This window comes from Meriones unguiculatus, chromosome 7, assembly GCF_030254825.1.
Source record: "Meriones unguiculatus strain TT.TT164.6M chromosome 7, Bangor_MerUng_6.1, whole genome shotgun sequence".
In the NCBI taxonomy this organism is placed as follows: domain Eukaryota; kingdom Metazoa; phylum Chordata; class Mammalia; order Rodentia; family Muridae; genus Meriones; species Meriones unguiculatus.
In genome coordinates, this window is record NC_083355.1 from 25059465 (window position 1) to 25129830 (window position 70366).

Genomic DNA, 70366 nt, shown 5'->3' on the forward strand with positions numbered 1-70366 from the left:
GGTTCGATTCCTGGCACAGGCTGTCCACGGCTGCCTCTAACTCTGGGTCCAGGAAATGCAATGCTTTTGGTTTCAGCAGGCAGCTGGAAACACACACACACAAACCACACACAGATATCACACACCATACACACACACAATTTAAGTTAATTTTTATTTTTAATTACTATTATTATTATTATTATTATTATTATTTTTTTTTTTTTTTTTTTTAGACCATGTCTCACTTTGCAGTCCTGGCTGGCCGGGGATTTGCTATGTAAACCAGGCTGACCTGGAACTCACAAGAGTTCTGTCTGCTTCTGCCTCCCGAGTGCTGTGATTAAAGGAGTGCATCTCCATGCCTTTAGCATTATTGGTCTTTTTTGTTTGCTTGCTTTTGCCTTTTCGTTTTTTTCCTCAAGATGGGGTCTCTCTGTGTAGCCCTGGATCTCTTGGAACTCACTCTGTCAACCAGTCTACCTTCGATTTAGAGACCTGCCTGTCTCTGCCTCCCGAGCGCTGGGACGAAAGGCGTGCACCACCGTACCCAGCTAAACTTTTAAGCTTCATTCATTCATTTGTGTGTGGGTGGGCACCTGCATGCCACAATGCATGGAGGTCTGAGGACAACTCTGGGAAGTGAGTTCTCCTTCCGTGGTGTTCTTCCTGGTGCTTGAACTCAGGCCTTCAGGCTTGGAGGCAAGCACCTTCACCTTCTGAGTTATGTCTTGCTGCCCCACGGAGCTTTTGTTATTTATTTTAAAAACATAAAACTAAACCAGGCAGTGGTGGTGCATCCCCTCGATCCCAGCACTTCTGAGGCAGATGCAAGAGGATCTCCCTTGAGCCCAACTGGCTCTACACAGCGAATTCCAGGCTAGTCAGGGCTACATAGTGAGGCCCTATCCAAAAATAGAAAAACTTAAAAAAACATAAAAGCAATATAAAAAAATAAACCTGTAGAAAGGCTTCAAGGAAATGGGAGGAAATGAGAGAGGAGGGTGGGGTGTGTCACCAAAATGTATACACACATATAAAACTTTCAAAGAATAAATGAAAAGCTATTTTCAGAGCTGGAGAGATGGCTGCTCTTCCAGAGGTCCTGAGTTCAATTCCCAGCATCCACATGGTGGCTCACAACCATCTATAATGAGATGTGGTACCCTCTTTTTCCCTGTAGGCACACGTGCAGGCAGAATACTGTATAAATAATAAATAAATCTCAACACCAATGTATATAAAATAAAAATAAATTAAAAAAAAATCATACTCCCTCCCTCTAGGCATGCTGGGAAGCATAGGGTATCCATTCCTGGGATGTTCAGAAGATGGAGACTCCTTCCCCTGCAAGGCAAGGCTGCATAGGCAAATTTCTTTTTCTTTCTTTCTCATAGCCCCAGGTGTCCTGGAACTCCCTACGTAGACCAGGCTGGCCTTGAACTCACAGAGATCCATCCACAAGTGTCTGCCTTCTGAGTGCTGGGATTAAAGGTGTACACCACCACATCAGGATTGTAAGGGCAAATTTCAATGTCTTTGCCTTTGGTGGAATTTTGCAATTTGTATAGAGCAGACATTCTGTGTGTGGCCATGGAATCTTTTGCTATTACTTGATCAATGAATTTTTTTGATAGGTAGCATTTTCTTTTTCAAACCACTGGGCTCATGGAGATAGAACAGAGGGTCTCTGTGTGGTGAAAATAATGGAAACCAGTCACTTAGAGAGAGGAAGTGGCACGGATGCTGTCCTGTGGTTTCCAGTGTGTCGGAGAACAGGATCCCACACCGAGAAGCTCTAGGACTGATGAAGGAGATTCTCCGGGCTTCACCTCCAGAGGATTGCAGGGTGGCTAAGGAAAGGGCTCAGGGTCGGAGAGTGGTGATGCGCCTGCAGGATTCGGGACTTAAGGGCCACGTGAGAATCTGTGTGCTCGTTCCCTTGCCTTTTCTAGTGATGGCTCCTAAGTCTCAGCGCCCCGTACCATCTCATTTTACTATGAAGACATGTATAATTAATCAGACCGTTAGCTAAAGTCAGGCCACATCCGGGATTGATCTGGCGAGTTGCAGTTAACCTTCAGCTCTGGGTGCTAATGGAAGAAATTCTGGTGGCATGGAATCTCGGGACATCAGATGAGCTTAAACAACCCTTGATTTGGTTTGCAAGAGTATTCTTGGATGGTTCGTTTGAATGTTCATTTGATGTTTTAATAGTTTACTGTAAAATATATACTGGATTCTGTCTGGAGATCTTGAAAATTATGAGAAGGGAAGGAAGGAGATGGAGAAAGAGAAGATTAATGAGTGGTATTTCTAAAGAGAATTATCAGAGTTCTTATTTCAGTGTTTCAGCCACCCTCCCATTGCTGGAGTTTCTTATCAGAGTTCTCTCTCTCTCTCTCTCTCTCTCTCTCCAGAGTCTCACATTGGCCAGGCTGCCTTCAGTCTTACCACTAGATAGCTGAGGGCGAATTTGAACTCCTGCTCCTCTTTTGTCCACCTTCCAAGTCTTGGGATTATAGGCTTGCAGATGCTGGGCTCTAGTATGACAGCTCTGTAATTAATAAACAGAATGTATAAGGTGTACCCACTTCTCCTGAAAAATAATCAGAACCTGTACGTAGCTGCCACACAGCTCCCTATTTTTGAAGTACTCCACTGGTCTCTCTGTGATCCTCTCTGCAGGAATCAAGCGCATTCTGCTCTCTTTGGTTCACTTCTTTTGGATGTATAGCGAAACAATTTACTGCTTAGTTTTATGCATTCTTGAACTTACAGAATTAGAACCGTAATGCATGTAATTCCTCACTTTCAGAGCTTTGGGTCACTGTGAGAGTCAGCCACGCTGGTGCATGTCCTTTCTTTCATTGTTGCTGCTCATGGCTACCCCACGGCACGGTTATGGCAGGCTTTAGGGGTTTCTGGGTTGTCTGGGTTATGACAAATGTCGCACTAAATATCATTTTATTAAGACTATTACATTTCTTCACTGTGTTGTGTGTGCACGTGCAGATGGGTGCATGGGTGCTTGCACCTACAGAGATGGGTTCTCCCTTTGCATCATGTGGGTCCTGGGGATTGGGCTCAGGTTCTTGTCCACAAGCATCTTTACCTTTGAGCTCTTCCACCGGCCAAGCTATGGTGTATGTCTACAGGGATTAATGTGTACAACATGCCCTGCTTTTAAACGGCTTTTCACTTTCCTTCCTTCCTTCTTTCCTTCCTTCCTTCCTTCCTTCCTTCCTTCCTTCCTTCCTTCCTTCCTTCCTTCCTTCTTTCCTTCCTTTCTTCCTTCCTTCCACTATATAATCCTGGCTGGTTGGCCAGAAACTCACAGAGATCTGTCTGCCTCTGCTTCTGTATCATGAATGCACACATCACCTGGCTAAAGAGTGTTTTTATTGTTTTTAAAATTGTTCTTTCTAATTATTCAAAAGGTTTAAAAATCTTTTATACAATCACATGGAATGTAAGTGCAAGATGCTATTTTACTATATTCTATTTTTATTTTTCTTTCTTTCTTTCTTCTTTTCTTCTTTCTTTCCTTCTTCTTCCTCTTTCTTTTCTTCTTCTTTTCTGATATAGGTTCTCTTTAAATAGTCCTGACTGTCCTGGAACCACGCTGGTCTCAATCCCACTGAGATTCACCTGCCTCTGTTGCCCAAGTGCTGGGGTTAACAGTGCACTATTTCACTCTGTTCTTTCTAGCAACAAATCTTACAATTCTTTTTCAAATCAAATTTTACCTTCATGACCTGCTTAATTTTAGATTTAATTTATAGCACTATTAAAACTGTTTTTGTTGTTTTGTTTTTTGCCTTCTCTTAGAACTGGTAGCTAGAACATTCAGTTATCAACGATCTGATATGAGTAAGAAGGGAACCCCAGAGGATCTGGGGAATCACCAAGAAGAGAAGCTCTTTCAAACTGACAGTTTTGAATGACATAACAAAATAAGCCATCTTTATATATGTTTAATGGGGTCTGAGTGACACTCCCAGAAGGAAGATGCTAAGATGCTCTTAGCAGAAAGCAATAAGTAGAGTTTTTCTTTGGGATTGCTACCCTGGCTGTTTGGCCCCAGGGGAACCCAGCATGGCAAGGGATGTGGCAAGCAGCTGAGGAGGTTGCCTGCCTACCTAAACCCTGGGTGGAGAAGGATTCTCAGGCTGTCTGACACCACTCAGGAAACGGGCTCAGCAGTTGACACAGAGCACAGGACTACCATGAGCACAGAGCTAGGGCATGACAAGCCCAGGGGTGTCCCTCCGTTGCTATTTTTCCTGTGGAACAACGACTCTTTTCAGTGTGATTGTGCTGTGTTATTTTTTACTTTAGAACAAAACAACAATCACCCAAAAGCTGCATTTTACCTAATCATACCGTCCCCTCCTTGTCAGACAGAATCACGTTTACTCAATGTATTTTTTGGTTGACATCTGTCAACAATGTGTTAAACTCCCTGGGTGAGGCATAGTCCTTGTTCTCAAAGATCTCTTATGTATCTGAAAACAAAATTAGTCTTAAGCAACATGAGACTGGGAAAAACCATGCAAAGATGTCAAAGTGTCCGGTGATGACTGTTCTCCAGTGAATGCTGGGAATGTAAGGGTGAAGGCGTTCTGGGCTCTGTCGTCCTGGAGTTCTCAAAAAAAAAAAAAAAAAGCACCTTTCCTATTTTTGGAATTAATTCAAGCATCTCTGCATCCTCTCTGGTACCAGAGATAATGGTTTGAATGTTAACAAGTGGGAGAGGAAAGGGAAGGGGAAAGAAAGAGAAGTGTGGATAAGCATATTGATTAAGAAGAGGGAAGACAAGAGTTGAGGGGCAGGGGTCAGCAGCACAATAAACGGGGAAAGGGGAGCAACAGTGAGAAAAGAAAAACTGAAAGGAGGGTAAAGGTAAGGGGGGAGGGGGAGAGGAATTGACAGTGTCGGCAGCAGGAAGAAAAATGGAGGAACAAAAGGAGAGGGGGAGGAAGGGAAAGGGGAGTGGAGGGGGAGGGGCGGGGAGGAAGAGGAAGGGAAAGGGATGGGGTCAGGAGCTTCATTTGAAATCAATTTAGAAATAAGTCTGATATCGGTCTCCTGTATACTTTGAAAACACATTGCAGAAATTAAAAGGTTAAAAAAAATAAATTATTCAGTAATTTAACACAAAAATATTCTGAACAGATATTTTCTTATGTTATGTTCAAGAGTGGAAATAACAAGAGTTGTCATAATAAGAATTTATTTAAAACTTGGAGTGTTTCTGGAAGAGGTGTATGAATCAAAAAATTGCCTAAATTGACTGCTGAAAACCAGGAATCATAACCTGGTTTGGTCAAGAAACCAAATGTGAAGGCAAAACCACGTAGGTGTTTTGAATCTTTGCTGTTTGTAAAACTGGTTTGTAAATGGAAGAGTGACGTGGTGGCTTTTAGTGATTTTTTTTTATCCCCTATGTGTGTGTGTGTGAGAGAGAGAGGGAGAAAGAGATGAAATACTAGTGAAATGACCCATGTACTGATTTTTTAAATTAAAAACTAAAAACTAACAGCAACATTTTCCCCTAAGAGCCAGGCAGCTCCTGGGGAAGAGGTGTTGGGGGGGGGGAAATCCTTCCAAGGTTAAGAGTAGAAAAAACAATTGATCTTAACAAGACTGAAACTTGGAGAAAGCAAATGAAAATGATTTACTTGTTAGCTAGAAAAATATTGTCTTTAAAATGCATGGATTTTAAACACATTGGGAAGCTCAGCTTGAGTTTTAACTTTGTCTGCTTGACATCCCAAAGGGTTCATTCTGAATCAAAATACTTTAAATACTTAGAAGATACTCTGGTTTCAAGGATGGAATCACCTCATTACTACTTCCATGTTAATGTTTAGGAATAGATTCTCTGTTTTCATAATTTTGTTTTATTTGAAAAAACAAAACAAAACAAAACAAAAAAAACAACACTTGTCTCTTCTGGAACTTCAGTTTCCTACAAATGAACTCAGAGATCTACTTTGCATTCTGTGCCACAGGGCACAAAACTGCTCATTATCTTTGACCAAATGACTTTGGGGTAAAACAGAAAATGCAAAAGCAACAGGAGTATGAAGAGTAATGTAGACTATTTTACCTCTATTAAAGATGCAGGGTAGGGCTGTTTTATTAGCAAAATGAATGTGGAAACATGCATTAAAAATAAAAAAGTTACTAGGAGAAAGTATTTACTTCCTTGCTTTAAGGTTTCCACATAGATTCTGAGTCAAAAAAAAAAAAATTAAGGTTTTGTCACACACACAGTGAAACAAGTGATTGTTCTCCCCGTTGAGCCCTAGCTTTACAATTAAAAAGCATTCCTTTAAAGGTTTAAAACATGTCTGAATGAATGATGATTTAAATAAGGAAAATGGTCTTTTCTGCTATGACCCTCTATATTTCATGAGATATCCTACACATAATCACCCTTATCTTTTTGAGGAGAAAATGCTGCCTGTCCTTTAAAACTGGGACTAATTTATGCTTTCTTAAAGTTTACAGGCATCTAAAAGGAACCACACTTCAAAGTGCAGAAAGAAAACATCCCAAGGCAGTATCAACAATAAAACAGGCAAACAACAACAAAAATAAACAACACATAAAGCAGACCAAGAAACCCTCAAAATGTCCAGAAACTTTGAAGTCAGAGCTGTCAGGAAATGTTTTTTGATTTTTGATTTTGTCCATCTCATAGCAACCATAATTATATAAAAATTAACTATGATTCACCAGAAAACAAAAAATATATAATTCTATTGTAAAATATTTCCCTAACAGCTTTCTAGGGTTTTGTTTTGTATTTTTCCTTTGTGTGTGTTCTCTCGTTTATAGAACATATCAAAATTTTAAGACAGAAACGATTGGCATATGTTAGATTTAAATTGCAAAATGTCTTGAGGATTTATCCAAAGGAGTTAATACAAAAGCAGGAAAAATTTTTATGTACAAAAATATCTTTTCTGCATTATTTTCCCCTCCTGCACCCCTTAGAGAAGTTTTTAAAAAGTGTTAACTTATTTGTAATAAGTGATTTGTACCTACTAGCCTGAATAAAACACATGGTTCTGAAAACTCTGAGGCAATGTGATGAGAATTGTGGTGCACCAGCCAGTAAAAAAACAAAGACAGAAAGATAAAATAGAAAACTGTCTGTTACAAGTTGAAAGATGTTGGCAAGAAATATTTGAAAATAAGTTGAATTTGTGTTTGTTTAACGTCAGAATTGTTGGAATTTTTTTTATTTTTTTGGAATGACTTTTTCAATTTCCAACTTTGTAAAAAATGGCTTTATTTTTTACATTTTTTTTCCCTTTGAATGTTCAAACTAAAGGAAAATAGGGACAGAATTATGTCCTTAAATGGAATCTAGTTTCAGTGTTTAAAAGCTAGAGGAGAGGAGTTGAGCAAACACTTTCCTAGGAGAAAAACCTAAGAGACAAAAGCAAGAAGTGTGGTAACAGTGAATAATACCACATAATAAATGTAATTGTTTAAGAGAAATTTCTCCTTCTGGTGTATTTTTAAGTCATACATTTTTACTGTTAATATTCACTTTTCCTTAAAAAGTAGGGGGAACCCCCCACAATGTCTGTGTTTAACACCAAACCCAAAGCAAAACACTCCAAGAGGGAGCTGAAATGTCTTGTCTTCTCCTCCACTAACCTAGGAATGTGAGTCCTAACAAGAAAGAGCCCTTCTGGCAGGTTCCTTTCAGCGATGGGAGTATTCACTGCAGAGGAATGAAGCATCTCCAGCCCCAGCCTAAAACAGTCAGGTCACTGAGGAGGCAACCTTAGGTGGGGGCTTTAAATCTGTACCTCACCCCAGCTGCCCCTACTCTCGCCTCCTTAAAAACCTCTGCAGCCCTTGACTGTAAACACAGAAGCCCTGTTTTGTGGGGGGAAGGGATAGGGTGGGGGAAAGGATTAGAACTTAGTGAAACAGCTAACTTTAAAAAGAAATCAGTGTGAATAGAAATAATTGGGACTTTGTCAATGAAATAATTTTAAAAGATTTTCAAAATACCGTGGAAGCAGTCTATTCTGAAATTTCTATTTTTTTTCCTTCTGTCATTTAAAAAAAAAAAAAAAACCAAATCCCACAAAACCAAACAACTGATTAGTTCCAGCTACCATTTACATTATTTCTTAAATGGAAAAGTCAACCTAAAAGTGAATCGAACCAAATTACTATTTTTAATAGGTTTGTTTCTCTTGAACTCTAGGACAGAAAAGGATGGGCTGCATTTTGCAGAAGCTTGTAAGTCTGGGTGGTGTTTTTGAGGGTTAAGTTGCTTTTGTTTTAGGAAGAAAGCGAGTAGTGGTTAGGTTACCCAGGGGGGATTATCTGAGAAGTGTTTTGATCAACCCAGAAGATTTAAAGTAAATGAAGCAAATCGCACCTAAATTTTTTTTTTTGGAGCTGGGATGTCGTGCCGAGGTACATTCTTCCTTGTCCCCCAAGATAACAAAAGATTTGGAGACAGGGTTACTATTATGAAGACCCAAAGGCTGTTACAGACAGCTCCTGAGGCCATCTCTCAGCCCTTTTCAAAAATCCACACACATCACTAAGGAAAGTGCCCAGGCAACAGATCACACATTCGAGCCAAGTGAATCCCTCCCTCCCCACTGGACTTTTAATTTTCTCGAACCCTCTTTACTCTGTAGTTTGCTTTTTCATTCGGAACCGTTTGCTCTGAGTGCCTACTATGCGGCAGTCTCCGTTTCCAGCTCACTGCCTCAGTTTGTTAAAAAAATCACGCTGTGATCAAGAGCTGACAAAATGCGATGTCAGTGGGGGCTGGGGGATGCCGGGGAAGGCGTGTGGGGGGACCGAGGCGCGGACGTCTCCCACCTTCGCGGACAGAAAACAATTTTTTTTTCTCCCCACTACATAGCAACGAATAGCTCGTAATATTTAAATCCCTGTTGCTTCCTGGGAGGGAAAAAATGTCACAAAAACAAAAAGCCCGACCAACACGTGGCTGGCTAGAACAAAACGCCGATTCGAGAGAGTGGGTTTGGAAGGTGGTGGAGGGAAGCCTCGGAAACCGAGTTGGAAGTCCTCCCCCGCCCCATTTCTCCCCGGCGCCCCGGGAGAGCGAGGAGGGGGACAAAGGTGCTGGGTGCCGTGTTGGCGAACTCCCGACTTCCCGAACGGCAGGCAATCATCCGGCAGCAGGGCGGCGGGCCCAAGTCGGAGTTGGCTCACGGACTCTGTGAACGAGAAAATAAAACAGAATAAAAATCCAAGCCATCCAGATCGCTGCAGTCAACACGTGTTACCGAGCCGGCCCGGGCCGCAGGCGACTGAGACAATGGGGTCGGGCCGGGGGGAAGGGGAGAGTGACCCCCTTCCTCACCTGCCCTCTCCGCGCGCGCGTCCCGGACGGCCCCGTCCCTCCCGCAGCCCCGCGCGGCGCGGGGAGCATCCCTGGTTCGGGGGTGGGGGCGGGGGCGCCGCCGGCCCCTTCCTCTCCACGGCGGCCAGGCGCGGGGCGGGGTGGGGGGGACCCCGGGATGGCGCCCGCAAGGCGTCCCGCGCGCTCCGCTGCGCGTCCGGGACTCCCGGCGCGCGCCACCCTCCTCCCCGCCGCGCCGACGGGGTGCGACCGCCCACGTGTCGCCCCTTGCCCACTCTGGTGTATCCCTGGGGCTCCCGGGGAGCCCGGAGGATCCGGAACGCGTCGGTCCGGGCCGAGGGACCTGGGCGGATCCACTTCCCCCTCCCCGCTGGGGGGTGGGCGGGGGGGGGGGGAGGGCCGCGGCCCCCTCCCCCGCCGCCCGCTTCCTCGAGCGCCGAGCGGAAATCGCCCCCTCCCCGCTCGGGGCTGACCTGGGGACGTGGGCGGGGCCTCGCACCCCCCCACCCCACCCCGGTCCACCTCGCCCCGCGGCCTTCCGAAACCCGGCACCCCAAAACTTAAGTTCCGAGACCCCCCCGGACCCTGCGCGTGGGCCGCCGGCCCGTGCGCCTCGGGTGGAGGCGACGCCACCTGTCCGCTCCTGGCGCGGGGAGGGCGAGGGGACCCTCGGGTCTGCGGCCGGTCGCTCCCCTCCGACACCGCCCCCCTCTGAGGTTCTGGGTGAAGCGACCACCCCCCCAGCGTCCGCCCCCCACCCCGCCGGGCTTCCGGGGTGCCCTGGGGCCGGGTCGCGGGCTCTCCTCCCCCCGCGAACGCTGGCGCGTTGTCACCCGGCAGCTGGACGGGGTGCGAGCCAGCTCTCCTCGAGCGGGGGTCCCGAAACGCGCTCTCCCTGCGGGTCCCTCGCTCGCGGGCGCCGTCCCCCCCAGGGTCCTCAGCCTGCGGGCCCCGCGCTCGCGGGGTGCCCCGCACGCGGACCCCGGGAGGCCGGGGACGCCTCGCGGGGGTGTGGCGGGGGAGGCAGGGACCCCCCGCTCCGGGGACGCGGGGGAGAGGCGTCCCTCCCGCGGAAGGAGCGGCTCCCGCGACCCCCTCCTGAAGACCCCAGAGTCCTCAGCTTCTCTTTGTCTGTCTCGGCCGTCCCCCGCCTGTCAGTCCTTAGCAGTTTCCCGGGGTGGGGTGGGCAACCCGGTCTCTAGAAAAAGAATAAAAAAAAAAAAAAAAAAGCGTCGCACGTTTTTATTCTTGAGAATTGGGGAGCCTGGGGTCGCCTCCGCCTCCCCCCCCCACACCCCCGAGCCCCGCCGGTGCGGGTCGCGGTGGCAAGATGGGTGGGGGCGGGGCGCCGCCTTAGGGGCCAGGGTCTGGACGAGGGAGAGGGGTCTGGGGGAGCCGCGGGGACTCTGCCTCCGCCTCCCCGGCCTGCCCCTGGGGTGCGCCGAGTGTCCCCCCAAGGCCCGAGCCCGTCGCTGTCCGGTCGGTGCGGGCTGGAGGGCCGAGGGGCCCGGTGGCGTCGGGGGTCTCTCCCCGCAGGGTGGGTGGGGGCTGTCACCACGTGGCTTCGCCTTTTTTTTTTTTTTCCGCTCCATTTTTTTTTTTTTTTTTTCAAGTCGATTTTATTTAGAGGCGGCGCCAGGGCGGCCCCGGAGAAACGTGACACACCAGCCCGCTCGCAGGGGTTTCGGAGCGAAGGGAAGGAGCCGCGCCGCGCCGTCCGCCTCCCCGAACTCCGCGGGCACTTTCTCCCGGGCCGAGCCGAACTCCCCCGCGACCCCCGCGTGCCCCGGCCGCCCGCCCGCCGCTCCGGACCACTCCAGGGGTGCGCTGCGGTGAAAGTTTGCGGCTCCCGCCGCCCCGCTCCGCGCCTCTCGGCCTAGGAGGCTCCGCGCCCGCCCGCCAGCCCGCCCGCTCGGCCTCGCCCGGGACCGTGTCCCTGCCGCCGCCACCATGAACAAGCTCTACATCGGCAACCTCAACGAGAGCGTGACCCCCGCGGACTTGGAGAAAGTGTTCGCGGAGCACAAGATCTCCTACAGCGGCCAGTTCCTGGTCAAGTCCGGCTACGCCTTCGTGGACTGCCCCGACGAGCACTGGGCGATGAAGGCCATCGAAACTTTCTCCGGTAAGAGCGCGGCCGCCTCCCCGGGGGGGGGACCCACCCAACGCGACGAAATCCCGGAACAACGGAGACCCCCGGCTCCTCTGCCCCGGCCCGCCAACTCCTCCCGGGCCCTGCGGGGCTCGGCCTCCCTCGACGCCCCCTCCCCGCGCGCACACACGCGGGGTCCCTCGCCCCCCCAGCCCGATGCGCCCCGGCTCCTCGGCCCCCTCCCCACCGACGGGGCGGGAGCCCCCGCTGGCAACTGGTGGGGTTTGGGGGGCCCCCGGGTCCGGTCTAGGCGTGGTTTCCCCGTCGCCCCCCCGCCCGCCCCGCGCGCTTGGCTCCCCCCGAGCCCTTCCCCGCCGTCCTAGGCCTCCCCGGGAGCTGGGGCTCCCGCACCTCGGGTCTTCCCGCCTCTCCGCGTCCCTTCGGCGGGGCTCCCGCCTCCCGCCCGAGGCCCGGGGCTTGAGCCATTTTGATTTGAAAGTGGGGCGTGAGCCGGGTGGCGCGGCGGCGGCGGCGCCGGGTCGCCATGCTGCTTCCCGAGACGCCGAGGCTGGGCGGAGGGGCGCGCGGCTGCCGCGGGGGACCCTCCCCACCGGGCCGCGCCGGGGCCCTCCGCCCGCCCCGACAGGTGATGCCCGGCCGCCCCGAACCCGCCGTGCCTCGGCGGGGGAGTAAAGTTGGACTCTCCACTCCCGCCCCACTTTGCGAGAACCGGGGTGCGCCTCTCCCCCCCCACCCCCCGGCCCCCTCCTCCCACTTCTGGAGCCGCAGAAGCGGCGCGCTCACGCAAACGCGCTCACACCTCTCCCAGAACCGGGCTCTCCGAGCCGTCTGCTTCGCCAGCCCACGTGATTCATGGAAATAAAACGAAAATCCGAAAAAGACAACGAAATTACGGGGTCTATCGTGCCTGGAACAAACTAGCCCCCCCTTCACCCGCCCAGGCTTCTGCACCAGTGCCTGGACTCCTAGGAGGGCCTAAGAACTCTTCCATTTACCCAATGTCCCTTACCCACCCTTCCTCCCCATCCCCCACGCCTGTGTGGCCATTCATGTGTATTTTTTTTTTTTTTTTTTAATCTTCAGGGAAAGTAGAACTACAAGGAAAACGTCTAGAGATTGAGCATTCGGTCCCCAAAAAACAAAGGTAGGAAAAGTTCTTTTTGGGGGAGCCGAGGGGAACATACAGGGGTCCGTAGCGTCTCCAGTGGCACAAACCCATTGCTGGCCTTTCCACCCCCAACTCCGGATGTTGGGGGGCTGGGAGAGAAGATTGGCCAAGGTCTTGTAATGGGTAGTTTTACAGCTTGAAAACAAAAACAAAACAAAATCCAACAACTTGGGACTGGGGCGGGCTAAAAGATGTTACTTGAAATTAAAGAGAGGAAAAAAAAAATCAATAGTGTAGAGGCCCTGTGGAGTTAGCTCAAGTGTGGGAACGGTTTTGTAGGGCCGCTTAAAAGCGGGGAGTTCAAACGCGTGGCGCCACGGTGGTGGTTTCTGTGATTTCTACCAATCCTCGTTTTTTTCTGTTTCTATTTTTTTCCACATCCTATTTTCTAAGTGGATTTTAGGGGAATCCTTTTCCTGTTGGGGGTGCATGAGCCACCTTCCCCGTTCGAATCTCCTTACGCCGCGCTAATAATTTCTGTTCCAGGCGTGGATTTTGTTGCTCCCCTCGCAGACCCTCAGCCCCAAGTGCCTCCCATCTTATACTGCCCCCTCAACTGGATTTCCAAAGAATATTCTTTGGCTGTACTATCCCTTTTCCAGCCCCCCCAACCCCCACTCCTGCAGCCCATTGTTAGAAGGGACCATCTGGGGTGAGAGCTTTGTACTCGGGGCTGTGAGCTGGGTCTCTTTGGAGGGTCTAGAACTCAAAGTGGATGAATGGGGTTGTGTGTGTTCTCATGTGAGTTCCTTTTACCCGGTAGCCCATCTTTTCCAGCAAAATGGGGTATCTCCGTGTTGCTTCCTTAAAGTCCACCCAGTCCCCTAGAATTCTGAAGTCTTTGAACTGTGGAGTGTAAGGGCAGTCAGTGTTTCTGAACGTGTTGACAGTGCAGTTTTCTTTCCTGTCCTTAGTTGGAAGCAACCCTGGGTATATTTTTGATTCCCTCAATCCCTCTTTCAACCGGAAATCTGCTGTGTTTCCGAACAGTTTTGGCCTTTCTTAGGTGGAAAGGTGAGGGTGTGTGTGGGTTTTATTTTGGGGGGGGGTTATTTTCAGAGAATCTAGAAAGTTTAGCTGAAGATAATATCTTCTGTGGGTTGGCTTCAGGTTTTTAAGTAACCGAATTATTGTATCTATAGATAGATGATCAATATGTCTCATGTCTATGTGTATAGAGCGTGATTAGTTGTCAAATGTTTGAGATCGTGTTGTTGGAAAGGTGATTAGAATTAGTGAAGAGGCACTACAATTTGGAGGGAAAGAAACCTTATTTTGAAAAAAAATTTTTTTGACATGAGAATAACATAATCAGTAAATTCCTTGAAGATTATGAATATTTGAATTCAAAACTGTGTTGATGGGAACATTAGCTGGAATTTTGAAATGTGTGAAATGTGTTTTTTTTTCCTTTCTGCTCTTGAGGATGGTTTAAAATTGAAAGCTGAAGAAGGGAAAAGAGAAAGAAATAGCAAGATGTGGTGAAATGGAACTCAAAACATTTATATTTCAATTTTCATGGTGCCCTGTATTTGTGGATCTTTCTCTTTAAGCCATCTGCTTGCTTTGAAGGCATTTCTATCTAGGCTCCTTGTTCCCTCAAATGCATTACTCAGGGCTCTTTTGAATTGGAGTGGAAAGGGGGTTTAAATTTTTTTTTTCCCTTTTCACATACATAATAAATTAGATCTTTTGTGTGTTCTCCCTTTTCCGAAATATTTTTGAACCAAACACCCCCTGTCCCTTTGGGTAGTGGCGGTGAGAGGAGACTATTTCTAGCATGAACCAATTTTTGAAGTCCCAGGACTTAAAAAAAAAGTTTGTTTTCATTAAGTCCGTTTTGTTTTTCTTGAGAAAGCCTGTCCGGTGTTTGTCTAGTTTGTGTTTGAACATACTCCTTCAGTTGAGTCTATCATTGGCATTTTCAGTCTCAGAGAGAGAAGAGAATGTAGCTAGGACTAACATTCTAAGCAGAATGAACTGTAGAAGTCTTTTTTTTTTTTTTTTTTTTTTTTACCTCTGTATTGTGTTTCCAGTGTTTAAAATTGAACTCTTGATATGCGCAGTTGCAAATGAATTATGATTTAAAAGTATTACTGTGTTTGTTTTCCCTTTGACTGATTTGATAAATATGATTTATACCTTTGTAAAACCCAATAGGCTGGATGCCATTATTTAAGCTGAAAACAGTAAATAATCTGAATTTTTCATATGAGAGACATTCAGTTTTACTTTTACCTTCCCCAGCCCTCTCTTAGCCAGTGTTGGAATTTGGTTAGCAATTTTGGCTTTTGTTGAGAATTAGATTCACTGTCAAATGTTGGGGCCGAGAAGGACCCAAAGCATTTAAAAAAGTTATGCAGCTTTTGTATTTAGATAATGTCTTCTTTCAAGAGACTTAAGAGTAATTGAGGTAAGGAAGGAGGTGCCTTCTTAGGCTTAGGGAGGTATTTACCTGAATGAAACTTATCCTACACCAACCCCTGAGGCCTTTTTTTAGGAGAGTATGTCCTAAAAACCTTGCTTATTTACAGTCAGTTAGTGCCATCAAAACAAAATGTTGCTGTTAATATAAGACAGATATGTGATGCCCTTCTGTTTCTAGGTGGTCCCAAGGGCGAGTTGAGAGTTCTTACCTTTAAATTGATTTAAAGTTAAGTGGGTTAATGCTTTCTCCTAAATTTCCAATGACTAAAGTGAAAATTGGGTCTGTTTTCCAGGGGCAAAAATGTATTCCAATTTGATTTCTATTGTAATTTAAATTTTCTGGACTTATCACCTTCAAAATCTGTGAGGGGCTGTTTTGTGCATGGCAGGAAATATTTTTCAGGTTATTTAAATTGAACTGTAGAAATGTTGAATAATTGAGCCACTAGATCTTTTCAAAACATGTTAAAACTACCTTCAAAAAATAAGTTCGGGTTTAATCAAAAAGCAAACAGCAGTTTGGAGTTAGGGGCTGAAAATGAAAGGAGGAAGGTTGAAAGATAACCTGCCTGGGCTTTTAAAGCACTTAGAAGTTCGGGATTACGTATTCATACCCAAATCCAAAAGGACCTTAGCTCAGATAAGGTGAACCATATATGGGGCAAAAGACACACACACATAAAATTGCACGTGAGGTCTGGTGTGGTGGCACACCTTGAGTCCCAGCACTCGGGAGGCGGAGGCAGGCAGATACATTTATGAGTTTGAGGCCAGCCTGGCCTACAAAGCAAGTTCCAAGACAGCCAGGGTTACAAAGAAAACTCCCCATCTTGAAAACAGTTTAAAAATAGAAACAATTTATAACTTTTTAAGTAAAAAGAATGTTAGGTGTTTTTAAGTGAAAAAAAAAAAAAAAAGACTTCTTAATTTTTTGTAGTATTTGGAGAAAACATAAATACTGATGTTCATTCCTTTTAGTTTCCACTAAGAAATTAATTTTACATATATTAAATGTAATGAAAACCGTAATTTTCTACAATGAAAAAAAAAGAAATGAATTTTACAAACTCATGGGTTTCCTGTATTGCTAGTAAAACCCACACTTTCTTAACCTACTGGTTCATATTTGAAGACAAGACTTGCCTGAGTGTAAAATTAACTGTCCCTTGAAAGCACTGAATTTCTTAACCCTGGCTTTTCTGATCCGAATTAGAAGATGAAATTTTACTCTTAATGGTTTCTCAGGTGGAGAATGTTGAGTAGACTGACTCCCATCACTAAATTCAGAGTGACTTTATTTCAGTTGTCTAGTTTGAGGGCTTGGGTTTTGGTGTCTTAACAGCAACTGAAAGACTCTTGATTCAAAGTTTCTTGATTCAAAGTTTCTGGGTGTCTGACCTTTTAAAATTGCCCTAAAAGATCCTCTGAATCTATTTCATGTGTGTGGCTGCTTTTACGGCTTAGGGGTTTTTGTTTGCTTGTTTTGTTTTTTTCTTTATGGTTTATTCTGTGCTTTAATGTATACCAGCCAGTTGACAAAGATAGCATTGAGACAGGCTAGTGAAAAACACTTTAAAAACGTGTTTTTAAACCTTACATTTGAGCAGAACGTGGTGGCGCATGCCTTTAATCCCAGCACTCTGGAGGCAGAGGCGGATTTCTGTGACTTTCAGGACAGCCAGGGCTATGTACGGAGAGTCTGTCTCAAAAAAAAAACACAACAAACTCACATTTGGTTTGACTAAGTTTGCAGAGGAGACTATCAAGCATTTGGCTTTGAGACTGTATCTCATTGTGTATTTCAGGCTAGCCGGGCCCCAAGGTAATGGCAATCCTCCTGCCTCAACCTCTGGAGTGCTGTGATTACAGGTGTGAGCCACTAGCTCTGGCTGGCTGTTTGGAGTTCAGGGATTTGTTTTTTTTTTTTTTTTGTGCTGAAGAAAAACTTGTTGGTGCATAACTCAGTTTGTGTGGAAGGAGGCAGGGAGAGCGTCATAGGAAAAAAATGAACCTAAGGCAATTAAGGAAGTGACATCTTCCTATCTTAACAGTTAAATTTTCTGGTTGCGTCTCCCCACCTTAAAAGATTGATTCTAAGATGGGCTTGTTTTTTAGAAAGTGCAACTTAAATTTGAGGACGGTGATAAGGAGAGTCAGACTGAAAGGGATGAGGGATTAGAGATTCGGGCTTTGGATTTCCCACCTCAGTTTTAAAGAGGCACCACTGGAGGCCCCTCTTTACCTCATCACCTCCTGTCACCAGTTTTAGGACACAGATGCAGCCGTGGAAGGCTAATTTTGCTCTGGGAGGTTTTGGACTTCCCCTTTTCAAAAACAGGGTAGGGTGGGATAGAGGAGAGCTCTGCCCCAGGCTCTTCCTGGAGAACCCCCATTTGACCCTCCTCCTGCTCCTCCCCCCTTGTTCTGTCCTGAGCTGGGCAATACTCCCCCTACCCTATCCCCAGGGTCCTCAAGATCCTGGATCAGGACTTAGTTTCTGGCACTTAGATCTCAAAGCTCACAAGCCTCTTTTATTTTCTGGAAGGAGGGTGCTGCCGCTGTGGGCCCAGATCCCCTCTCAGACCTACCATTTCTAAGGCAAGAAGAGGGTCATGTGAAGTGGAGAGAAGCAAGCGCACTGGCAGTTATGTTTTCCTACCATATGGCTGCTCCGGAACCTGACCATAAGCTGTCAATTTGTGTAATCTTTCCAAACTAGGACATCTGATTGTATGACCTGAAGGCTGACCCGAAACAGTACAGAGTAATAATGAGAGGGTCTGTGAGGTGGGTGTTTTTTTTTTTTTTTTAGGGGGAGGCTTTGACTCGGGGAGGATCTCATTCCTGTTAGTAGGAAACTTGTGCTCTTATCTACTTTACTGTTTCTTACCCATCCATCCATATCTATCTATCTATCTATCTATCTATCTATCTATCTATCTATCTATCTATCTAATCTGTCTGTTTTTTGGAGACAGGGTTTCTCTGTATAGCCCTGACTCCTGGCCTTACTTTGCAGACCAGGCTGTTCTTCAAACTCAGAGATCTGCCTGCTTCTGCCTCTGCCTCTGCCTCTGCCTCCCAGAGTTCCAGGATCACAGGCGTGCGCCACTGCGCCTGATGGCTTCCACTGTTAAACCTTTCTCAAAAACAGAAGGAAGCAAAAGTCTCTTTAAAAAAAAAAAAAATCCAACGTGTACTTAAACTATATGCTCATTTGGTTATTGATCATTTGATTTGCTAGAAATGATCTATAAGATAAAGCAGCAAGATGTTCAGTCTGAATTGTGCCCTAGTAGAATTGGTGGGTCCTTGATTTGATGAGCATATGCGTATGTCATAGATGCAGAATGGTTCTCGTACTATTGATATTTATTGCTTTGTAAGGCATTTTTTTTAAAAAAAATGTGGTGCAGTAAGTTGGGGATAAATATGACGGTAACAAGCCTTCTCAAAACAAGCCACTGAAGTCAAGTGTGTGCTGATTATGGATAAATCATGAGGTTTTCCAAAGTAGGTCTGGACCTCATAATTTTAATATAGTTAGAGAAAGATCTGATTGCAGCACACTGACCAAACATCAGATGAGTCCTGTTGCAGAAGTGAACACCAGAAGCAGGGCTGGCCATTAGGGTACTGTTTTAGATGAAAAATATGAATAGCTGGATGGCTAAAAGGAACTGATTGGATTATCTAGATATTTTTTCAAGACCCTGGGGCAGCCTTATGTAATCTGTATTTTGGGGGCTAGAAGGCACAGAAGAAGCTGTGATGGGCCTGATTGGGATTTTTTTTTGTTGTTGAGTTTGAGGAGGGCCATAAGCAAAATTTTCTTTTGAGGTGGCAAGCACCGAGTTTGATGTTTGTTCTGTGCATTCTAGTTAGATTTTATATTTATATAAAAAAATATATATAATATATATATATTAGCAAAAGAGAATTTTCCAAATGATTCATTTAGAGTTAATTTCAGGTTCAGTGTGAAATGGATATATTCAGTATGAGCAAAATCTGAGTGGGTAGTTTGAGTTTTTTGTTTGTTTTTTGAGACAAGTCTTTGTAGCTTTGGCTGTCCTGGAACTTGCTCTGTAGAATAGGCGGACCTCCCTCGAACTCAGAGAGATCTGGCTGCCTCTACTTGGTGAGTGCTGGGATTAAAGGTGTGCACCATCACTGCCTGGTGCCAGAATTTGAATCTTTAAGAGGAAAAGCTTTACTCATTTTGAGACAGGGTCTCATCACATTGCTGGGCCGACTTACAGCTTTTTTAAAAATGTTGTCTGTGTGATTAGTTTGCATGTAGGCTCACCATGTGGATGCCTGGTGCCATGGAGCTCAGAAGAGGGAGGAAGTCTTGGAGTCATCCCCTGGAAGTGGAGGGCTTTCAGATACACCTTTAATCCCAGTACTCTGAAGGCGGAGGCAGTTGCATCTCTCTGAGTTCAAGGCCAGCCTGGTCTACACAGTTCCAGGACAGCCAGCTAGGGCTCTGTAAAAAGATCCTCTTTTTAAAAAAAAAAAAATATTTTTTTGACCTTATTAAAGATTGTGGAGTCTTTTGTTGGGGAGGGTGAGAAGGGCAGGAATCATGCAAAATTCCTTTTGCGAGTGTGTGTTTTGAGACAACATCTGTGTAGCCCTGGCTGTCCTGAAACTCTAGACCAGGCTGGCCTAGAACTCACAGGTCCTCTAGGAGTGCTAGGATTAAAGGTGTGGCATTTTTCAAAATTCTTAAGGATCAGGAAGGAGGAAGCTTTCCAAGGTCATAGTCTGGAGCAGCCTAGGTCTCCTGTGTGCTTCTGTAAAGGGTCTGGAGGAAAGATCTTCAAGCGAGACCGGTGTTTAGGAGGCAGCTCAGGTTCTCTGACTGTAAAGTGTGCCAAGCAGTATGCAGCGGCTAGCACTGTTAGTGCAGCGTTACTGCTTCGCTCTAGAAATGGGCTTTGCTGTGTTTCTTTTCCGGCTCTACAGTCCTGTTCCACAGAGCAGTGGTTGCTCCAGGATGGAGTGTATTTGTGTTTGAAAACATGTCTATGAAAGGTTTTGCTGATGGACTGTGTATGGCAACTTGGGGCATTTATCTAAGACATGAGGGTAGGTGTTTAAACCTACTTGTATGTACTTGGTGAGTTTGGCGCATATTTTCCTTTTCACTTATTTTATTGTTTTGGTTTGTTGAGACAGGGTCTTACTGTGTAGCCCCTAAATCCTAGACCTCACTGTGCTCCTTGGCATGTATTATACTGGTGGCACACTGAGGGCTCTGTCTAGGGCGCCTTGATAATGCTCAGCCGTGGGCAGCCTTCCAGAGCTCCCCTGCCACCAACCCCTAGACTGGAGCGTTGCACCTGGGCATTTGTGGAGTGCTACATTGCTCATTAGGAGAACTGGGTCATTTAGCACGTTTACTCTGATGTCCCGAACCCACACAATTTCTCTAAGGTTACTGTCAAACGCGTGTCGAAGGAGAGGGCACCACCTGTGTCTGCAGCAGGAGAGGGTGGGGGGGATGGGAGAATTCTGAGTAAGGAAGGGCAGCTTCTCTTGCCCTGATGGTAGATGTTGGGATGTTGGTTTTTATATTCTTCTTTATTAAGCTCATAAAATAAGCATGTAGAAATTAGGAACCTTCGAATGCCCTAAGGGTGTCTGAATATAGTTCCTCCTTCCTTTGCCTTTGTTGTGGGCCTCACATCCTCTCCCTGGTTTCCTGGTCTGGGAACAGTCCTGCAAAGTCCACTCAAAAACCCATTTTCATGTTCACTTTCTCCTTTCAGTCCTCCTTGTTCCAAGTGGACATAACATATCTTGGGTACACACGCCCACAGCCCGAGAGGTGTGGGCCTTCTCTTACTGGGTACAGAGAAGGCTTTCAATCTGGGTGTGGCTTTGGCCCTTTAACAGGGTTGTGACTTTAATCAGTTACTAGAAAAGGTTTTACAATTCCTTAATACAGTTGGAATGGCTTTGGGCTCATCAAGTTCCCATTACACCCTCCAAAGAAGAGAAAATGAACGGGGAGCTAAGAACTGAGGTGGGGCTGCTGGGAGAAGGAAACCTGAACATGTTGGTTCTGAGTTGGAAGCATTTATTCTGCCTCTCCCAAGCACTTGGTCACTTACGTGGAGAAGTCCAAACGCACTAGAGAGAGGCTAGCATTGAAGGGCAAAGGACAGTTGTTCTTAGGGAGCTGGGTTTTCTGGAGCCAGTGTATCCTGGGCAAGGAGTGACGATACTAGGACTTTGACTGGGGTGGTGACAGGAGCAGGGGTTTTTTTGGGGGGTGATACGGGGTGCTCAGTGGCACCTCTGTATTTCAGTGGTTTTTCTTCCCAGGGTGGAACCTTAGCCTTGCTTCATGAAAGACACACTCTCTACTGATGAGAACACCCCAGCCTGGGGTTTACTCTTTTAAAAATTTATTTGTTTTTTTGTGTGCTTGGGTGTTTGTTACCCATGGAGGCCAGAAGAAAGATCCCCTGGCTGGAGGTGTGGACAGTTGTGAGCTGCCGAGTCAGTGCTGAGATGCTGGCCTGGGTCCTCCAGAAGTGCAGCCACGATCACCAGCCAACCACCTCCCACCCGACTTGACTCTGGACTTTTTACTTCACGTAAAAGCGGGCAGGCACACCTGTGATCCCAGTGATGAGGCAGAGGCACAGGGTCACTGTAAATTTGAGGCCATCCCTCAGGACTGACGGCAGTGAGAGTTCCTTAAAGAAATGCTTTAGACATTTTGGAGAAGGGTGGAGCCATTTTTACTGAAAGTGAGCTTTGTGGAGGTGGAGTGATCTTCAGGAGCCCCTTGCCTGCCTGAGGTAATCAAGCCCCACTTCCGCCACTGGCCACCTTAAATGAGTAGCTTCCTTGCACATCGGAACTAAGGAAGGAATGCTACCTGTCTAGTTCCAAAGCTCTTTTGCTTTCCTTTTTCAAGAGAAAAAGATTCCACTCTGTCAGCAGCAGTTGCCTGGGGGTGTGAGAACCACACTGGCTATTAAAAATTAAAATATAACAGATAAATGTGGGACTATTTAGCAGCCTAGTACAGGCTTCTATGGCGGCCTGCACGTTGTTGCAGGAATTGGGAGTTCTAGCCTCGTGTACAGTAGTCTTCCCTGTTCACTTCTGTTGAAAGAATATACTATTTATTACATGTTACTTTGTTGGCTACCTGAAATCAAACAAGTGAAGGACCAGCCTACGTTTTTGTTTTGTTTTTCCCTAAAAAAAATTAGCGATTAGGTAACTCTTGCTTAGGTGTCTCTTTCCCCTTCCTCTTTCTTTGAGATGTTTCTGGCCACTTTCCTGCCTTACTGGGTTTTTATTACTTCACAGCACTGAATCTTGTTCAGTCAGGGTAGGGAAAGGGATTGAGAGAGACTGACTCCTGAAAGGGGGAGGTACAGGACAGAGTCCTTCCTACTGTTAACAAGAGGAGGAATGCCACCTCTGTCCTGGCGTTTCCCCTTGAGCTCTAGGAAAGCTGTGGGCCTGGCCCGGGATTGTGTACTCAGATGGTGGGGTGCATTCACTCAGAACTCAAGAGCTTGAACAGAGGAGGGGTGGCAGCTAAACTGGGTTTCAGAGTATAGGCCAGGAAAAAAAAAAAAGTGGATTAAGGAGAGTTGGTGGGCTGGCAGGGAGGTATTCGTGGGAAGGAAATTCATCTCTGAAGAGTGGGGTTTTCAGTCAGTGGGAAAAGCTATGCAGGTGGGGTTGAAGCATGGGTTATTGCTCCGAGAGAGCCTCTTTGAGCATTATGTGGGAGAATGGAGGATCAAAGATTGTCCTCCTACAATTGGAGGGGGCTTATGTTGAGTATTTGAATGAGTTCCACACTGTTCTATAAGGCTCCCACCTGTGTAGCACTTTGGAAGCCAGGATGGAAGAATGTCCTGAGTTCAAAGTCAGAGTGGGTTACTGATGAGACCGGATCTCAACAAACAAAAGAACCACAAAGATGTTCTTGCCCTCATCCCACCACATTCAACCATAAGAGAAAAACAAAAAACCCAGAAGCTTTGGTGATGTGTAACAGTTACACAGCCAAGGGCCTGCCTTCAGTAGGGGCACTTGCTTTCAGAGTCCACCATTTTTGTCTGAAGCCCAGATGTCGTAACTCACAGGCTGAGTCTGTTCTTGAGCTTTATGGGAGTACCATAACCTTTGCAAAGAAAAACACACCTGGCATGCATCTGTCTCTCTGCCTTGAGCCTTCTTCCTTCCCAGGCTGAAGGAAACAAAGATGGTGGGTATCAATTATCTTTCCTGGTATGGGCGACTAAATTAGGAAAAGGGATTCTGCAGTGGGATTTTGGGTTACTGTTTATTTCCGGGCCTCTAGTCTCCTCACCTGGATTCTCCCTGTCCCCAGAGACCTGATGAAGTATTCTGGGTAAAGAGCTACAGATCTTCCAACCACTGGTTGTCTGCTTCCGTGTTTTTTTTTTTTTTTCCTCCCTGTGGGTGGGGTGGGGTGGGGGTTGGGGAAGCAGGAGCTTGGGTCAGGGCGGGGACTGACTTGTCTTTTTCCTGCTCCCTCTCCCAGCAGTTAGGGACACAAAGAGATGACCTTTGTTAATGCCTATTGAACCATAGTTCTTATCGTGTACATTGGCTTCTAGGGAGCAAAAACCCAGTTACCTTGTTTTTCTGGAAAGCAGGAACAGTCTATGTTGTCGCTGGCCATTGCCTCTTCGGGCTGGTCAGTCTCTTCTGAGTCTCTTTTAAAAGCCACCTGGAAATGGAAACACCCGTGTTCTCAGCATCTTGCTGGTTTTGAGAAGCCCACACCAGCCAACGTTCCAGGTTCAAAGGTTTTCGTGTGTCAGAGGCAAGCACTTTATAAACTCGGAAGCAATGCAAAGCTGCGTTATTAAGGCTGCATATTAGTAAGGTAATTGATGACACCCCAAAGGGATTGGCAAGTATGGTCGTTTCACTCCCTAACACCCTTTATTATGGGGACAAGGATGAATTTTCAATTAAAACTTTGCTGTCAAGCCTTCCCAAAGGCGGAAGGGACTTGGCCTCGCCATCGCCCAGAGGGCTCCCAAGTTCTGCGCCCCGGTCCCGACCCATTCCCAGATCCTGTTTCGGCCTTGTCCATGGAAGGCCTCACCAGCTTGGCCCTGCCGCCTTTGCACAGGCCCAAGGACGTCCCTTAGGATTGCTGCCTCCAGGGCCATTTTCTCCTCTGCAGCCTCCGCAGCCCCACTCCCTCCTCCTCCCGGCTCTGCCCCCTCCCCCTCCCGGTTCCCCCTTAAACGTTTGCAGGCCGGTTCGCAGGCGGGAAGCCCCCTCCCCCACAGGACCACCTCAGTCACGGCCCTGACCACGGGGAGGTCGGGTCTGGATTTACTAAAGAACCCCGGAGGGGGAGCCTGCCCCGCGCCGGCTGCCTGGCTCGCCGATGGGGTCGGGTTTCGGCCGGTGGCTCTAGCCGAAAGAGATGCAGAGAGAGAGAGAGGGAGAGAGAGAGAGACAAAGGGCAAAGTCCTGGTCCCCACCCCCACCCCCAGCCCCCGGCGCGGCCCCTCCCCTCCCCCGGGCCCTGCGCGGGCAGCCGAGGGCCGCGGGGGCCCCTCAGGACCGGTGGAGCCTCCTTCGGGTCCCCGGGGCGCTTTGGTGCGAACATTCTAGACTGGGGCCGAGGGACCGGGGCGCATCCCTGTCCCCACCCCTCCCCCGTCCGCTCCGCAGCAGCCCACCCAGGGGCTGGGCTGGGCGGGCGCGCCGGGCTTCCCCTGGGTGAGGTGGGGGGCTGGGGGAAGGGGCGCCCCGAGGGGCGCAGGCCGGGCCTCTCAGCTGCTCGGCCTGCCGGACTCCCCTCCTCCCCCCAGCTGCTGCCACCCTCCCCCACCTCAGCTGCCGCCGCCCTTCCCAGGCGCTGCCTCCTCAGTTGCCCTGACTGCTCAGCTTCCCAACCCTCCCTGGGCGAGAGGTGGTGTCTGAAGCCTAGGCCCTCCGAGCTGTTGAAGACCCGCCTTTCTTTCCTGGTCAGGGTGGCCGAGAGCCATTTTGGAAAACGCTGGTGGTCCGGCCTCTTAACCATCTCTGAGTCTGGGGAGAGGGCCCTTTGGAGGGCGTTTTGCCTCCCCACCCCATTCCCAGCAGAACTCGGGATGGGCAGGACTTTTGAGTCTGGGTCTAAGAACTCTGACACCAACACTTAACATGAACTCGCCCATCACCAACAGGTATTTGTTGGCAACTGGAGAGGAGGCACCCGAGTCCTTCCTACTGATAAGATGAATTATTTTTTTAACCCTAAGGAGTTTCAGCATTATGCTAATCCCTTTTCACCCTGATTTCTTTTGAGTCGGCCTGGCTTCTTTGCTTCTGAGAACTCCACTTCAAAATCTTTATCTTGAGCTGAGCTCTCCTTTTGCCTCACACCCTGGGGAGAGAAAGACTTCCCAGGGTTTCCTCACATTGCTTCCTCTTGACGCTCCTGGCCTCTCAGCTCCCCAGTGCTAGACCATTTGGCTCCTGGGCTTCCTGAAGAGATGCTGGGTGGGGGGGAGCGGGGGTCTGTCAGCTTATTGACCTCACCCACTTGGGAAGACACAAACATCTTGATGCCACCAGCCAGAAAAGAGTGAGGCCAGTGCCCCCGTGGGAACACCTGCACCCACACAGGAGGTTCCCGTGGGTTAACGTACTTCTTGCCTCCCTTTCCCCACTGTTTGGTTTCCCTTGGCCAGACCCCTGCAGTTAAAAAGTTAAAACGTAAAAATCTAGGCAAAGCCCGCGGTTGGGGTGGGGGGAGGAAGCAGTTGGCTCCCGCCGACCTGGAATTTGCCTGGAAAGAGATCTGCTGTCCCAGAGCTTCTGTTTGGCATCCTCTGGGGCTTCCCAGATAAATAAGGGGTGGGGGTGGGGCACACATTCACACCCCCCCCCAAAAAAAAAACAACCCTGTGGGTTTTCCTGTCAACCTAGTCCTAAGTAAATTAGGCACTTCCGAGGCTGAGTCAGTCCTCCTTCCTCCAATCAGCACTTTCGCGCACCTTAGCTTCCTTGCCTGCTCTGGATGTAGCCAGTGTTTTTGTAAGAGAACAGTGGTGACCACCCTTTCCCCCTGTGTACCAGACCTCTGCCAGCCATCCAGCCATATTATAGGGTAGTTAGCCTGTTCTGCAAATTAAATCTGGTGCCCGAATTAGAGACGCATGCAGTAAAGGCCAGTTGGCAAGCATTTAGCCATACAGAATATGGGCATTTTTCCTGCTCTTAACGTCAGGCTCTAATGGCTTCTGCTGCGTTAACACTTGTCTTTGAATACGCATGCACCATTTAGTGAAGGGCGCATAGACCAGCCTGGAGAGCTGAGTTCTAGTCCTCCCAAATTGGCTAGTCCTGTTTCCTCAGAGCCTTAATCTCCGAGTCTGTAAAATGAGGGGCCAGTTTATAATCCATGTAGGCCTCCTTTCTCCTTTGAAACTAAATATGAATCTGATTTCCCTTAACCAGAACTTCTTGTGCAAGCAGCTTCCTATAAGAAGCCCGGTGAGCCTCTCAGCCCCCAATTTGGCATTAAACACAGGTTTAACACCCTTTCAGAGGAGAGGACGTTAGGGCTGAGCCCAGAGGAGCTGCTTCTTGCAGAGGGCTTTTCCTTCTCTTAGCTGAGGAATCAGGGTGTCCCTGGGACATTGTGTGCGCTGCACACTCTTAAAGCTCAAAGGCTTTTGCTGCCGAGCCTGGTGACCTGAGTTTGAACCCCAGGACCCACATTGAAGGGGAGAACCAAACTTACTTGAACATGCCCCCCCCATACACACTCCATACACACACAAAACAAATGAAATTTAAAACTTTCAAAGGGAGTATGTAAATAGTGATCTCTGTGCATTCAGGGCAGTGGCCATGTACTCTCTCTCTCTCTCTCTCTCTTTCTCTCTCACACTCCTTTCTTGTGGTGGAGATGGCATCTGCCACCGTCCCAGACCTATCTCTAGGTCACTTTTTCAGCCCGGGTCCTAACCTGCAGCAAGCTACTCAGTGCCCGCCGGCTGCCTGGCCTGTCTGGCTGCCCTGCCTCTGGATCATCCTGGCATGAAGCCCTGGGCATGGAGCCAGTTTTCTCCTCCCTTCCCGGCACCACCCTTTTCTCAGCTACTGCCCTGCCTGGAGCGTGCCAGGCCTGCCCCCTTCAGAAGTTTTCTGGACTCCCCCCCCCCCTCCAGCCCCCGTTTTGGTCCCACCTCTCTGTTTCTCATGTGGTTAAAAGAACAGTGGGAAGGAAGTACTGATAGTCATCTGGTGGGCTGGAACCCCAAGGCCACCTTGTGATGAACACTTTCTCATCTGGAAAGGGTCCAGCCTTGGCTCCTGGGTTAGTCACTAGGGTCCTTTTGCTGAAAACAGCAGAATCACCTGCCTAGTAGACACCCATTACTACCACCCCAGCCAGCCTTATCTACGCCCTCTCCATTCCAGCAAGCTGGCCTGGCAACTCTTGAGAGCAAGACCATTTCCCATCACAGTCTGTCAGCGGTGTGGGACAGTGTCCAGCCCCGTGGAGTAGCGATACAGCCAGAACCACACGAGGAACTTTACACACATGCAAGTCTTGAATTACAATCTCCACATTAAAAAAAGAAAGAAAGAAAGGAAGGAAGGAAGGTTAGGTGAATTGGTGGTGGCACGTGCCTGTAATTCTGTAATCCCAGAACTCTGGAGGCTGAAATAAGAATGGTGGGAGTTCAGGCTGCATCCGGAAAAGCTGGCGGGGGGGGGTAGTTAATATTAGGAATTACATATTTATGCACAATACTTTGTTTCTTTTTCTTTTCAAAAGGACTTGAATAAGTAGCCCAGGCCTGGCCTTTTGTGCCTCAGCATCCCCAGGGCTGGGATTACAGGTTTGCACCAGCCTGTTCAGATGTTTTTTTCAGGGAGGGGGAAGGGTAGATTGAAGACAAGTCTCATGTAGCCTAGTTCGGCCTCAGACTTGCTGGGATTACAGGCCCTAGCCACTGTAACCAGCTCTTAGATATTTTTTGACCAAATATATCAGAAAGATTATCACCCCAACATGCAATCAATATTGCAATTACAGAGATATTTTTTCCTGATTTTGGAGGAAAGACCTAAAGACAGGAGTCTAGTATATTGTATACTGCAAAAAGCAAATATTGGTGTCTGGTGAGATGGCTTGGTTGATAAAAGGCACCTGCTGCCCAGTCTGGCGACCCGAGTTTGGTTCTTCAGAAACCACAAACTCTAGAGAGTTGACCTGACCTCTGCCCCCCATGCACGAACACTTTGTATGTATGTCTTTTTGTGTCTTTCTGACACATGAAGTAAGTAGATGTAAAAAGTGTGTTTATTGGAGATATCACTGGCTTAGCATGTAGAATCCACAAAAAGTTAAAAGGGGGCATACTGCGGTTGGGTGGGGGTAGTGCTCTCCTGTGATCCCAGCACTCTGGGAGGCAGAGGCAGGCAGAGCTCTGAGCTCGAGGCCAGCCTGGTCTGCAGATCTCGTCCCGGACAGCCAGGGCCACACAGAGAAACAGCAGTAAAAACTATTGAGACAAAGTCATACTATATAGTTAGCCTTGGCTGTCCTGGAACTTGCTATATAGACCACACTGCTCCTGCAGCGACCATGTCAGGTGGCTCCCGACTGGCTGTCCTCGCAGGGCATCCAGCCTCTTCTGGCACCTCAGGACCTGAGCAAATTACACACAGGTTTTCAAAAAGTTGAACAGTAGCATAACAAATTTGCATATTATGTAGACTCTTAAAGTGAAGAGTCAGTTCTTCAGTTGCATGTTATCATGTTTCAGGCCCTCAGAGGCCGAGTGGTTCGTGGCTACCACAGCACGTGGGAGCTGCCAAAATAGCCTGTGGAATTACAAGGCTCCAGCAATTGGACTCTTTCCAGAAATGTCAAGGAAAGTCTGGGAAGCCAGTATTTTACATTTTGTTTAAAGTGTGTGTGTGTGTGTGTGTGTGTGTGTGTGGACAACACTGGGAAGTAGTTCTCCCCTTCCACCTTGTTGGGTCTATAGTTTTTCTCCCCTTACTCAAGACCAGCATCCCCCTGTGGCTTGCGGAGGGGGGGTTAGGGTAGGGTCTCACTATGTAGGCCAGGCTGGCCTTGAACTCAGAGATTCAATTGCCATGGTCAAAAACCATTTCAGATAATCATGTGCCACCATGACTGAGCCTGTGGTTGGTTATTTATTAATAGATAGATAGATAGATTTTATGGTTTAGTGTTTTGCCTTCAGACGTGTGTGGATCGCATGCCCACAGAGGTCAGGAGGAAGCATCAGAGGCCTTGAAACTAGAGTTACAGATGGATGAGAGCCACCAGGTGGGTCCTGGGATCTGGACCTAGGCCTTTTGGAAGAGTAGCCACTGCTCTTGACTGCTGAGCCACCCTCTCCAGCCTTTTGGCTAGCTTTTCGCTGCATTCCAGTTCAGCAGCAGACCCACCACTAGCCTGGCATTAATTTGAAATGCTTCTTGCTGAGTGATGGAACCCAACGAAGGCTTCAGCATGCTAGGCAAGTTGCCCTGGTCTGAGCTACAGCGGCAGCCCCTGACTGTATTCTCTCACTGTTGCATGGGGCAGCTCTCTCTCACTTTGAGAGAGACCTATAGTTTTCAGTGAAAACTTGGACCTCATTTAAATGAGGTTTGCTGTCTGAATGTGTGTGAGGGTCTTTCTTAACTTTGGGTTTATGGATCACATTCCTAAGAAAAAAAGGAAAGCTAATAGTTACTCAGATTTTAGCGTACAGGAAAACCATTTCAGATAAAGTTGCCTGTAGGTAGACCTGCTGACCTGGGGACACAAGACAATTGAGATGAGCCAGTCCTACTGTCCTCCCCCCCCCCTGCCTCCAGGAATGGTTCCCAGAGAGGTGAAGGCTTGCCTAGAGACCACAGGAGGCCGAGCTTGGCCTTGGGCTGGGGTGGACGAGAAGATCCCAGTTTAATCTTGTTTTGGAAGGAGATGAGAGTTTAGGCTTGATTCAAGACTGGGGCCTTTGAGGATTCTAAAGAAAAGCTGCTGGCACCTTCTTCCCTTCCCTCTTTATTCAGCTTTCTCTCCCTTTGAGGGAACTTCTTAAACTGGGGAGAAGCCGGCAGCACGATTGCAGGTGGCACCTCCTGCTCTCACTCTTTCCGAGAATAAGAACTTGATGAGAGATGGCTCTGCAGATAAGCTGACTGACTGTCCTTCCAGAGGACCTGTGTTCCGTTCCAAGCATCCAGCCACCTGTAACTCTGGTTCCAGGGTGTCTTAAGATCCCTTTCTGGCCTTGGCATGGAACACATGTGGGGCACTTAACATACATGCAGGCTCATACATATAAAACAAACAAACAACCTTTAAAAAAAAGGAAGACGCTACAATTCACATGTCCTTAAAAGAACAATAAGCACTGTAAGTGGGGCTGAGACAGGGCGGTTACTCTGAGCTGCTGCTGGCCTAGGCTAGAGTGACTCACAAGAAAAAAGGGGATGGGCGGTACTGGGAATATAGTTTAGAGTGCTTGCCTGGAACCCAAAAAGTCCTGACCTTGAGACCTGGCACCCTACTGTGCATGTGGCACATCCTCGCCTGCAGTTCCAGTAAGGTGGCCGGAGTGTCAGAAGCTTTGTTTCAAAATCATTTAATGTCATTTAACCCAACAGTGTTTCCAATATGCTATAAAAATTGCATTTTAACTAAATCTACACAGCTGGAAAAATAAATTAATAGCTTCAGGCTATTAAGGAGCTTGCCTTTAATCCCAGCACGCTGGAAGGCAGAGGCGAATTTCTGGGTTCAGGGTCAGCCTGGCCTACATAAAGAGTTCAGAGTGGCCGGAGCTATGCAGAGAAACTTTCTTGAAAAAAAAAAAAAAAGAAAGAACCAAAACAACAACAAAAACAATCAAACAAGACAAACCGAAACAAAATGGAAATTAGAATTTTCTTCAACTCCTGGCTTTGGTTTTTAGTTATGAAATCCAGACAAGCCGGGGTGCTGTGGCGCACGCCTGTGATCCCAGAACTAGGGTAGGCAGAGGCAGGTGGATCTCTGAGTTTGAGTCCAGGACAACCAAAGCTACACAGAGAAACCCGGTCTCCCTTAAAAAGAAAGACAAGTCATTCATTGCCAGTCTTAATCTCAGGGCCCTGGGGTGTCAAACAAAGTCCCTGATAGCAAGTACAGTGGGAGGATTGGGTGCTGTAAGATGGATCTAGCACACACCCCTAATCTCAGCCACCCCCACCCCCGATGGGTGTATGCCGGGTTGTGGTTGTACCGCACATTCTTTTGTGCTTCCTCTTTGGATCTGCCCTGGCTGGTCCCCACTGCTCCTCACATCCCCAGGTTGACTTGACAGTGGGCTGGAGGTGAGTTTTCCAGTTACCTTGTGTCTGGTGAGCTGTCTGCCAGGGTTTTCTCCCTGACTGTGGATCAGAGCAGGCAGAGGACATGAGAAAGCTACAGGCCGCTGTTGGTACTTAGGGGCCATTTTGGCTGTTGTAACCAAATGGCCGTTAATGGCCATTGCTGCCAGTTCGCTCTCTTCAACAGTTAGCTGTTTGAGGGAGCCAGCGAGTTTCTCCTGATTTTCTCTCCTTGACCTTCAGCACTAAGACCATGCTTAGGTGGGGTGCCCTCTTTCACACTGCTCAGCCTGGTTTTGGTATTGAACCTGGTTTATTGAAGCAGGGCCCTTGGTCGGGCAAGCAGTGGTATTGGGATAGAGGATTTCAGTCAGGTGGGGCTCCGGGACTCTTTGATAAGACCTTTTTTTTTTTTTTTTCATTGTGATCAACTTTAAATTCAGTAACGACTGTCCAACTGTCACCATCGCTTCCACTGTACCCTCCAGGCTGTTTTCAAGTACCACCAGGAGCTTTATTGGAGGTAGTTTCCACCAGGAGAGACCACTGTGGGGTGAAATAGTTGTGGCTCACCGCCTCAACCTTCCTAATGCTTCGGCTGTGTGATACAGACCTTTACATTGTGGTGACCCCTAACCACAAAATTATTTTTGTTGCTACCTCATAACTAATTTTGCTACTGTTATGAATTGTAATGTAAACGCTTGTGTTTTCTGATGCTCTTAGGTGACCCCCGGGGAAAGGGCAGGTAGTTCGACCTACAGAGGGTGCAACCCACATATTTAGAGCCACAGCAAGTTCTGTCAGCACACCAGCCTAACCCAGTCGACACTAGGCCTCCCATATATGGGGTGAATGAGTTTTCCAAAGGGGGAATTCAGGTTACAGGTCTCAGCATTGCTCTGTGCGGTTTGGGCCTGAAAGGAATTAGATAGCATCACAGTCGATGGAAAACCAGGCTTAGAAGACAAAGGTCCTCGGGTGCCTCCGTTTCCAGGCCATCCCCGTGCGCTTCAGTCAGGGCTGGGGGCTTTGCTGAAAAGGAAGCCTGGGAGGAGCCTAGAGTGGGTTCCCAGGGTGGGGTGTGTGCCCTGGAGGGGTGAGGGAGGGCTGCTGGGATGTCTTTCTTTCATTGGTTGGGTGGCCCTGCCCTCCTCCCTCCCTCTCCTGGAACATTCCAGACATTCCAGCCAATCTGCCTGCCATTGCTTTCTGGATATGGATTAACATCCTTGCAAAGGTTTGATTTCACTGCCACCACCCTTCTCTTCTGGCCTTCTTGAATGGAAGGCCCTGAAACAGTTTGAACAGGGAAGTTTTGGCCTTTGACCTTGGATTGCTCTAATGGACTGTTTTTAAACCAGGCTCCTGTACTGCAGTTGCTTTATGCCTCTTTGCTTGAGCTCATGGGCTGGCAGCCGTCATCTTCCCTCCATCTAAAAGGAGGTGTCCTTGGCTGGGCTACTCCTGCTGTTAAACCAAGGCAGTGTTCATTTCTTTGCTCAGATTCTTGACCGATCAAACATAGTCAGTGTGTCCTATTTGGTCAGCAAAGGTGTTTTGTGAGAATCCCTTACAAAGCTGCTTTTTGGCCAATCCTTGGACCTCGTGCCTAATGGGATGAGGCCTGAGGACTCAGAAGTATGCTTTTTGGCTTCCTGTGTGTGTGTGTGTGAGAGAGAGAGAGACAGAGACAGACAGCAGAGACAGAGGGAGAGAGAACCTCACATAGCTGTATCTGGCCTTGACTTTTTGATCCTCCTGCCAGTGCGCATGCTGCACTGGGATTACAGGCATTTGACGCCATGCTTGTCTTTCTGTGCAGTGCTGGAACTTGAACTCAGGGCGTTGTGCGTGCCAGGCAAGTGCTGTGCACACTGAGTTATATGTTTGACTTTTTTCCCTTCCTCTTTTGTTCTCACTCCAGTGTCACCTTCCAGACTGGCCTACCCCTGGCTCCTTCGTAAGGACTGGCCTACTCCCTGTATCAATCAATCCTGCTTTAGACTCCTTTGTGTTGGGATCACAGGTTGTGCCTTCAGGCCGAGCCGGGTTTCTTTCTGATTCTCACTATATCTTGCGATATAATTTTGTTAGATCAAGTTCATAAACCACAAAGATTCTCTTCCAAGCAGATCCACCCTTCCTTTAGCTGTCCATTCGTTCACTCATTCATTCATTGGCTGGGTTTCCCTGTGTAGCTCTGGTCGTTCCAGAACTCAGAGACCTGCCTGCATCTGCCTCCTACATGCTGGGGTTTGGGAGGCAGGGATTAGGGTTAGGGATGAAGTAGCTAAAGGAGCTACTTCCACCACCACCACCCTGCTCCTTTAGTTCCACACTGGACTCTGCCTTTGGACAGCTAAGGTCAACACATCCATAGTTAGGACACAGCCTTCCGCTTGTGCCCCAGTCCACAGCTGGGGAACAGCTTATCTAGTAGGCTGCTGAGGCCTGAACAACACAAGTGACTGAGCAGATCTTATGTGATGAGTATTTTACGTGTGTGTATGTTGGCCCATGCAGTGTGTGCGTGCAGTGCCTGTGGAGGCCAGAAGAGGGTGTCTCATCCCCTCATTACAGAAGGCTGTGACTCGTCCTGGGTGTGCTGGTTATTAAACCTGGTCCTCTGGAAGAGCATTCAGTACTCTTTAACTGCTGGGTCATCTATCCAACCCCCCGGACCTTGTCTGTGAACTAAGGGTTTGTGCAGGATCAAAGATGTACAGAGATCTAAATGACAATTGACTAACACATCAAGTCAATTTAAATGTCTTAAACTCGGGGATTAAGGTATTGATTTGGGTGGTGAGCGGTTGCTCTGGGAGTTAGCCCTGAACCTGAAAGCATTCCTCAGGGGAAATCACTTTTTTCAGAGTTGAAAGCTGGGATGGAGGAAGTATAGTGTAGTCACCTGGGAAGGAGAAGAAGTTGGTCCTGATGGTGGGCTGTGTGCGCACTAATCACCCTGGAGAACCTTAACCATTCCTGGATGCGTCTATGGTTACACTTTAAGGACTTATTCCAAGTCTTTACTAAGCACTTTACAAATAGTGTCTAATGCCGCCCACGGCCTGTGAGTAGGCATTATCCCTGTTGTACAAAGGGGGAAACTGAGAGATCAGGGCTAATAAGTGGTTTAGATCCCTGGCTGTGCCAGGGCTCAGCCCCTGCACTATTATCTTATGCACTCGTTCGCATATATTGTTTCCCCTAATACCATTCGAGCACCTGGGCCCGGCACTCCGCCTCTTTTGTTCATTGCTGTGCCCCTGCCCCGGGAGCAAAGTAGAGCTTCAAGTCCGTGCCAGATAGAGGTGTTGGATTAATTAATAGTTACTGTCTTACTTGACTTTTTTTTTAAATTATGTACGTGTGGCTATGTTCCTCTGAATCAGGTGCCTGAAGTGGCCAGAGGTAACAGATCCCCTGGAACTGGGCTTCAAGCAGCCATGAGCTGCCTCACCTGGGCATTAGGAGTCAGACTCCGGTCCTGTAAGAGCCGGAGCACCATTTCTCCAGCCCCTTGTAGGGTGGAAGAGAGAAGTATGAAGGAAAGCTAAGGTGTAGCAAGCATCAAAACAATAGGTTCAATCTTTTGCTGCTGTTATGCTAAGAACATCTGGTTCTTTAATGCCTCTGTGGTCCTGCTAGTCTTTAAGGTCTATAAGTGGGCCAGTGAGGGGAGGCCTTCCCCACACTAAAATCTGCCTTCCCGGTTGGGTTGCTATTCTTTTTTTCTGAAATGAGGTTTCCCTGTATATTCTGGCTTCCTGTAATTAATTATGGAGATGAGGCTGATCTCAAACTCAGAGATGCTGCCTGCCTGTCTCTGCCTCCCAAGTGCTGGGATTAAAGGCATGTGCCACCACTCCTGGTTTAGGTTACTAATTTAAGGGCTGGGGGTCTAGCGTGGGACAGACCATGAATTCAGTCCCCAGCACTGGGGAGGAAGCCACTGTTCTACGGTTTTGGTGAAAAAATTAACTGGGATTGGGATTAGAAACTGCTAGGTCATGGGGGCCCAAAGCATCTGGAATTACCATTTCTTAATCCTAACCCTGGAATCCCCTCCCCCCTCTCATTTCAGGAGTCGGAAAATTCAGATTCGAAATATTCCACCTCAGCTCCGATGGGAAGTAAGTGTTTGCGGAAGTAAATGCGCACGTTGGGTGGAGAGCAGAGACTGGACGGGCTGAGAATAAGGAGAGAGGCGTGGTTAGTAGGGTTTCATTTTTCACTCGTGCTCTGGGACAAGAGGAGGTAGGAAGAGTGTCTCTAGGACTTTCTGAGTTGGCTTCAAAAAGGCTCTCAGCACAGAGACAGGTTCATTCCTACAAATTCCAAGGACGCCATCAGCATTTAGGGCCCTAAGAGACGGAACTGAAGGGAATCAAACTGTCTGGCTCGTGCTGGTGCCCCAGAGTTTTGGGCCAGCAGTATTCCAGCCCCGAGGTACTCAGACACCTTCTGCTGCTTCTCCAGGTGCTGGATAGCCTGCTGGCTCAGTACGGGACAGTGGAGAACTGTGAACAAGGTAAGACGGGGTTGACCGGCTTCAGCATCAAGCTGTTCTGTGATTAGATCCACTGCGAAGACCCAGGGTGTAGGGTATAGATAGGGCATAGCACTCCTGGACATACAGGCTGGCCAGCCGGTCCCATCATGTGGATGGCTTACTGTGTGTGGTACCACAAAGCTGGGCTACTGTGCTACAGTGTGGTAGGCAATCTTAACTCCCCTCATTTTTCTCAGTTTTTTTCAGTTTTTTCTTTTTATACAATATTCTGTCTGCCTGCATCTATGCCTGCAGGCAAGAAGAGGGCACCAGATCTCATTATACATGGCTATGAGCCACTATGCAGTTGCTGGGAACTGAACGCAGGACCTCTGGAAGAGCAGCCAGTGCTCTTAACCTGAGCCATCTCTCCAGCCCGTTTTCAATTTTTCAAGACAGGCTTTCACAGTGTAGCTGTGGCTGTCCGGGAACTTGCAGTATAGGACTTGTTGTGTAGATCAGACTGGCCTTGAACTCAAATCTGCCAGCGTCTGCCTCCTGATTGCTGGGAATAAAGGCACGGGCCACCATACAATTCTTTAGCACCCTTTCTCAATGAAGAGCCTTAGTCCCAGGCTTGGAGGAATCTCAAGATGTCAGTAGTTCAGGAGTGGAAATTTGTAGGGGTAGGAACATTTAGTCCTTGCTCTTAAAACCTCTTGAGAGGCAGAGGCAGGATTTCTGTGAGTTTGAGGCCATCCTGGCCTGTATATCAGTTCCAGGGCTATCTAAAGAGACCTTGTCATTACAAGGAAAAAAAATCCTTCTGGGCTTTTGGTGTACTTCTTTAATCTCAGTGCTCAGAAGGCAGAGGCAGGGGATCTCTTATGTTGCCTAATGATTAAAAAAGCACTAGCTGCTCTTCAGAGGACAGGTTTGATTTCCAGCACCCAGAGGTGGCTCATAGCCATCTGTAACTCCAGTTCCAGAGGATCTGGTGCCCTCATCTGACCGTTAAGGGGACATGCAAGCAGAACATCTGCGCATAAAATAAAAAGGAAGAAAAAGGGTTTTTTGTTTTTTTTTTTTTTTAAACCACCCAATTTGCTGGGCATGGTAGCCAGCAAATTAATCCCTGCACTCAGGAAGGCAGAGGTAGACACATCTTTGTGAGTTTGAGGCCAGCCTGGTGTACAAAGGAGTCCAGGACAACTAGGGCTTGTTATACAGAGAAACCTTGTCTCCAAAACAAAACAAAACAAAACAAAAAAAAAACACCACTAACAAAACCCACCGAAAGCCAGGCGTGGTGGAGCCCTCCTTTAATCTTAGCGGATCTCTGTGAGTTTGAGTCCAGGGCTACACTGAGAAACCCTGTCTGGAAAAGCAAAAAGATAACCATCCAAACAGTTTAATCGTTAATAGTCAAAGGGACCCACCGAGGGAAGAGCAGGAAGGCCAATCCAGACAAATACTCGCTGTGGCTTTGAGGGTCTTCTGTTTCTAAGTGTAAGTTCTTTGCAGAGGAAATGAGCTTTGGATGGTTTTGTTGGACACAGCAACACACAGGAACATGACATCCTCACGGATAGCATGTGGGCATCACATCCTGCTTACATCAAGGCAGGCGTTAGTCTCCTCCGTTTATCTTTTCCCTTTGGTGACAACGTGTACGATTTTGCAGCTTTCTGAAGTTCGTAGTGGCAATCCACGCAGGCAGGAGGACTCGCTCCTTCCATTTGTCATTCAGTACCCACCAATCAGCTCTTGGATGGGAGTCATTTTTTTTTTATTCCCCTTTTCCCCCAGGGTTTCTCTGTGTAGCCTTGGCTGTCCTGACTCATTTTATAGACCAGGCTGGCTTCAAACAAGTTACCTCTGTAATGGCTAATCTCACCCACTGGGTGTTGTTTATTTGCTGGTTGAACTTCCCCGGGGTACGTCTGCCTCTAGAGCAGGATTTTATTTGGGGAGGGGGGTGTATTCTCCTTGCTGTGCCATTGCTACATCTGAAAGCCAGAAAGACTCTACTAGCCTGGCATCCAGCGTCTCCAGTAAAGGAGGACTTCCGAAAGTGTCCTTCAAGTGTCTTCTAAGCCCAGTAGTCCACTGCTTTACCCCTACCCCACTTTTTTTTTCTTGGTTTTTCGAGGCCAGGTTTCTCTGTAGCTTTGGCTGTCTTGGACTCTTTGCAGACCAGGCTAACCTCAAACTCAGTGATCCGCCTGCCCCTGCTCCCCGTGTGCCGGGATTAGAGATGGGCTTCCCTGCTCCTTTACCTGTAAACAGGTTGGGGCTTGTTGGCAGAGCTGTGACTGGTTGTGTTGTCTCTACAGTGAACACGGAGAGTGAGACGGCAGTGGTGAACGTCACCTACTCCAACCGGGAGCAGACCAGGCAGTGAGTACCTCCGGAGTGGGGCTGGCTTCTCTCCTGGGAGCTCCATGACTGGAGGAGCCTGTGGCCGGAGTTCAACAGCTGGTTTCTGAAAATGGTTCAGCCAACCCTAGGATCCCACAAAAGGTCCTTTCAGGAGCCATGTTTCAGAACTTTCTCTAAAAATGAACTGAAGGGGCAGGAGGTGGGGCGATGGCTGGGAGCAAAGACTCTGGGCACCTGGGACTTCAGAGTCCTGGACTGTGGTGACGGCGCCATCTTTTGGTTATGAGGGGGAACTGCCTCGTTCAAAATGGGTGGCTCAAGAGTGTGTGAGACCCTGGTGTCCTCCAGCTCACTTAGGTAGCCAAGGGAGACCCTGAAGTCCTGATTTGTAGTCCCTGTTTTCTGAGTGTTGGGATTATGGGTGTGCATTACACATGGGATCCCCCCGGCTGGTTTGCTTCTAGGCAGCTTGAACCGCCACCCTTACCTCACAGGCTCGCCTCATTATCCCTTAGGATCAGCATTTACAGTTCTCACTCTGTGAGTGGACAGAACACAGGTTGTGTACACTGATTGCTTTTAGCTCTCTGGCTGTCACAGGGTTTTGCCACATTTTGTTTTTTTATTTTCCTGCTCCAGCACTTTCCAGTGGTCTTAGTGAAAGTTTTTTTGTGAACAATAAATTGCAAGGAAACGTAGCATTGCTGTATCAACTACTTTTCCCTCAGTGTGTCCTCTCATAGACCAGAAGGTTCCCTAGTGATGGTGGGTGGCAGACAGATGGGTATCTCCCCATCTTTAGGGTATCCCCCGACTGTGCCCCTCTGTAACTCAGGAGGTGCTTTGTGTAAGAAAGGCGCTTGGTGTGATTGGCATGAGTTGGAGTAACCATTGGACTTACCTGTTCCCAGAGCCATCATGAAGCTAAACGGCCATCAACTGGAGAACCATGCCCTGAAGGTCTCCTACATACCTGATGAGCAGATAGCACAAGGCCCTGAGAATGGGCGCCGGGGTGGTTTTGGCTCTCGGGGCCAGCCCCGGCAAGGATCGCCCGTGTCGGCAGGGGCTCCCGCCAAGCAGCAGCAAGTGGACATTCCCCTCCGGCTTCTGGTGCCCACGCAGTATGTAGGCGCAATCATTGGCAAGGAGGGTGCCACCATCCGCAACATCACAAAGCAGACTCAGTCCAAGTGAGTGCTGGGAGGGGCAGGTGGGTGCGGGAAGAGATTGCGGCCTGGTTTGCTCATCAGCACTTCTCTCCTGGGGGTTGTGGCTTGGGACATGGGTGGTCAGTGTTACCAGTGTTTCCTCTGTGTGAGGGTTGGGCACATGAAGAGGCAGAATAGGTCTCTGGCCCATACGCTGTCACCAGCAGAAAGAGTCGCCCCAGGAAATCCAGACCTGTGGGTTGGGAATCAGCCACTCCTCAGGCATTCTTTGATAAGTGTTCACTTAATGGTGGGCAGCCTGGCTGGAGTCAGGGCTCTTTGGCATCAGAAATAATTTCTGTCCTGCCTCCTGCTTTCCTCCTCTCTGCAGATGGTTGGTGCTTATAGGAAAGAACGGTTCAGGTTGTGTCCTTCACATAGTAAATCACTATTACTTACTTGGGACAGTGAGTGTCCCTGATACATTGCTTGAAAAGGGGGAAACAGTCTCAGCCACACAGCTTGGGAGTGTCCCCACCCAGCAGCTGTGGGGTGGACTGCATTAGAGCAAGTCCTGGCTGTGGTCGCCTGGCCCCTTGTTGACTTTCCCAGTTCTATACTTGACAGGCCCCATTCCAAGGAGAGTGGATTCTATGCCTTTGCTTGACAAGACATGGGGGGGGGTCCCGTGTTTTTGGAGACAACTAACCAGCTTTGTCTTGTGTTCCTCAGGATAGATGTGCACCGGAAGGAGAACGCGGGAGCTGCGGAGAAGGCCATCAGTGTGCATTCAACCCCAGAAGGCTGCTCCTCCGCCTGTAAGATGATCCTGGAGATTATGCACAAGGAGGCGAAGGACACCAAAACGTAAGTAAGAAGGATACAGCTGCACTTGGAGACTGCTGCCCTAGGAGTCAAGTCTGGGACCTCACACGTGCCAGGCAGAGGCTTTGCCACTGAGCTACACCCCAGCCTCTACACACCTGTTAATAGCAGTGAGACAGATTAGGAGTTGAGAACTGCACACAAACACAGAAGCTACAAGATCTTTCCCTAATCATCTCGAAAGTTTATGTATTCATGATATTTATATTTGTGTTCATATACACGTATGTATGTTTGTGTGTGTATATATGTGTGTATTAGAATCTTTGTAGATGGAGTGTGCAGATGAATGCCCATGTGTGTTAGCACCGAGGGTCAGACTGAAATGATGCTCTATCTATATGCCTTTATAAATTTTTTGTCAACACATCTGTCAGTAAATATAAAGCCCCCTACAGAGAGAGAGAAGCGACACAGGGCTTGAAATGCAGCCCGGTAGCATGAAGTAGATGCCTGCATGTTGAGACCCGGGTGTGGGTCCACTAATGCAAATCAGTATAGAGGTTCACTTTCACTACTTTCTGAGTCTTTGGTTCTGGCTTCTTTTGTATGGATGGGGGTGTTTGGGGCAGATCGCTGTACCCCAAGCTAATCCTGAACTCTTCTGACTCCTGAATGCCCAGTTACAAGCATGCACCACCATGCTTGGCTTCAGTTTCTGTTTTGTGTTCTTGAGAATGGCTCTGGGAGGTGGAGAGATGGCACAGTGGTTAAAAGCACTGTCTGCTCTTCCAGGGTTCAATTCCCAGCACCCACATGGTAGCTCATAAACACCTGTAAGGTGGTCTGTTGCCCCCTTCTGGCATGCAGGTGTACCTGGTGTACCTGCAAATAGAGGGCTCATACATTTTTAAAGAAAATTTCTTTTCCACCTGCATTAGGACCAGAGTTAAGATCCCATCATTCATACTGGATGACTCACAAACCCTTGCAACTCAAGCTCCAAGGGATCCAGGGCCGCCCCTTCTGGCTTCCATGGGCATCTTCACACCTTCTCATTCTCTCTCTCTTAAATACATACATACAGTCTTTTAAAAGAGAGAGGGGCTCTTCCCCCGGCTATGAGCTTGTGGTCCTCCTGAGTACTGTGATAAGTATATCATCACATTTTCTTGTGTGTGGTATGTGTGTGCATACACACTTGTTTGTTTGCTTTCAAGGCAGGGCATCTCTGTGTAGCCCTGGCTGTCTTGGAACTCCCTCTGTCGATGAGGCTGGCTTCGAACTCAGAGCTCCACTTGCCTCTGCTGGGATTAAAGCCATACTCCACCACTGCCTGGCTTCCTCCCCTCCCCCCATACAGCCTTACTGGGATGCAATTAGTATAATAATGCTGTTTGTGTTTGTAGACATGTTGTCTAGATTGGCCTAGAATTCCTGGGCTCAATGGATCCTTCAATCTCAGCTGCAGTAGCTGGGACTGTAGACTGCTGCCTTACCTCTTTCACCTTGGGCGTGGAGCCTGGGCCTCATGCATTCTGGGCCAACAGTACTACTGAGCTAACGCCCCCCCCCCCCAGTCCAATTGCTCGTTTTGTCAAGTGTGCAGTTTGATGAGTTTCGATTTGTGTATGGTAGTTAGTACCTGTTGGCCCTGATCACAGTTGAGGCAAAGCTATGGCTCCCATATTTCACCCTTCCTCCCACAGTCCAGCCTCGTCCACCCATTTCTCTGTTTATGAAACTGATCTCCCGTGCATTTCATAATCTGATACTTGCTCTGGTTTTATGGTTGGGTCTTTGTTGACACTATTGACTGGGCTGCCCTCTGCTTCCTCCCCAGGGCAGATGAGGTTCCCCTGAAGATCCTGGCCCATAATAACTTCGTGGGCCGACTCATTGGCAAGGAAGGGCGGAACTTGAAGAAGGTGGAGCAGGACACGGAGACAAAGATCACCATCTCATCGTAAGGCTCTCATTGGGGCCCTTTACAGCACTGCTGAGCACAGGGACCTCGGCACTGAGCCTTCGCACCTGCCTCTTAAATGGGGAGGAATGGGGAAGGGGTGATATCATCTCCCGTGAGGGCTGGAGTGAGTGCCATAGTACCTACCCCAAAAAAGCCTGCAGGGAGTGAGCGCCTGGGCTGGACATGTGTCTGGTACTGAGAGAAGTACACAGACCTGGGTCCTTTTCAGCCTTGGCACGCTGGGCTGCCTCTAAAGAACCAGTGGCAGGCACCGGCTAGCTGTCCGTAAGCACCCTGCCTCTCCATTTCCTGAGAGACTGGCCTGTTTGCAGAGTAACCCTACTGCGGAACAGCGCAAGTAAAGGGCTGCCTGCGGCCAGCCTGCCTGTTGGGCGAGCACAACCTTTCATGATATGTTGTATTTCCACAGAAGGGATTTCTGTGGTAATTCTGTTCTCCTTGTCCTGGCTATCTGAAGGCTGGAGATAAGACTTCCTTCATAGAAGTTAAACAGCCTCTTGAAGTGCTGGACCCCTAACTCAGCTGGTCTTTTGACCCAACTGAGGCCTGGTCCCAGCCCTGCGCTGCCCACTCCTTGACTTTGTCTTGCTCTCTTGCCAGGCTTCAGGATCTCACTCTCTATAACCCTGAGAGGACCATCACTGTGAAGGGGGCCATTGAGAACTGCTGCCGGGCCGAGCAGGAGATCATGAAGAAAGTTCGGGAGGCCTATGAGAATGACGTGGCTGCCATGAGTGTGAGTGAGAGGTGGCGCTGTGCCTGTTGTCGAGAACTGAATCTAGGCCCTGGAGAGAGACAAAAACTGAACCTCTGAGCTATATCCCTAGCCTGTCTTGTAACCTTCTCAGAATTTAGCAGCAGGCAGGTGACCAGGATAATCTTGGAGCATCACTTTCTTTTAATATACATTGGTGTTCTGCCTGCCTGTATGTCTGTGTGAGGCTATCAGATCCCCTAGAACTGGAGTTACAAACAGTTGTGAGCTGCCATGTGGGTGCTGGGAATTGAATCCTTTGCAAGAGCAGCCAGGGCCCTTAACCACTGAGCTACCTTTCCATCCCCTCAGTTTATGCTTTTGAACTCGACTCATCTACGTTTGTCTTCGTGGTAGTGGTGGTGCTAGGGATCAAATCAGGGGTCTTGTACATTGTTAGTAAAGAATCTGCTGCTGGAAATAGGTGACTGTATTTACTCAACATGGCTCCTTTTCCGTCTCCTGGGTTGGAGTCGGGGCAGAATCTTGGCTTTCGTAGATCTGTGATCTATATGATGTGATGTGTTCTCTTCCAGTAAAACCTGTGTACTCTAGTAGACAGAAGGGTCGCGATTTCAGCTGTTTTTTTCTGAGCCAGCTAGAGGCTAGCTTGTAGGCTGGAACTGACTTCAGTCCTCCTACCTTAGTGTTCCAAATGCTGGGCCTATGGGCATGTGTGAGCGTGCCCAGCTCTTAGGATTTTCTTTCTTGTTTGAAATGTGTGTGTGTAATTAGATGTGTACATATATAGGCCAGAGAGGACATCCTGTCTCCTGCTCTATCACTCACCCTCTACCAAACCTGGAGCTGGGTGGGTGACAGCAAGACCCAGCAGTCCTATCTCCGCCCCTCAAACCCCACTGGGCTTAGGGGCAATGTGAGGATTTCCGTGGGCTTTGGTGCCCATATTCATGTCCTCAGTGCGCTTACCCACTGAGCCATCTTCCCTGCCCCTACCTTCTGGTTTTGCTTGTCACCATCCTGTCTTGTTCATTTGAGACTGCATCTTGGAACTTGGTAAGTAGACCAAGCTAGCCTTTAGCTCAGAGATTCATCTGCCTCTGCCTCTCAGTGTTGGGATTTTTTTTTTTTTTAAAGATTTATTTCTTTATTTTACATACATGGCAGAAACAACTAAGGAGGCTGTTGGCTGCCTTCCTGCTAGGGCTTAAACCATTTAGTCCAGTGAGGAATCTCTGTGGCCCAAGGGAAAGCACAATGCCAGGCAGGTTTTTGTACAAAAGCAAATAAATAACTCCTGTGGGGTGCAGGCTTGCTCTGGGGTTACTGACCCCTAGAGCCACAAACCAGGGCCCACCTGGGTCCATCAGCAAGCTGACCCATGCAGCAGGGCCCGTTAGCAAACTGATGTGTGCCTCGCCTCTCTCCTCCAGTTACAGTCCCACCTCATCCCTGGTCTCAACCTGGCTGCTGTAGGTCTCTTCCCAGCTTCGTCCAGTGCCGTTCCACCTCCTCCCAGCAGCGTCACTGGGGCTGCGCCCTATAGCTCCTTCATGGTAGGTGAAAGTTCTTATTACTGTGGTCCTATCCTGAATATCGGGACTTGGGACATTGGCGAGAGGGAGGGAAGAGGGAGGTCTGCAGTTAGAATGTCAGCTACAAAGAAAGGAACCCAGCTGAGTCATCAGCCCTGGTGGGGGCAGCAGCTTTCCATTTGATTTTGCTTTCCTTTAGTCAGCTGGGTGCCGGCATCTGTGCCTTTTGGAGGCTGTAAGGTAGCAGGGTGGAGGGGCCCCTGGGTGCTGCCTACGCCCACTCCCTAGTCCTTTGTGGTAAGAGTTCCCTGTCTTGGCAGCAGGCTCCGGAGCAGGAGATGGTACAGGTGTTCATCCCTGCCCAGGCTGTGGGTGCCATCATCGGAAAGAAGGGCCAGCACATCAAACAGCTCTCCCGCTTCGCCAGCGCTTCCATCAAGGTGATTTGCTCCTGAGTTCTTCCGGGGCTAGTATGTACTCCAGCCCTCTTCACACGTTGCAAAATGAAAGCCCAGACCCTTGTGTCGTCTTCAGTGCTTCTAGGTTTCCAGGCTAGACAGGACAGGAGGCCAGATTGACATAGACAGCAGGCTGAGTGAGATTCTGCCACAAAGTAGAAGGACCCAGCCCCAGCCCCATTCCAAACCAGCATTCCCACCTCCTGCTGGACTCCAGCAAGTCTCAGTTTCCTGGTGTGGGATCCAAGGAAGCACGTGGTGCCTGGCAGTGAGCGCTTTGTCTGTGTCTGCCTTCTTTAACCACCCTGGATTCAGGATCCGGGAGAGCAAGGAGACTTGTCATTAGGAAGCCAGTGCTGTTGATCTCTCATGTCCAAATTCGTGGCTTCATTCAATGGCATTTAAAGCTTTGTGATTTCCCTCCCTGACGGCAGGGAGGTGTAGCCACTGCCTTCTCTACCCAGTCGTCTCATAGTTCCTCTTGGTGGCTGGCTGGTTGTGGTCCTACTGTGACAGTGTCTGAGGCAGGTCCTGCTAGCTTGCTGCCCGTGCTGTCATCACCCAGTTCTTGTGTGAAACAGGAACTTAGGCTTGAGGCTTTGGTTCCCTTCCCCTCTCAGAGCTGACGGTGGGAGGGAACTAGAGGGGCTGGTGAGGCCTTCGCCTCCCCCCAGAAGCAGCTCCCCCTGACCAACTGCGTGCTTTGTAGATTGCTCCACCAGAAACACCTGACTCCAAGGTTCGAATGGTCATCATCACTGGACCCCCAGAGGCACAGTTCAAGGTTTGATCTATATTTTTTTCCTCACGATGGATACAGGGGAACTGAGGTTGGGAACTTAATACATTCAGGAAAAGGGTTGGGTTGGCTTCTGTTAGCTGTCAAATTCCCATCACTTATGACTTGCAGTCATTTCTACTGGATACACAGTTGCAAAGCTGCCTCAAGTATGCTGTCAAGCTTAATTTCTGCTCATTCCCCCCTTCCTCCCTCACTTCCTCATGGTCCACACAGGAGTGTGGGCAAGAAGGGGATCTGGGGTGTTTGCATTTGAGGTCAGCTCCCTTTCTCTGTGGCTATGCTGCTTTAGCTGATCTCCGTGAGGATAGACTGGGCAGCTTTCTAGGCACCCAACGAGTGTCCATTCCTGGGTGTAATGCGCTGGTTTTTACCACATCCACATAAGTCATCCCAGAACCTCTAAGTGTGGGAAGAGATTATGTCCGTTTCAGGGTCTCCGTATGGAATTCTAGCTGGTCCCAAACTAGCCAGCCAGACTAAGTTGGCTATGAACTTTTGGTAATCCTCCTGCCTCTGTAGTGTGGGACATTCATTTACTCATGGGTCTTAACCCGAGGGTCTCCAGCGTTACAGGTTATCATAGGAAACACTGAGGGTTACCCGCTGGAGGCACAACCATCTGCCTTAACTGGTTGGTCTTCCTGGGTAGAATTCTGGCCAGTTGGATGGAAAAGGCTAGGCCTCAGTTTGGAACTACACTGCTTCCACCTAGATACCTGGCCTTTTAACCGTGACCTCCTCTCCCTAGGCTCAGGGAAGAATCTATGGCAAATTGAAAGAAGAGAATTTCTTTGGTCCCAAGGAGGAAGTAAAGCTGGAGACCCACATCCGGGTTCCAGCTTCAGCAGCTGGACGGGTCATCGGCAAAGGCGGCAAAACGGTGAGCTCTGAGGGCTGAGCTGGTCTCTAAAACCCACACCTTTCCCTAGCTTTTTCACCTCTAGCCTCATTTGTCCACTGGCTTGATTTTACTTCCCAACACCTGGTGCCTGAATCCTTCCATGTTTCATTCACCCTCTAGTCCCACCATTTTTTCCCCTTCTTTTGGTGCTAGGTCTTGAACCCAGGACCCCATGTGCAAAGCATTCTACCACTGAGTTGCCCTCATCCCTCTATGCACATTTCATTGCTGGTGCTCTGAGCTCTCTGACCACTCCACCCCTAGGTGAATGAGCTGCAGAACTTGACCGCAGCTGAGGTGGTAGTACCAAGAGACCAGACCCCAGATGAGAACGACCAAGTCATTGTTAAGATCATCGGACATTTCTATGCCAGCCAGGTATGTACCATCCTCCAGAGGACTCGGGAGCCAGGAGCAGAGCCATGGAGGAGGGCTGTCAAGGTTGATCTGTGTGATTTGCATAGGTCCTATGTAGGACCTATCCATAATCTCCCTGCTCTGGGCTGGTTTGGTCTGGTTCAGCATGCAGGGGTAAATGAATGTGTTCCCGTTTAGTCCTCAGTGGGTAAAGTGCTTACAACTACTGTGGGGTGTGGAGATGCACGCCTTTAATCTCAGCACTCAGGAGGCAGAGGCAGGTGATCTCTGGGTTAGAGGCCAGCCTGGGCTACATACAGAAACCCTGTGTGTGTGTGGGGGGGGGTGCTCACCACCAAGTGAACCTAAGTGCAGTCTCCAGTGCCCACATAGTGGCAGAGAACCAACTTCTGCAAATCAGCTCATTTATGTTTATCAATGCTTATTTATGAAATTTATGACTGTGTGTGTTCTCTATTCAAAGTGTCTGTAGTTGTCTTGAACCCCTTTTGAGCTGGATCAGAAGTTAGTATTCAGCCTCCTTCGTGGAAGGATGACAATAAGACTAGTGACAGCCTGGGTTTTCTTTTCAGGCCTCTCCCAATGCTCTCCTACTCCCTGTTAAACCCTCTGGCCTACCACTAACTCACCATCTATTCAAATGAGGCTGGCTTTCCAGTAAAACCTCTGCTTCAGCCTCCTGAAAGCTGCGGTCACAGGTGTGTCCCTGTACCTGGCTTTGTATCATTTGTAACTCAACCCCTTTCCTGCTAGTCAGTGGGGTGGCTCTGAAGCCAGGAAGCTAAGCAAATCTTATGTTCAAATTTTCATTGACCCTCTGCAAGGGGAGGAAAATAGGATTGACAAAGGAGCACTCCTAAACCCTCAAACATCATCACCCTAGTACTATATCTGTAGTTTACCAATGTGCTGTGGCTTCCCCTGGGGGCTGCTTGAGCAATTAGGGGGCAAAACTCATGCTTTCAGCTCAAACACACACACACACACACCCTTTCTGCCTGCTCTGTTACCTGGGATTGGCAGCAATATTTTAAGGATCTTTGGGAAGCGGTGAAAGCCACAGGAATGATAGCTAAGATTTATGGTCATAATAGTCCCAGCATTGTCTCACAGGCTTTGTGGCTATGAACTCCGTTAAGCCCCCTAAGAACCACATTATTCAAATGAGGGAAATGAGGCTTGTAAGGTTGATGGTGGTGTGTCCCGGCTCACGCAGTGCCAGGTGCATTGCATACACTGTCTCAGTTACTCAGAAAAAGGAGTCAGTGGAAATTATGTAAAATATCAAGGCCAATGAGAGCCTTCCTTCTCTCTCCCTTTCTTCGTGTGTGTGTGTGTGTGTGTGTGTGTGTGTGTGTGTACACAGACTCACTATCTAGCCTACACTAGTCTCAACTCTTGGGAAGTCTTCTTGCCTTTATCTCACATGTTGAAATCATACCTGGTCTGAACTCAGACACTGAAGATGGATGGACCAGCATCTTCAGTCAAGCACTCACTCCCTTTATGGAAAGGAGACAGGCGGGTGAACCCATGTGGATTCCGCTTTGCCTTTGGCTTTTTATTCTTCCTCCTGGAGAAAAGATCACTATGTGGTCCTGATGTGGAGCTTGCTACATAAACCAAGCTGGCCTCTAACTCATAGATCCATCTGCCTGTGCCTTTCGAGTACAGGGATTAAAGGCAGGGACCACTACTTCTAGTGGGAGGAACTTTTTTTGGATTTCCTTTTCTTTTTTCAATGTTAATGGGTGTTTTGCCAGCCACAACGTGTATGCCTGTGTACCTGTGCGCAGGGCCCTCAGAAGCCAGAAGATGGCATTGGAAAAACAAGACTTAATAGTTGTTAGCTCCCAGGTAGGAAGTGGGGTATAAACATGTTATGAACCAGGGTCCTGAACAAGCCTCCAGGGCTTGTAACTGCTGAGCCATCCTTCCAGCGCCAACACAAGACATTTCTAAGAAGCGAAGTGGAAGCTTCATCCATTTTCATAGAGCAACTGAGTGTGCCATCGCTGCTGGGTACGCCGTGCCTGGGCGCCTCACCTCACTGTCCCTTGCATGGTAGTTTTAGGTGGCCCCATCTAATTTAGGGTTGAGATATCATGAAATGTCTCCATCCCAGGAGCTGCCATACCATTTCGGCTTCTTCCTCTATGTAGTAGAGTCTGTTGTGTCACGAAAGCCGTTTCTGTTTCTGGTGTGCAAAGCTTCTCTCTTTGGAGGTCCTCACCTTCGTCCTTGCCTGTTCTCAATGCAGATGGCCCAGCGCAAGATCCGAGACATCCTGGCTCAGGTTAAGCAGCAGCACCAGAAGGGGCAGAGCAACCAGGCCCAGGCACGGAGGAAGTGACCCCGCCCCCTCCTGTCCTATTGGGCTCCAGATCAGCAGGCAAAACGCAGAGCTGGAGGGCAGTGGAGAGCCCGCGTGCTCTTCCCAGCAGGCCTGAGAATGAGTGGGAATCAGGAGCCTTTGGGCCTGGCTGGAGATCAGGTTTGCACACTGACTTGAAAAAAAATGTTTCAGTGAGGAATCCTGATCTCTCGCCCCCAATTCAGCCAGCTGGCCACGGCCCACCCCTTGGCATATCACCATTGCAGTTGTAGCTCGGGTTGCTTTTAAACGTGGATTGTTATGAGGAAGTTCTCCAGCTGTCAGAAGGACGGGTCAGATCCCAGTGGGGAAGAGAAATAAAATTTCCTTCAGGTTTTCTAAAACCTTAAAGGATGGTTTGTTTCTTGACCCCTCTTCCCCATTCTTGCCTTCTTGGTTATTTGATGAAAATTCCTCCCCTTCTTAATGCCTCGACCAACACCTTACCTCTTCCTGTATTCATTTACACTGCTATAGCCTTGTTATTTTAGGGAAGGGACGTTGAGGGAAGAGGGCTGGAACACAGCTTTGTGGAGAACACTTGTCTATAGTTGAATTTTGATCCTTCCTTAACCAGCCATTGGGAACAGCAACATGTAAAGAAGGAGAGAGATGATACTTAAAGTAAATACTGATCCACGTTTAAAAGGAGGCCTTGGGCTAAGGATAGAGCTCAGTGGTCAGAGTACTTGCCTGGCATGTGCAGGACCCTGGGTTCCATCTTTGGCATCACAAAGAGGAAAAATATTTCCATGCCCTTATGGTTGAGATATTGCAGATCACCATCTTGGAAAATTGGCACAACTAAAATTTCTCCCAGGCAGCTGGGGCTCCCCCACCAAGATTCCCCCCTCATTTAAGCCCCTCTAACCTTGCGGGTCCTGCTCGGTGCCCTGGTACACATGGGTGTGCTGCGTGCTCAGCAGGGTAGGGGCTGACCTCTGTCCCTGATTCCCATCATTCTCAGGCGGATTTTATATTTTTTTAAAGTCTATTTTAATGATCGGATGTATGAGCTCTGGGAAGGGGGTGTGAGCTCCCTTTGATAAAGTCTCAGTTCCATGGAGGAGTTGAGTGGCCCCAAGGTGCTCTCGCTCCAAGCCGTGTGTGCTCTTAGGAGGGCTGGGGTAGGCATCGCGCTGTGTCCCCACCACAGCACTGCTTCCTTGCGGTGGGACTACAGCCCGACCCCCGAGCTCCCAACAAAGCTTAAAGTCATCTTCTGGCAGACTTAGTAAATTGGAGACTATTGCTTCTGTTTTTATTCTAGAGGAGTATTTGACTGACTGCTTATGCCTCCATGAATTGTCATTGTCATTATGAAAGGCATGCCTGGAAACAAACTTCAGATTACCAGCAGCATTGTGCACAAAGGGATGAACATACCTAACTTATTAATTTAGCAGGCTCAAGGAGATCCTGTTGGAAGTTCAGCCCTTACGGAGGTAGGCGGCCACCATTGAGGTCCCGCCTTCCCTCCTGATACTGTACTGAATGTAATGCATATTAGCCAGGTAATGCACTTTAGCTACCCTGGACAATACTGTCAAGTGTGCTGGGAAGAAAGGAAGGCTCCTCTCTGCATGTGGAGAAGCCCATGCACCGAGCTCCCCTCTTCCAGACATTGCAAGGACAACAGTGACAAAGCAACCATGACATGTGGGTGGAGCCAGGCAGTGCTGTGCTAAGTGAACTACCTCAAGGTGTGAAGTTACCTCAGCAATGATTTCCCTTTGTTCCCTAAACCCCGGTTTTTAATTTTCTTTTTTTTTTTTTAAATTTTTTAATTTTTTTAATTTTTTGCGGCTTGCTGATATTTTATATAAAAAAGAAAAGCAAAAGAGAAGCTGATAGTCTTGAATATTTTATTTTTTTAATGAAAAGAAAAAAATAAGAAAGTTATGTTTCATAATTTCTTACATGAGCCAGTAACTCTTTAGGAGCTCTGTGGAGAACAGGCCCTGTGGGGAAAGGTGGGGGTTGGGGGCTGGATCCCGGGGAGGAGGCCAAGGTGGAGCAGGTAACCACAAGGGTGACGTCCCAGGACCTTGCCAGGATCTGATCTCTGACCTCAAAGCAGGATTTAAGATCTAGCAGAGCTTGAACCCTTGGGGACCAAACAGAAGTGTCCACTAACCAAAACTGACTGTGGGCACTCTTCCGCCTCCCTCTCTGATGAGACAGTACCTCAGCTGGGTTTTCCCACATTATTTTAAGATATTGCCTCTGTTTTATCGAGGAGAGAAATGATAACTAAAAAATATACCCTTTTAAGAAAATCTGTATTTCTTTAAAAATATGGGAGCCAAGATTCCATTTATGGGAGAAAGACAAGGCCATACCCTCTCTCTGTCAGAGAGGCCCGCCATGTTTGTCATTGCGGTGCTTTTTGTGTTTATTTTTTGGTTATTGTTTCATTTCCATCCACCTCGCTATTCTAGTCTGTATCATTCAGAGACTGCAGGGCAAGCAGATCCTCAGTAACGGCCCTCCCCCACCTCCCTGTCTTCTTTAGGTTGATCTGGTTGATTCTAAAAGCGGACCTGTTAAATTCTTGATTATTACTATTATTATCTCTTAGGGTTGTGAGTAGCCAAGAGGGGGAGGAGAGACGGTGACGTGAATGGGACAGGATCTTGAGCTGGTGCCATCTTACCGCTGAGTCTCTGTCGCAGCCCCTCGTAGGCTCCAGACCATGTAGTCCAAAGAGAGAAACAAAGTCTTTCGGATGGTAACAGGCCAAGAGAATTAAGTTTCCCACCTGTCCCAGACACAAAGGGTCTCCCGACGTCCACCTGGCTCTATGTCCTTTGTCCCCAAACAAAGCCGACAATGTTCAGACGTCAGCCATTTCCTGATTTCAAGTGGATTTCTTGCAGCAAGCATGCTTTGATACCCGGTTCAAGTGACCATGGGGGGGGGAATCCCACAGTACCTGGATGAGATTGTTGGAGTGTTCCATTCCTTGGGGGCCTGCTCCCTTCACACCTTATGCCCAAGTCCTTTTCCTTTGGCTGATTGAGCTCCCAGAAGAGATCAGAAAGTGTGGCAAGGGACCTGAAAACTTACATGGATTGGGCAAGTTGCCTTGCTGGAAAGCAAGAACATGGATTGGGTTCCAGAGGTCAGCAGGAAGGGAGAGCCTGTCTTGGGTCATCTGGTGACCCAAAGGCCAGATCTTAGGGCAGCTCTTTACCCTGCTCGGTACCTCTTCTTTTTCCCCATCCTGGGTAAGATAGCAAACTATTACAAAAAGCACTTGGGAGATTTGGACGGTTTTGAGAAAAGCAACTTTTAAAATAAACGCTTTGGTGCTCTAAGGTGTATATATAGAGAGAGGTGTATGTGTGCACGCTACACATATATTTTTTGTGAAAGGACCATCTCTTTAGGATCTATTTTTTAAATTCTTTGAAACACATGAAAAGCCAAATGGTTTGATTCACTGACTTACTTTGAAGCTGCGTCTGCCACTTACACCGAAGTGGCTTTAACACCCCCTCTTGGGGTCTGGTTGCCTTTTGCAGTTTGAGTTGTGGACTTGGTTGCCGGAGGGGGTCTTGGCCAGGCAGGAGAGAACCGTAGTTGAGGACGGGGAAGTTGTGTGGCCCTTGATTCTTTCCGGTCCTTCTGCTTTTCCTCCCCTCCCTCCACCCCAGCTCTCTGCTTGGGGGGGGGGGAGTTCATGCCTCACTGTTAGCCGAAGAGACTCCATGTAGAAACCCAGAGGACGCTGGAGCAGGAGCCTCCAGTCGGTTCTGTATGTCCGTTTTCCTTTGTGCCAAAGACAGACAGACAGACAGAGGCTGAGAGGCTGTTTCTGAGTCAAAGCAGTGGCTGGCCATTGTCCTACATCTACTGGGCCTGTCTGCAAAGGAGAGGGGCCTGGAGAGAGTGCACACTAAGACAAGTATCCACTCTTCTGAAGCTCCTGGGGTATTTGGGAGTGGTGCTTGCCAAGGGCTAGGGAGCAGGGAAAAAGGGGGGTCCTTTGGCTCCCTGTTGCACTTTGGGGAAGGAGGGAATATTTTGGGCTCCTCGTGGGACTGCTCTCCTCCCTTGTCCCACTGCAGAGATGGCACTGGGAAGTTCCCTTCAGGCCTGGCAGACTGGCAGCGAGGAGGGGCCTCAGTTAGCTCTCAAGGGTGCCTTCCCCTCCTCCCTCCCCAGATACCCTCTGCCAAACTGGGAACCATCGGTGCTATTACCTACCTCAGCCCCAGAGGGCGCCAGGCCTGGGCCCCAGGAGGAGCCAGCCCTGTAGGCAGCTCTTCTCCCCCTCTCTTGGGGTGAGCTCTCCTCTCTCCTGTAAGTGTTTGGGGGAGGGGGGAGATCCTAGTGGCTTTGCCAATCAAACCACACAACTGTTTTGCCTGTTTGTTGAAAACCAATAGAAGGAAAACAGCTCTGCCTGACAGGACATTGTAGGAAGATTGAAGAGAACTCCTCATTAACGCAGGGGACGTAAAAGCCATTTTCCTCTTAGACGCTCGATGGTTTAGGTGCAGAATGTTTCTCTCGTATTCAGACACAGAGTAATACCAGCTGGAACTCTTTCTTTCCTTTGGATACATCTCAGTGAGGGTACAGGATGTGGGAGGAGGCCACATGCCTGAGGGGTCTAGTGGTTGGGCCAAAACCTCGGCCCTCCATGGTGTGGTGGCACCATGGATGCCCTCAAATGGTTGGATATGGACTGACAAAAGAAGAGAATTTGTTTTTCTTAAATAGCAGGAAGCTCCTGAGCACGTGTCTTTGGTAATCACAGATGATGAATGCTACGAGTATAAATGGATGAACTACCTCAGTCCTTACAGTAAGATTGGAAATAAGGGCAGGGGCTCATGCGTGAGGGTATGACTCCCAGCCAGAAGAGAGTTGAGGTTTGTCTTGGGGATCAGGCAGGCCTGCCAGGATCCCCTCTCATAGGTCGGGTTGGCAGGGTTCGGCATCTTCCCCCCGCCCCCCTTTCTGCTTTCCTCACCCCTGCTTTCATTCCTTCTCCCTCCAGCTTGTCTTTCTCTCAGCCGTCAGCTTGGGTGGACCAGCCGGTGAGGAAAGGATGGGCTTGTCTCTTAGGAGTGGCTGGAGGGGAGTTCTGGGCTGGGTCCCTCAGCTCCTACGCTGTCCTGGAACCAGGGCCTCTTCAACAGGGTTTCTCGACATCCTCTACCTCCACTCACTCCCCTTCTCCATGGGGGGCAGTTGGCTCTGAGATGGAGCAGGATCCTTTGCCCTGGGGCCAGGCCCAGTCCACCAGCCACCTCTGTAGTTGGGGACCACCACTGGGTGAGCTAGCCCCTCCCCACCCTCTAACGGACCTCCCCATAGAAGCCCCGTTTCACTTTTTTTTTATCTACCTCTTAGCAGAACAATATAGCGATTAGGTAGTGGCAACTCCACTTGCTTAGGTTAGGGGGGAAAAGGTCTCTTTTTCCAAAGGAAAAAAAATATTACCTTAAAAATACTTTCCAAAAAATATTAAAAAAAAAAATTAAAAACCAAAAAAAATTTTTTTTTTCTTTTAAAGTAGGGAGACAATTTCCCATAACCGCAGGATTAATTTCTGAAACTGTTCTCTCTCTTCCCCATCCGTAAGTTTCACTCTTTGTCAGTCTTCTTCACTTAAGATAATGCAATCAATATAGCTCTGATCAGGTACAGCTTTCCCAGTGTGCTCCTCGGCTTGACCCGTCCCCACCCCGTGGCTGCCAGTGAGACCCACCTGAGTTTCCTGTCACTGCCTTCCCAGCCAGGTGACCCCAGGCAGGAACCGTGGGTCGGGTCGCGTCGATCCTGACTCTGTTCTGTCTTGGCAGGTGGTTGGGGACCACTTGTGACCAGTGCCAGTAAGCTCATTTTAAATGAATTTAAGCAGATTACAGATTAGCATAATGAATAAACATTTCCCACCATTTGAGTCACCCTCGTCTTCAGAACCGTGATTGTGGTCTCCGAAACCAGTTAGGTCAAGAGCCCACTCCCCCAAGTCCTAAGATGCAGCTTCCAGTGAGGGGTTTGGTTTTGAGAGGAAACCTGGGAGGGGTTGGAGGGCGGCTGCTTGCGACTGTTGTATTCTGTAATCGACACAACTGTGGAAATTGTACTTTACCTACCGCAACCCTGCCAGCGGTTACAACCCTGGATTTTGATTGTGCCCTCCTCCCATCCTCTGTTCTTGAATCTGGGGGAGGTAGGTGGGCAGCTGGCTCGGACCTGGCAAGTTTTGTTTCTCTGGGTTAGCACTCCGGGTTCCTTCCCGGTGAACATTGTTCCAGCCTCAGAGCAATTTCATTCCACTGTTTCAATCTCAAAATAAAAGGAAACTTCTATTGAAAACCGAGTGTGCCTGTGATTCTTGGGGGGTGAGCGCAGCCCTGGGGATGCCTGCCTGCCGGTGTTCACTGAGCGTTGACTGGAGGAGGGGGGCATTTGTCCTCAGGGTCCACTTTTTGAGAGCAGGAGGCTCAGCACAGGTTGCCTCTGCTCCCCCCACATGAGGAGCTGCTTTGCTCTGCCATGCCGGTGCAATTGATGACCGGCAACAGTGGGTTAAAATACCAAGTTTTGTCGTGTGTTGTCATAGATAAAAGTAGCTAGTACACTAATTGATGTAGTAAGGGTTAGCTTCTTCAAGCTTTCCTCCTTCCCTCACTCCTGCCTTTCCTTTGCTTTTTGAGGTACCTTCTCACTGTGTAGCCCAGGCTGGCCTCGGTTCACCTGCCTTAGTGTCCAGAGCCTTGGCTTCGGATGGCTGAGTTCTGGATGGGAGTGGACCCACCTGGCAGCCGCTTTCCTTTGGCTTCAAACCTGCTCTGCATTGTCATCTCCTGAAAGATGGTGTTCATTCTCTCTTCCTTCACCATTGCAATTTGTCACCAAGTCTTTGGTTCCTTCCCTTTGTTCTCGGGTGTTTGGCAAACCCCAAAAGAAATGTTTTGCCATTCATAGAGTATAGCCCAAATCTATTTTGTTTCTACCGTCCGAGCTGATTTCTGGGCTCATCCGTCAACTGCCACCCAGATTCAGTGGTTTCCAGCACATTCACCTGTGGCCGGGACTTGAAGCCACTGAAGGAAGAGAGGCAGCTTGGCTTTATAGAAACCATTGAAGGTATGATAAGCTTTCTTCTGGGCTCCCTCTTCAAGATCTGATCTGCTTCACAGTGGAGCACGGTGTTTTCTGGCACATCTGTGGACAGTTCTGCTAAGGGCAGGAGAATAAGACAACTCATAATTGTCCATTACAGGAATAAGGACCATCACTGGTCCTTTGAGGCAGTCCCACTTAGGCCTGGGACCTGCTGTGTAGACCTGGCTGGTCTTGAATTTGCATAGATCCTCCCACCTTGCCTCTCAAGTATTGGGATTACAGGTGTGCCTTCACTACGCCTGGCTCTCACTCTGTCGCTCAGGCAGCTTTCAGACTCTCAATCACCTGCCTTTGTCTTCAGTGCTGACCTTCCAGGAAGATAATGTCACACCTGACCAGGCCTTGGCTTCTTAAATTGGAGTTAAGTTCTAAACTTAAAAAATGAGATACCTAGCTCGCTGTAGCTCACACCTTTAATCCCAGCCCCTCAGGGAGGGAGAGGTGGCGGATCTCTTGAGTTCAAGGCCAGCCTGGTCTACAAAGCAAGTCCAAGGACAGTCAAGGCTACACAGAGAAACCCTTTCTCGAAAACAAGGGAAGAGAACAGATACTTACATTATGCTTCATAACTGTAGCAAAATTAGTTATGAAGTAGCAACAAAAATAGTCTTTCTGTGTGTACATGTGTTTTGTCTACATGTATGTCTGTACAACACGTGTGCCTGATGCCTGCAGAAGCCAGAATATCAGATTCCCGCGGAACTAGAGTTAATAGGTGATTGTGAGCTGCCATGTGGGTGTTGGGAATTGAACCTGGGCCCTCTGGAAGAGCAGCCATTGCCCTTAACGCTGAGCCAGGTCCAACAAAATAAGGTTTATAGCTGGGGGTCACCACAACGTGAGGAACTGTGTTAAGGAAGAGAGGCAGCCGCAACCGCAGGAGGAAGGTTGAAAACCACTGGCTTAGCTTACCAAAGGAACCAGATGGATAAGAGCATTCCAAGAAATGTTCCTAGTGGCAGATAGCTTTAGTCTCAGTACTTGGGAGGCAGAGGCAAGTGGATATCTGTGAGTGCGAGGCTAACCTGGTCTACCTAGTTTCAGGATGTTCAGAGCCTCATGCTAACTCCGGCTCCAGGAGATCCAAGATGAAGCTATCTAGGCTTTGCTGAGGTCCACTGGGGTTGAAAGAACAGCATTTGAGGCCAGGCACACATGCGGTGCACATAAATACAAGAAGGCAAACATTTTTTTAAAATTTCCCTTAAACTGTTAATTCGAGGGGGTCTCTCAGTCATTGAGCCAGGAACCCATTTCTTCAAGAAATCTGAGGTCACCTGACTACATGCTGTGCTTGCTGTTGTTACGTCAGTGAGACGCACAAACTGGTTTCCTGAATGGAGGGAACTTTAACTGAGAAAATGTCTTCTTCAATAGACCCAGCTGGAAGGCGATTTCTTAAAAGAGTAATTGACGATAAGAGCCCAGCCCATTTGTGGCTAGTTCCGTCCCTGGGTTGGTCATCCTGGCTTCAATGAGAAACCTGAGTCTTTCTATAAGAAAGGCTGAGCAAGCCAGTAAGCAGCTTTCCACGGCCTCTGCATCAGCTCCTGCCTCCAGGTTCCTGCCCTGTTTTGGAGTTCCTGTCCTGACTTCCTTTGGTGATGAACAGAGATAAAGTATAAGCTGAATTAAACCCTTTCCTCTCCAGCTTGCTTTTAGTCCTGGAGTTTTCATCACAGAAGCAGAAACCCTGACTAAGACACATTGAGGAATGGGGTATTGCTGTGACAGACCTGACGATGTTTTAGGGAAGAGCGTAGAAGGACCTTGGGCTAGAAAGGCCTTTGATAGACCTGGGTCGACAAATTTTAGATGGAAGTTTGAAAGCTATCAAGGCCATTTGCTATTTTGGTTTAAGATCCTATAGTTTGGGTTTAACTGGGGCTGAAGAATCAGATATGATTTACAAGATACTAAAAACTGCTGAATTGAAGCCTGTGCTTTGGGATACACAATGCTGGTCGGCAGGAGCTGGGAACTTACTGGTGATTAAGAGACCAGCAGGGCAGTGTGTGGAGGACGCCTTCAATCCCAGTAGTAGAGAAGCAGAGGCAGGCAGTTCTCTGAGTTCGAGGCCAGCCTGATCTACAGAGTGAGTTCAGGACAACCAAGGCTACACAGAGAAACCCTGTCTCAGAAAAAGAAGAAGAAAGGAAGAACAGGCTGAGCAAGCCATGTGGAGCAAGCCAGTAAGCAGCACCCCTCATGGCCTCTGCATCAGCCCCTGCCTCTAGGCTCCTGTCCTGTTTGAGTTCCTGTCCTGGCTTCCTTCAGTGATGAACAGTGTCATGGATGCATAAGCCAAATAAACCCTTTCTTCCCGGAATTGCTTTTGGTCACGGTGTTTATCATAGCAATAGTACCCCTAACTAAGACACATGCGGGGGGAGGGGAGCACCGATTATCCCTTTAGTGGGATAAACTAGTTTTTCCCAGAAGCCCCTCCTGTATGTAGTTTCAGGTTCTATCAGGCAGCAATGCCAAACAACCTTGCTCTTCTGAGTTACTCAGAAACCTGGAGCTCCCCCCCCCTTTATGTGTCTATTCCCCTTGTTTGTTTTGAAGCAGGGTCTCACTATGTCGCCTTGGCTGGCCTGGAATTCACTGTGTAGACCAGGCTGTCCTCAAGCTCAGAGACCCACCTCCCAAGTAATGGAATCAAAGGCATGTGGGCATGTGCCACCATCCATCCACCATCCATCCCTGGCTCATTTTATTTGTTTGTAAAGATTTTATCTTTTTTTTTTTTTTTTGTATATAGAGTTTGTGGGCGTCTGAGTGTATACATCAGAGGAAGCCCTGAGGAATGCATGCTGTGTGTGGCTCCCCAAGCTTCTCAGCTTCTTTTCTGTCTGTACAAAATCGAAGGGTGGAGATCAGGTTCTGTCCTTAGTCTCTTTCCAGTCCAGGTTGGGGCACTTTGCCAGAATGATTCTCAGAACCGAGCATGTTCTGTGTATTTGATTCCAGACAATTTGGTGGGCCAAAGCCCCGCCCACCGTTCTTTCACGCTTTCTCCTTAGACTTAATATCAGATATGAGCTTAACAAAGGGCATATCAAGCTTTTGAGGTACAGCCCAGTTAATCATGCTAGGCACCCTTTTGTCTGAAGGGATCTCTGGGCAATACCTTAATCCTTTCAAACTTTACTTTTAAAAGGGTGTGATAGCCACACCTTTTGTTTAATCTTCTCCCTAAGGCCTTGTGGTAGGCAGAAGTGGCTATCTGTTGTTTAGCCCTTGGCAGGCACACCCCTTTGCATGATGACTAACAGTGCTCACAGGACTTGAAATCTGTTTCCCTGAGATTAGCCAGGTGGCTTGTCCTGCTTTAGCTAAGTAATCAAAGGATTTGTCAGGAAGCCCAGTGGCTGCAGAGGTGGCCCACGCCTTTAATCCCAGCACTCAGGAGCAGAGTCGGGCACCAATCCCTGAGTCCAGCTTGGTCTACAGAGGGAGTTAGTTCCAGGACAGCCGGAGCTACAAGGAGAAACTCTTGTCTTGAAAAACCAAATTAAAAACAAACCAAAACCATAAACAAACAACACTGGTCAGGAGCTGGGGATATATGCAGTGTGGTTGTCAGGCCTGGTGGAGAGGACTGTTTCAGTCGCTAGCACCGGGCTAAGGTCCAGGTGGGCACGCCTCCTCTTGCTGATCTCTCAAACCCTTCTGTCTGGTGAAGACACCTGCTGGAGAGTGAGGGTCCAGATCAAGCAGGCATCAGGATTCCAACGGATGCTTCCTCAGACTGCAGCTCCGTGGGCCTACTCATTCTGACTCGGTCCCAAGGAAGTCCTAACCCAAAGCATCATGCAATCAATCAATCAATCAATCATGAGAGAAAAACTTGTCAAACTTGGGGGGAGGGGTTATGATACAAAAAAAGAATTGGCAGAAGTGAGGTGCTATGGTTGAGGTGTGGCTTAAGTGTGTGTCCCCCCAAGAGTTCACATTTTGAGGTGGGCATTGTGGTACAGTATAGATTATGGAATCCCAGCACTTGAGCTGGAGAGATGGCTCAGAGGTTAAGAGCACTGGCTGGTCTTCCAAAGGTCCTGAGTTCAATTCCTAGCAACCACATGGTGGCTCACAGCCATCTATAGTAAGATCTGGTGCTCTTCTCTGGTGTGCAGGCACACATGCAAGCAGAGTACTGTATAAATAAATTGAAAAAAAAAAAAAGAATCCTAGCACTTAGTGCCAGGGTCGTGGTGGGGATGGGCCAGGAGAGTTTGGTAGAACTCTGTGTTCAGGCTAGCCTGGGCTACATAGTGAAATCCTGTCTCATACTTAAAAAAAAGAAAAAAGATGGAGCTGGCGAGGTAGCTCTGCAGATAAGAGTACACATTGCTTTTTTTCCCCCCCTTCCACAACAGGATTTCTCTGTGTAACTCTGTTTTGCAACTCACCCTAGCCTTAAACTCAGAGATGCTCATTCATCTGTCACTTGAGTGCTAGGACTAAAGGCGTGTGCCACCATGCCCTGAGCACATGTTGTTCTTGCAGAGGACCTGAGTTCCGTTTCCAGCACCCACATGGTGGCTCACAACCATCTCTTAACTCCAGTTCCAGGAGATCTCATACCCTCTTCTGACCTCCACAGGCATCAGCACACACGTGAACACACATACAGGGAAATACTCATGCACATAAAATAATATTTTAAAAAAGATTTATTATGTATACAGTGTTCTGCCAGCATGCCAGAAGAGAGTGTCAGATCTCATCATAGATGGTTGTGAGCCACTATGTGGTTGTTGGGTATTGAACTCAGGACCCCTGGAAGAGCAGCCAATGTTCTTAACCTCTGAGCTGTCTCTCCAGCCTGTCACTTGGTTTATTAATGTTCAGACGGCAACCAGATTTTTAGGGTAAAAGCACTAATTAAAAGAAGAGAAAGGCTAGAGACTGACTGTTGATGCCTGGGAGAAGAGCAGATGAAACGCTCCAGTGGCTCCAAGCTTATGGTGAGCATTAAATTAAGAGAAAGAGGTAGAGCAGGGCGCAAGAGGTGTGCAGAATTAAGCTGGGCATGGGGAAGGAGGCCTGTAATCCTAGCATTCAGGAGGCCAAGGCAGAGGAACACTGAGTTCAAGGCCAGCCTAGGCTACACAGTGAATGAAACAAGCAAGCAGACACCCCAGAAACAAAGCAGGCCGGGTCAAGATGTGGCCTGATTCATTTTTTGTTGCAGTGGATGCGTGGCGCTCAAAGGACAACTTATTGGAAATGGTTCTCTCTCTGTGGAGATCCTGTAGATCAAAGTCAGGTTGCCAGGCTAAGCAGCAGGAGCCCTAACTAGCTTGACTTGACTTGCTGGCATTGTTGTTTTTGTGTGTGTGTTTGTTATTTGGTTTCGAGGTAGGGTCTCACTGCGTACCTCTGACTGTGTGTACACCAGGGTAGCCTTGAACTGGAGGTCTCCAGGGGGCTGGGATTAGAAGCCTGAGCCACCGTGGTGGGTTTTATGCTGTGCTGCAGATCCAACCCAGGGCTTCCTGAGTGGTCCAAGGTAAGTTCTGTGAACTGAGCCCCATCCCTGTCTCTCAGTAAGGAGCCGGGATGGGCTGGGGAGGAGGCTCAGCCAATATAATGCAAAAGCACAAAAATCTGTTGGATCGCAAAACCCAGGTAAAAAGTTGAGTGTGATTGCACATGCTGTGGTCCCAACGCTGGGGGCCAGAGCCTCCTGGCCTTACTGACTGTCCAGCCAAGCTCCAAGCCAATGGAAAAACAAACAAACAAAAACAAAACCGTACTCTAAAAACAATGTGGGTGTCAGTCTCCTGGGAAACCACCAGAGGCTTCTCAGCTATGGAGTCATGCCTAGCATGCATGAGGCCCTGGGTTCAGCAGAAAAGGTCATTGCTCTGTCCTCTGTGGGGAGCAGACCATCTGGTTCCCAGTGGAAGGTCAGTCCTGCTCCAGGGTGCAGCCTTGCCCTCATAGATAATGGTCCAGTTGCCCTTACTTGTAGTTGCTCTGTCTGTCCCGGGGGCTTTTGTGGTTCCTGGACTGGAAGGTGACTGCAGTTTGAGGACAGCGCCTTATCTCTCTTGCTTCAGCCTCGAAGCGTGATGAGATACGGGTAGACTAGGTAGGGAAAACCCCTTCCTGCCCATCCTGCCCGTGTAGAATCGAGCAGGAGTCTGAGCCAAAGTCAAGGAGGTAACCACAAAATGCAGGCAGAAGTGCCAGGCTTCCACGCTAATTGTGGTTGCCTTATGGGCTCAAGTTAGAGAACAAACAGATTTTACAGGAGGTGAGAGCCAGTTAGGAACAAGCTAAGGCGGAAAAGAAAGAGACCACTGCTCCAGCTGAGGTGTCTCCAAAAAGGCAAGACTGTAGCCATGTTCAGGAGGGTGCCCTGCTCCCCAAAAGCCAACACATCTGGGCAGGAGGTAGACTTGGTTTTTATTCTAAGTAAAGTGGGGACTGTGTCCTTTCCTCATTGGACAGGGTCTGGCCTCACAGTCTTTTGCAGTTGGTCAGTTTCAAAAGAATTGCTGGAGAGATTGGCTGGAGAGATGGGATAGCTCAGTGGTTAAGAGCACTGGCTGCAATTCCAGAGGATGGTGGTTCCATTCCTGCTCAAAACTGAAAGGAAAAAAAAAAGAAGAAGAAGGGAAGGACATGACTGCTCCTAGTTATGGTGGGGGGAAACTTTATGGTAGATAAAAAGGAAAGCATAGCCAGAGGCAGGACAGCCGGGAGAGTCCTGAGTGAACATGACCCAGAACCAGGTCATATGAGGAGAAGGGATAGGAAAGAGGTAGAAGCTGGACCAGGAGGCCAGGAAGATAGGCCATAAGAGGGTAGGTAGCCAAAATGGCTGGATTATATGGGGAAGTCTCTTGGGGATGAGCAGCTGAGTCCCTTGGCTGGATATACCCTGTAACAGGTAGTGACTGAGGGATGCTGGGAGAACCTGGTGGCTACGTTCCAGGACAGCCAGGGCTACACAGAGAAACCCTGTCTCCAAAACAAAAACAACAACAAAACCCCACTCATGTTCAGAAATCTAAATTTTATTTAAGATTCATTGCAAAGGAAAGTGAGAAGGATTTGACCACTTAGGGCATTTATGTTCTGAAAATGCAGCAGGGCCTCTTCGTTTTACTGGTGGAGGGGTTTAAATATTCGCATAAAAGTCTTACTAGATGGAGAAGATGAAAAGATTTGGACTCTGTAATAGGCTTTCTCCACCGATGACAAGATAAGCCAATTCAGGGGGTTGGAGAGATGGCTCAGATATTAAGAGCACTGGCTGTTCTTCCAAAGGTCCCGAGTTCAATTCCCAGCAACCACGTGGTGGCTCACAACCATTATATAATGAGATCTGGTGCCCTCTTCTGGCGTGCAGGCCCACATGCAGACAGAACACTGTATGAATAATAAATAAATCTTTAAAAAATAAGCCAATTCAAGCCAAATTAAAAGTAAAAACAAAAAAAAAAAAAAAAAAAACAAGTTTATTTAGGAATGGCTCCTGAGTGAATCCATGGATCCCAAAGCATGAGGCCGGGGAAATCTCCATGCAGACAGGGAGACAGAGATGGGAGTGGATAAAGAAAGCATGGTCATGCAGGGATAGAGATATGGCAGAGAAAGTGAGACAGAAAGAGAGAAAGAGCTCAAAATGTCTGGATTTTATTGGGAAGAGCCTCTGGGGGAGGGGAAGCTTAGCCCCTGGGTTGGAGATTTCAAGGTAGAGGTTGGGCTATGCCAGCCAAACCCTGTAACAGGTAAGGACTGAAGCATGCTGGGAGAACCTGGAGGCCAGGTCTGTCTGCTTTGATGTATTAGACAGGCACCTCAACCACTTGTCCTGGCTCTGAAGCCCAAAACGTCCCAGCCTTTTGTTGACATTGGGACGGTGTTATTGGAGGTCTAAAAAGCTGGAATGTTAGCCAAGTCTGAGAAGAGTTTTTGTCCAGGCTCTGTATGGCCATCTGGGGCTAGGGACGTGAAGGCTACAGTTGGAGACATTTGCAGTCTTTAACTGACTGGAAATCTGCTGGAACAAATCGTTATTAGTAACAGGATTGAGTTTAGGGAGAAAAATTGTCCTTAGATGGACATTTGAGACTTTTAGTGGAGCAGAACTTTTTTTTTTTTTGAGACAAGTTTTCTCTGGGTAGCCTTGGCTGCCCTGTAATTCGCTCTGTAGACCTGGCTGGCTTCAAACTCACAGAAATCAAAATTTTTAAGCCTATGATCGTGGTGGTTGGGGGAGGGAGTCCCTGGCAGCAGGCGGAGGAACAGGCTGTTGATTGACAGTAGTTATCCAGAGTCCATTTGACCTGTGAGAGGTGGATTAAAAAACTGAAACCCACATAGTAGAGAAGGAATTTACACCTTTGTATCACAACAGACTGTAGTGAGAATTTTGATTTCTTAAAAAAACTCTGCCTCCCTGAGACTCGGGGCCTCACTTTCTAACCAGCTACGTCAGGTAAGATTGGAGGCCCGAGCCTAAGCTTGAATAATGATCCTTGTGTGATTTGCAACAGACTCCTAGTGGTCTTTTGGCGTCTCTCAAATCGGGCACAACATTGTGGTGTGTTGGCCGGGAACCCCAAAATCCCTAGGACCCCCGAGCCAGAGGATCTGAACCCCGGGTAAGCGCTTTTGTCTTGGCGAAGTTCTGTGTCTCTGTTCTGTCATTCTGTGTATTTTTGAGATCTCAAGGTGATACACAGTGGGTAGCCAGGGAGCGCTTGTGTGGATAGTGCACCAATTGACAAGCTGGCGGACCGAGGCCACGGGGATCTCGGGAGACATCCCAGATCCTGGCGGGGCAGTGTTCCCCAGTAGCACTGTGAGGAACACGGGGTCCCATCTGTTTGATAGGCCTGTGGGTCGCTCTCACAGAGGCAGGAAGTGCCGCCAACATACTGATTTTGGGTTCTTACCCACTTGCCTGGTGGAATCTATTGCTTGGTTTTGTGTGTCTGTCTGTGGTGACTATTCTTGTTTCTTTACACGAGACTCAGATGATGTACAATATGGGACAGACTCCTTCCACTCCCTTGGACCTGCTCTTGGTCCACTTCAGAGACATTAGGGCTAGGGGACGGAACCTTTCCTTTTCTCTTAACAAAGACAAAGTCACCCTCTTTTGCAGCTCCAAATGGCCCATCTTTGACATCGGATGGCCACGGGAAGGGTCTTTTGACCCAAGATTGATCCTAGCAGTCAAATCAGTAGCCCTTAGACCTGACACAGGTTATCCAGACCAGTTTTCCTACTTCATGGTCTGGCAGAACGTGGTATTTAACCCCACTTCCTGGCTCAAGTCTTTCAAACCCTTCCTCCATGCTAACCCATCTAGGTCCAGAAGCCAATACAGTGCTGATCATGGCAGAGGGACGTAGCCAGAGCAGCACTGCTCAGAAGAGCAAAACCTCTGGGAAGAGCCAACTGCCATGTCTGCCTCTGCAGCTCCCCTGTACCCAGTATTACAGGGGGAAACAGAGGAGGACTCAGTTTCTCCCCCCTTTCCTTACCCTAGTCCCCCACGGGCTGCACTGCCACGAAACGCTGGGGCCCAGATGGTAGCTGAGGCCATAGCCGAGGCAGAAGCTGTACCTGCAGCACCCGTGGCGGGGGGGGGAAGCCCCTCCCCACTCCACCCCCTCGGCTCAGGTCCAAGCAGAAGGACCTACTCAAGGAACCACAAGCAGACGGGCAGCCATGCCTGAGGTGGATTCCACAATGGCCCTGCCTCTCTAAGCATCGGGGCCAGCTGGGAATCAGCTTCATCACTATTGACCATGGGAATCAGCTTCATCACTATTGGCCTTTTGCTACAAGTGATCTTTACAACTGGAAGGAAAGGCATGCTAAGTTCCCAGAAGATCCAGAGGCTCTCATAGAATTGCTTGATACTGTTCTTTTTACCCATCAGCCCACACGGGATGATTGTCGGCAGCTATTGCAGATCCTGTTCACCAAGGAAGAAAGGGACTGTATGCAGGTCGAGGGTAGGAAATTGATTCCTGGCACAAATGGGGAGCCAACCAGCAACCAGGCTGATAGAGATACCAGCTTCCCCTTGCAGAGTCCTACCTGGGACTACAACACAACAGTAGGTAAGGAGAGGCTCCTAATCTACCACTGGGCTCTGTTGGCAGGTCTCAAAGCGGTAGCCAAGAGGCCCACTAACTTGACTAAGGTTTATGATGTTAAGCAGGGACCAGATGAAAGCCCAGCAGCTTTCCTAGAAAGGATCATGGAAGCTTTCCAGAGGTACATGCCTTATGATCCAGAGGCAGCTGAACATGAGGCCACAGTAGCAATGTCCTTTGTAGCCCAGGTGGCACTAGATATTAGGAGAAAGCTCCGAGGTCTAGAAAATTTGCAGGAAAAGACTCTCAGAGATTTAGTAACCATGGCAGCTAAGGTGTATGACAATGGAGAGAGTCCAGAGGAAAAGCAAAGCAGGATCAATCTACAAAGTAACAAGAAAGAGCAAGCTAGATGGCTAAGGTCTTGTTAGCAAGCCACTGAGCCTACCTGGTCATGGCAGGCGCACACAGAAGATGGCTCAGGACGCTGAAGGTAAGAGGTGGAAGAAGGGCAAGCCATGATTGGGACATAACCAATGGGCTTACTATAAGGAAGAAGGGCATTGGGCAAAGGAATATCCCAAGAAATGGGAAGGTAAGAAGATACTGGAGTGAGGGCTAGAGGGATGGCTCAGAGGTTAAGAGCACTGGCTGCTCTTCCAGAGGTCATGAGTTCAATTCCCAGCAACCACATGGTGGCTCACAACCGTCAAAAATGAAATCAGGTGCCCTCTTGTACATGCAAACACATTTTGTATACATAATAAATAAATCTTAAAAAAAAAAAAAAGACACTCCCCTTGGGGACAGATGATAGCAAGGACTGATGGAGACAGGATTCAGACCCCCTCCCTGAACCTAGGGTAACTCTGTAAGTGGAGGGGAAGCCAACAGATTTCCTGGTTGATACTGGAGCCCAACATTCAGTCATACTGCAACCAAAGGGTCCAATAAAAAATCTAGGGTACAAGGGGCCACTGGAATGAAACAATACCCATGGACTACCCGAAGAACGGTGGACTTAGAAAGGACCGGGTAACCCATTCATTCATAGTGGTACCAGATTGCCCCTATCCCCTGCTGGGGAGAGAGCTCCTGGCTAAACTGGGACCCAAATACATTTCTCACTAGATGGTGTGAAACCCTGTGACCACCAGGGGGCCCAGTGCAAGTCCACCACCACACTGGCCGATGACTATAGGCTTTGATACAATGGTAAAGCCGGACGTCACCACGGCTAGAGAACTTCCCCCAAGCATGGGCAGAGATAGGAGGTGTGGGATTGGCTAAGCATAGACCACCTGTTTTCATCGAACTAAAGCCTGGCTTGGATCCAGCCAAGGTCCGGCAGTACCCGATGCCTCTAGAAGCCAAGCAGGGCATCACCCCTCACATCCATCGGTTACTAGAGTTGGGGGTTCTCAGGCAATGTCAGTCAGCCTGGAACACGCCCTTCCTACCAGTTAAGAAGCCGCATTCCAATGACTATTGGCCAGTTCAGGACCTTAGAGAGGTCAAGAAACGGGTGATGGACATTCATCCTACTGTGCCTAATCCATAAACCCTCCTGTGCATTGCTCCCCAGAGCACCAATGGCACACAGTTCTAGATTTAAAGGATTCCTTTTTCAGTCTGCCTCTAGCTCCCAAAAGCCAGGAGTATTTTGCATTTGAATGGCATGACCCAGACATTGGAATAAATGGACAATTGACATGGATCAGACCCCCTCAAGGATTCAGAAAACTCCAACGATCTTTGATGAGTCCTTACACAACAAAGACTTGGGTGAGTACGGAGAACAGCACCCGCAAGTTACTCTCTTGCAGTATGTGAATGATCTGCTGGTAGTCGCGGCTGATGAGGAGACTTGCCTACAAGGAACAAAGGACTTACTCAACACTCTGGGAGAGCTTGGCTATCGAGCCTCCGCTAAAAAAGCCCAAATATGCAGGTCAGAAGTACAGTACCGCGGCTACATCTTAAAAGAAGGTGAAAGATGGTTGTCAGATGCCCGCAAGGAAACAGTCCTCAAGGTTCCGACCCCCACAAGTCGGAGACAGGTTCGGGAATTCCTGGGGTCAGCTGGATACCAAATTTGGCGGAACTTGCTAAGCCACTTGATGAGGCCACCAAAGAACAGTCAGGTGACTTCTCATGGACAGCTGAACATCCTGCAGGCCTTGGAAGCCGTAAAAGGGGCATTGCTGCCAGCCTCAGCCCTCCGGTTGCCTGATGTTACCAAATCATTCCAACTGTTTATAGATGAAAAAAAAAAAAAAGGAATAGCGAAGGTGGTCCTCACTCAGGATGCTTGGACCATGGAGGAAACCAATAGCCTACTTATCAAAGAAGCTATCCTCCATGGCGGCCGGAGACATGGTGGCCCCCATGTCTGTGCATAATTGCTATGGTAGCATTGCTGTGGCGAGCTGCTGGTTAAGCTGCTTTGTTACGTTTTCAGCTTGGCCTTCACCTTGAGACAGAGAAAAGAGGAAGTTTCGCCAAGTTCCTTAAAGCTTATCTGTGTGACCTTGGACCCTATAGGGAAATAGTTTCTGAAAAGAAGTTAGGCGTTTCCACGAACTTTTCTTTTTGTGTTGATGTGACTTGTTTTTGCTTTGCCTATAAAAAAAAAAAAGTGTGGAATAAACCCACGCTGCTTCAGTCAGACTGACAGCCCTCTCAAGCTGACCCCATGGGTAGTGTGATTTGTTTTAATTAGTTTAAATCCTCACTCCCCACTCAGGTACTGTTCAGCCCTGCCAGTGGGCTCTAGCACATTACTGGTCAAGGATGCTAACAGATGACTGGGGCAGGACTTGGTTATAACCACCCCTCACGCCATTAAGGGAGTGCTGAAACAACCCCGGATCGATGGCTGAGCAACGCTCGCCTGACCCATTAGCAAGCACTGTTGCTGAATCCTCCTAGAGGGACTTTTCAGGTGCCGACTTCCTTGAATCCAGCCACTCTGCTGCCAGCCCCAGACCCGGATGCCCCCCTGCATGACTGCGCTGCCATCTTAGCCCATGTGATGGCATCCAAGCCCATCTCCAAGATGCTCCCCTGACCAACGCCGACGAGACTTGGTTTACAGATGGAAGCAGCTTCGTCAGGGATGGAAAATGGTATGCAGGGTCTGCTGTGATGTCATTGACTGAGACTACGTGGGCAGAGCCCCTCCCTCCTGGGGCTTCGGCTCAGAGGGCCAAACTGATAGCCTTGACTAAGGCATTGACTCTGGGAAAAGATCTAAATCTTAACGGTGTATGCTGACAGTCGATCTGCCTTTGCGACTGCACGTGCCCATGGCGCCGTTTACGGGGAGCTAGGCCTATCGACAGCTGAAGGGAAAACTATTAAAAACAAAGAAGAGATAATGGTGTTAGTAAAAGCTCTCTGGCTTCCCAAAAGACTGGCTATCATACACTGTCCAGGACATTGGGGGTGGGGGAGGCACTTCAATCTCCAGAGGCAACAACCGAGTGGACCAAATGGCAAAGGCAATTGCATTAGAGACAGAGTCCATTCTTGCTCTGGTAGACCCTGGAGACCCAGTCCTCCCTGAGGAACCGGACTATTCTCCAGAGGATATTGAATGGGCCAAAAGATTGCCCATGTCTCAAATATTTAGATGGATGGTGGAGATCAACCAAAGGAAACTCAGTACTCCCGGAAAAGCTGGGAGA

General features: G+C 48.5%; 1 protein-coding gene and 1 long non-coding RNA gene across 2 annotated transcripts; one reads left to right on the forward strand and one right to left on the reverse strand.

The window, feature by feature from the left end:
* Positions 1-8231: 8231 nt before the first annotated feature.
* Positions 8232-25070, reverse strand: LOC132655155 (uncharacterized). Its single transcript, XR_009592811.1, has 3 exons — positions 24935-25070; positions 23716-23809; positions 8232-9215 (listed from the first exon to the last, which is right to left on the reverse strand). It is a non-coding gene; the product is annotated as an uncharacterized LOC132655155 (long non-coding RNA).
* Igf2bp1 (insulin like growth factor 2 mRNA binding protein 1) lies at positions 11276-51274 on the forward strand. Its single transcript, XM_021645347.2, has 15 exons — positions 11276-11486; positions 12558-12618; positions 35531-35579; positions 35926-35977; positions 38275-38338; positions 39232-39513; positions 40204-40338; positions 42140-42262; positions 42887-43022; positions 44435-44557; positions 44857-44976; positions 45704-45778; positions 46545-46676; positions 46962-47075; positions 49336-51274. The coding sequence occupies exons 1-15, from the start codon at positions 11312-11314 to the stop codon at positions 49426-49428; spliced, it is 1734 nt and encodes a 577-aa protein (XP_021501022.1). The 5' UTR covers positions 11276-11311; the 3' UTR covers positions 49429-51274.
* Positions 51275-70366: the final 19092 nt, after the last annotated feature.

What these genes read in the sequence shown, in the direction of transcription:
- Igf2bp1 (XM_021645347.2), top strand. Translation starts at nt 11,312, where the DNA reads ATGAACAAGCTCTACATCGGCAACCTCAACGAGAGCGTGACCCCCGCG. An exon ending in AGTGGAGAACTGTGAACAAG is followed by an intron (nt 35,978 to 38,274) that starts GTAAGACGGGGT and finishes TTGTCTCTACAG; the next exon opens with TGAACACGGAGAGTGAGACG. An exon ending in ACAAAGATCACCATCTCATC is followed by an intron (nt 42,263 to 42,886) that starts GTAAGGCTCTCA and finishes CTCTCTTGCCAG; the next exon opens with GCTTCAGGATCTCACTCTCT.